The 65,490-nt window shown below is 41.5% G+C and overlaps 1 long non-coding RNA gene across 2 annotated transcripts; it reads right to left on the bottom strand.

Moving 5' to 3' along the window:
• Window positions 1–12,761: 12,761 nt before the first annotated feature.
• Window positions 12,762–54,085, bottom strand: LOC125485762. Of its 2 annotated transcripts, XR_007264460.1 has the most exons (4): window positions 52,600–54,085; window positions 21,774–22,254; window positions 17,046–17,218; window positions 13,187–13,693 (listed from the first exon to the last, which is right to left on the bottom strand). It is a non-coding gene; the product is annotated as an uncharacterized LOC125485762 (long non-coding RNA). The 2 variants fall into 2 exon arrangements; XR_007264459.1 differs by lacking the exon at window positions 21,774–22,254 and having other exon boundaries at window positions 12,762–13,693.
• Between the last annotated feature and the right edge of the window lie 11,405 nt (window positions 54,086–65,490).

The raw sequence follows: 65,490 nt of genomic DNA on the forward strand, positions 1-65,490 counted from the left end.
CCCATGACATTGCACATTGTTAAACACAATCAGTAATCAATTAACTCAGAGCCATGGGATTTGTCTTAAGTGGCTTGGGAGATGCTAGTATGGACATGGTGGGTCAGATGGCCTCTTTCTGTGCTTCGGTGGTTCTGTGTGAAGTGATTTAGGATGTATCTGAGACATGGGATTAGGTGCTATATAAATTTCAGTCTGTCTTTGTTTCATTTTGTTATAAACCAAGAAGATTCTTGGCCTCATGTCCTACTGTTCTTGTCCTCAGCCAGGCCAAAATCTGAAACTGACAATCAGATCAAATCAAAAGAGATTTTAAAAGAATTTATGGTTTGTTGCAAACTTTTGCTTTCAGCACATTAGGTTTCAAAATTGACACTTGTGTTCATCTAACACAGAAAATTTGAGACACATTTAACAGTATTTAGAAAAAGTGAAAGCAGGTGTTACAAAATGACTGCTTAAAGCCTCTCTGCTCCTATGATGCTGCTTGGCCTGCTGTGTTCATCCAGCCCTGCACCTTGTTGTCTCGGATTCTCCAGCATCTGCAGTTCCTACTATCTCTGTTACAAAATGACTGATGTCTATCTCTGAAAATCACTTCACCTCTGAATTAATTACGTAAAACCATGGCACTAATCACATTTCACTCAAAGGAGAAATGAAATTACCTCAATGACTTTAATAAACCACTTTTACGTTGCAAAGAAACTAAACAAAACCTTGCCACAGTGGTAGGGTTTTTGTGATTAAGTTACTTGTTGTTTGCACTTCCTGCTCATAACAGGTGACATTGTCTTGGTGCAAAGAGCTATCATTAATAAGCAATTATACGGGAAAAGTCTAGTTATGACTTCCGATATAATTTGTGCTTGTAAACACTGCTGATCTTTACTCAAATCAAAGTCAAACTTATCGAAGTAATGTAATTCATCTGATGCGTGCTCGATAATGCAGAAACTAACTTGGTTCATTCTCCCACCTAAAGCACAAAGGCCAGGCACATGGTGGAGTGACAAAATAATAACAAGTATTTATCAAAGGCAGAATAACAAACTTGAACTTATCCCTGGTAGAGACGGAGCAGAGAGCCTAGACATTTCCTTTCCCCCTAGCAAAGGTTTAACTTATTTGCAGGGAACATACAGGATACTACAACCCAACAGGACCAGAAGATGCACTTCATGCACAGCAACATAGAGGTAACTGAATTTGAAAGACAAAACTCAAGGAGATTCACTTCAGCAGAGAATTGCATTGGACGTTTCTGAGGAATTGTGGAATGAACTTCAAATCCAGTTGTAATTATATGGCATTTTGGGGAGGCAATGGCCTAATGGTATTATTGCTGGGCTGTAATCTTGAGACCCAGGTAATGTTCTAGGGACCTCGGTTTGAACCCTGCCACAGCAGGTGGTGGAATTTGAATTCAATAATAATCTGGAGTTAAGAATCTAATGATCACTGTGAATCCACTGTTAGTTGTTGGAAAAACCCACCTGATTCACTAATATCCTTCAAGGAAGGAAACTGCCATCCTTACCTGGTCTGGCCTACATGTGACTCCAGACCCACAGTAATGTGGTTGACTCTTAACTGCCCTCTGGGCAATTAAGGATGGGCAATAAATGCTGCCTAGCCAGCGACGTCCTCCTCCTGTAAGTGAAATGTTTTAAAAAATTTATGGTCAGCAGGAAGATCACCAGAACTATTAAATCCTGGGTACAGATTCTTTGCAGTCATGTGGTTGCAATAAAATGAAGGGCTTGAGATGTCAGTGTATATTTTGGAGAAAGGCTTTTTATAGAAAGTAGCTTACCCATATGCGTATGTGCACATCTCCACACATAACCATAACCTGCAGCTTGCAATCATAAAGTCACCATCATCCTGCTCCTTCATCGGAGGGGGAAGTGAATGTTGTTTAACCCAAGGGTTGCCATAGGAGGCAAGAGGAGAGGTCAAGCAGGAGAGCCCTTCATGGTAACATTGGCTGATGCAAAAATTGAACGCATGTGGTTGGTATCACTCACCAGCCATCCAGCCAACTGAGCTAACCAATTGCCATTGGAATTATAAAGGAACTATGAATGTAACCAATGTACATGTAGCACCCAGTGTCCATTTGCAAATTCAAAGTTCATTATGGCTTTAGACAATTTTACTAACTGAGCTTCTTACTTTTCCCCCTTTATTCATTCACAGGATGAGGGCATCGCTAGCCAGGCAGCATTTATTGCTCATCCTTAATTGCCCACAGGGCAGTTAAAAGAGTCAACCACATTGCCCTTGTTCTGGAGTCATGTGTAGGCCAGATTGGGTAAAGATGGCAGATTTCCTTCCCTAAAGGACATTAATGACCTAAATGGGTTTTTCTGAAAATCGGCAATGGATTCATGGTCATCATTAGACTCTTAGGTCCAGATATTTTATTGAATTCAAATTCCACCAACTGCTGTGGTGGGATTCGAGCCTGGGTCTCCGGAACACTACCTGGGTCTCTGGGCAAACAGTCCAGCAATACTGCCATTCACTCATTGCCTCCCTTCTCTGGTGCTCTTTGTGGTGAGTCATGGGACATACTAGAAAGCATGGCAGGAAGTACGGGTGACAGCTGCAGCAAATGCTAATGTTTGTAAATGATTGTTGGTGTTCGAAGATCTAAGGAAAGAGGAAGAATATGCATCATATCATTCATGTCCTGTGGGCATCCCAATGCAGGCATTAATAACTTCTCAAATTCCATTTTGATTATCATACAGCCATACGATATGCAGCAAGATCCCACCACTATAACGAGATGCCAGACCAGAGAAGCTGCTTTTCGTGGTGTCAGAGGTATTTATTGACTGGAACTCTAGGAGAATTCTTTCATGGGAGTTCAAAGAATGCAGACTGTTTAGAAACAGGTCTGCACTTCCTCATTATAACATTGAAGTGGCACCCCAGATTCTGCGCTAACATCTCTGATTGAGGGTACAGAGTGCTTCCTTAAACCAGGACTGATACCTACAAAGGTATTTAGCTGTGTTTGCCTTCTTTCAAACCACGAACCTTTCGTGCACTGGCTCTGCGCTGTCAGTAACAACACTTCACAGATTGCAACAGTTCAATGCATAGTGGGAAAAGGATTTCAGCCGAAGTTTCTGATAATCCAAGCTCACAATCCTCTTCAAATTGGCAGCCATGATCACACGGGAGACATTTGACAAACATCAGTCCTTAACAGCCAGGAACAGCTTTGAACTGAGTGCAGTGGGAAGGCTGGCAGCTGGTGCAACTTGTTTTAATTTCAAACCATCCCTTGTAATTTAGTTTAACCGTTTCTTTATGATCCACCTGGGTGAGTTCAAACTGAATCTTAACTCATATTTCAGTTGTGCAAATATATATCATTTCATCAACTCTGGTTGGGGGTTGACAGTGTATAAATTAAGAATGAAATTCGATAATTTATACATAAACCATCAACAGCAATTTGCATTTACATAGCTCCTTAAACATCGTCAAGCTTCCCAAGGCACTTTGTAAAAACCGAAAGAACTGCGGATGCTGTAAACCGGAAACAGAAACAGAAGTTGCTGGAAAAGCTCAGCAGGTCTGGCAGCACCTGTGAAGAAAAAAATAAGAGTTAATGTTTCGGGTCTGGTGAACCTTCCTCAGAACTTTAAGAAAGGTTCACTGGAGCCAAAATGTTAACTCTGATTTTTTCATCACAGATGCTGCCAAACCTGCTGAGCTTTTCCAGCAACTTCTCTTTTTGTTCCAAGGCACTTTGTAGCTTGGGAACCCTTTGGTTTATGACATTTGCTGAAGCCCAAGATGCGGCTGCAGAGCAGCAGCAAAAATGAAAAGAGTGGGAGAAATCAGAAAGAAATGTTTATGAGATACCAGTCTTGTATACAAGTATTGGTGTATTGCCTGAGGAAGGTAAGGGGTTAAGCATAAAACAGAGGGGCTGGATAGGGGAAGTGGAACGAGTAAAATGAAATCGTTCGGAAAGCACATTGAGCTCAGATTAAACAACATCTCTTAGTTGGTGGTAGAAACCAAATAAATCTGAAAATGGCACGGCCCAAAGGAATCAGTGGTGAGGTTAGCCCTCAGCTACTCAACAGCAGAATGCCAATGTAAAATGAGAATAGCTAACCCTGAATATAAAAGCAGCATTCAAATGAGCAAGGCACCACAAGGGCCTAGCCAAGTGGAGACTGAGTGAGAAATCCTTCAATGATTGACTTCATTCTTCACCTGGGGCTATGTGTGCAGGCCAGAAGCTGAGCACTCATCTTGCCATGTTTCCATGGCCTCTCAAAGCCCCTCCATCAGGAGCAAGCCTCAAACCACACATATCTTGAAATACACTGAATCACTCGGGATGGTTGTCTCTGCAATAATGTTCAAAAACATCAATGCCGTCCTGAACAAAATATTTTACTTGATCATCGTTTCCACCATTGGAATTAATATCCACTCTAATCATGACCGGCACACATTTTATCTGCCACAAATTTCTTTCCTTCTCCATGAAATCCACCATTGAGAAGGACAAATGCGGAATTGTTAAGGTACACCATCACCTCCATGTTTCCCTTTGAATCACACACCATCCTCATTTGAACATTGACTACCACTTCTTCATCAACATCATGCCAATCTCCAGGAATTTCCTCCCTAACACCCATTGTGGGTGCAGTAGGACCATAAAGTGTTCCGAAATTCAAGGAGAAAGCTCACCACTACCTTCTGAGGTCAACTGAGGATGACCAATAAGTGGATTGTGAGAAGCAGTACTATGTAAGCATCCTATCCTACCAATGACTTGTGTGAAACAGGTCAGCCATTTTCTCTGAATTGGCAACATATTGCTTTGGGGCAATGAATGGCCAATTTGTAGGTTACTACTAAACTTTCAAACAATTACTGATTCTATGGCCCAGGTTTTAACGTCTCTGACCATGTTAGAAGGGAGGTAGGGGATGTTTAGAAATTCCAACTCTGGAATTCCTGCACGCATTCCCAGTGCCGCCAGTTTTCAGCAGTGGGGGTAAAGTTACAAGTTGCAAGCTTGTGCCCTTCAATCCCTGCCTGGTTGCCTCCATTGAAGGGGTAAGCATTTCCTAGTGCCATACAAGTGGGCCAACTTCTCAATTAATCACGGGTCACACCTCATCAGAGGAGTCATGATCTATAGTCTGAATTGGGAAATCTTTGAGAGATTTGTTGAAAAGGTTTTATCCGTATGGGGTCACTTAACTCAGTTGGCTGGTTTGCAATGTAAAATGACACAAACAGTGCAGGTTAAATTCCTGTACCAGCTGTGGGAACAATGAAGGTCCAACCTTCTCAACATCACCCATCACCTGATGTGTGGAGACCCTTAGTTTAAACCAGATATCTCTCTCTCTCTCTCCATTGAGACAACAGCCCAATTGTCTCTGGGGCTGTGGTGACTTTACATATCCTTACTCCCATGTCAATGTCATGTTAAATCACACTCCATACCCACTCCAATGCCCCATCAAAATCTCCTTGCCAACTGGTGGCACTTGAATGACCAATCAAACAGTGTATACAATTCATGTGGACTGCGTGTTTAAAAAGTCCACCCCCACATATTTCTCTGTGAAAAGTTCCGTAGTCATAACCTCGAAAAATGTCAATCAGCCAGACTTTTAAACTATCAACAAAATAAGCTGTAAGCACATGACACCTCCTTATGTTGTGAAAATAAACAATAAGCCATTGACGAAAGAGATCACAATGAACTTGTTGATTTTAATACTATAGAGCTGCCAAACAATTTGGCTAAGTTTTACCTTTTTCCATGTTGTGCCAATAAATTTAATGTTTTTTTGAGAATGGTGGATTTGAGCCAAGTCTCATTATACAATGGTCAGTGTTTCTATTTCCAATCTTCTCTAATTATAATTCTGTTACCATTTTTACATTTTATTTCATCATCCCTTCCATCAGTTTCAGTATATTTTACATCTTAGCTAATTCGTATTTAATTCCTATTTCTCCATTTAATAATGACTTTAAATTCTGTAGTCCTACACTTGAAGCTTTCAGTGTTTATTAGGTATGATAAAAATGCAATGACACACAAGTCCTTTTTCTTCAACTCAATTTTTCTTCAAATATTTAAAACACATTTCCCAAGACAAACTTATGGCAAATCAGAAAAAAAAACAAATTTGCATTTATATGGTACCTTTCTTATCCTCAGGGTACTCCAATATACTGCCGAGTAAATTACTTACGTTTCAGTGGTAGGTACAATTGTCTCTCAGATAGATGCTGGCAATCAAATTGTATATTTTATATTGTTGCAGTTAAGACACACAAGAATAATGGTCTGTTTGTTTAGATATAAGAATAATTGTGGTACGTGTAACACTAGCCACAATTTGCTTGTACTGAGATTTTTTTTCTTCTCCATGGGCTCAGCAAGTATGTTGATTTAAATCTGAACGCAAAGTATGATTCTGGGAATGAAAACAGAAAATGCAGGAAATGTTCAGAGGGCCAGGCAACACCAGTGGAGACAGAAACCAAGTTAAAGTTGCTGGTTTTACATAAAGGGCAAAGGTTATGGCAAAGAAATTTGTTTGGGCGGCGATCATTGGTGATGATTCTGTTTTTCCCAGTTTCATCTCCCTCCAGACGCATTTTTGTTTCTTTAATGAATTCAGTAATTTATTTATTCTTTGACAGGATGTCACTGGCAAGGACAGCGATTTTTCCCCATCCATTACTGCCCTTGAACTGAGGGGCTTGCGATGCCATTTCAGAGGACAGTTAAGAGTCAAACACATCGCTGTGGGTCTGGAGTCACATATTGATGATTAAAGGACATGAGTGAGTGAATGAAATAATGATAGTTATTGGTCACCATTACTAAGACTAGCTGTCATATTTAGAGTTTCATTAAATGAATTTTAATTTGACAGGTTCCAATGAATAAGGGAACCATATCGAGCCAGTGCCCCCTACGCTATTATTTTAGGCCTCTGGATTACTTGTGACATGCCCACCCTCCACCATTTTCTCCTCATTGACTCATTTCTAATCTCTTTGATTTTATAGCATCATCCCTTAATAGTCAGTTATTTTCTTCCTGCCTTTCACCTTGTCTTCTTTTTTTTGTTCCACTCCTCCAATTCCACCGTCACAACTGGTTACAATTTTGGTTACTTCTCTAGCTTTTTCTAGTTTTGACATAAAGTCATTGAACTGAAACATTGGCCAAGATTTTCACTAAGGTAGGTGCACAGTGTCAGAAATTTTGGTCAAAACTCTCTCTGGGAAACAGCTGGATTTTTGTTCCAGGGGCTGTGGAAGAGGCTAGGGATGTGCAGGTTGGATTTTGACCTCCTGAAGGCAGTTTGGAAGCAGCTACAGGGGTTAATGCATGCCAAGGCGAGCTGGTTGAGAGGCTTCATCCCAGTAATAACAAAAGCCGTTAGATCCATTAGTCCTTAACTCAAACCCATTGTTTACTCCCGACGACCGATCCATACCACCTCATGTATCTGGCCCCTCCTGCCATGCCAACCTCTAACCCCTACCCATGACCCCTTACATCTCCTATGCTAAGTTAGCGCTGACACATGCTAAACCATGACTGCACTCATCTCGATGGCTCCTTATCACCCCTCTGCCAACTCAATGCCAACTCATGCCATCCGATGAAGTCCTACTCAACTGCATGGCCTATTATAGTGGCTACACCAACTTAGTGCCAAGTCAGACCAAGTAATGACTCCACCCAGCCCCTTTGCCATACATGTTCCATGCCAGCTCACTCAGAAACAACCACGGGCAGAACTGAAGAGCCATGGCAAGATTAAATAAAGATCAAAACATCTATGACAGAGTTGATCATATAAAAAAATCTCCCATTGATAATAGCCCATTCAATACACTTAGATCTCTTCGAGTACTTAATTCCTTATAAAAACAATTACTTTTATTCATACCACCACATCAAAGACAGGTAATCCTCATTAGGAGCTCTGTCAATCAAACTTTGAACATACAGTCCCTCATTGTGAGAATAATAGGTTGTCCAAGTAATCAAACAGTGATAATACAGTAATGATAGGCCTGAGGCTTATGTCAAGAAACAACTAGTGAAATTGCAAGCACAGCATTTTTGTTTTCAACTCAGGGCAGATGTCTTCCAGTATGTAAAGAGAGAGGGAATTTAATTAACTTGTCAGTCACAGATATGATCCACCTCTTCAAAATCCTAAGTTATGCGCTGTTGGAATTGGAACTCTCTCTTGCAAAAATGGGGTCAGCACTGAGTTTAAAAAGCCCTGCTGCATTTAAGTGTCTTCCTCATATGAATCAGAGCAGGACTTCTGGATCTGGGATGTTTGTGCCAGTTTGGATAAGGTGCAGATTTCCAGGCTGTTGACTTTGTTTCTCTGCTCACAAATGCTGCCAGACTGGCTGAGAGTTTCTAGAATTTTTTTTGTTTTTATTTTGCTGTAACTCAGTCTGTAACCACGGATCTGTGGGTTTGCCCCAGCCACAATTTCATCATAACAATTTGAATTCACAATCTCCGGGTTACAATCCCAGTGCTTCAACCACAATATGACATCAGCGAATTAAAACATGCTCAAGTACATTATAGCCTAATTTTCAAGGTTCACGTAAAATCATTGAATTTTATGGTGTATAAGGGTTTTTTTTACTCCATCATGTTAATGCCAGCGCTTTTAAAGAACTATCCAACTAGAATCACAAGTCTTCCCTCAGAGCTCTACATTTCAGAGGCCCATAGGCTGCTACAATGTGACAGAGAGAGATAACTAATGGTACACTTAACCTTAGGACCATCACACCTCAGGCAAAGGGGCAAGGTTGAAAAGAAAAGGCCTTCGCAGTGACCTCAGCCAATTTGGGAATTCAACGCACGCTGTTGACATCACATTGTTTCTCCCAAGTTTTTATCCAATTCTCCATTTAAAAGTAACTATTGAATCTTTTTTCATGACTCTCTCAGGCAATGTAGTCCAAGTCATAATGACATGTTCTATGTCAGAACTTAATCAACCATGTAATAAAAAAAAACCTGTGCCTTTCTAACAGGTCAGATTAGCAATCATTGATAGGGTCTTCTCCATTTATGAAGTACCTTGTATAAAGGAGCATATATTGTGACCAGACAGATAAGAACATAAGAACTATAAGCAGGAGAAGGCAATTTAGCACCTCAAGCCTGTTCTGTCATTTAATACAAACATGACGGATCTCATCACCACCTCAACTCCACTTTTCTGCCAACTCTCAATAACAATTCCATTCAGTTCCCAGTCGGAGCCTCATCAAGGACAGGCTGTGGGATCTCCCAGCAAAAGGAGGGAAAGATCACAGGGACTCGTTATGCCAACCAATCCCTGACATAGTCATCTTATGCATTAATTACTTTTACTTTTAGTGTTCAGTCTGCATCCATCATTTCCAATTCCCTCATTTAAAATGGACACATTTCCAGCTTCAGAAAGCTGTCCTCTCACTGAAATCTTAACTGATCTATATCCCCAACTTCTCTTACTCACCTTTGCCCCACATCCTTCATTACCTAAAGTCATAGAGTCATACAGCATGGAACTCATTGGTCCAACTCATCCATGCCAACCAAGTTTCCCAAACTAAAACATTCCCTTTTACCTGAATTTGGCCCACATCCTTCTAAACCTTTTCTATTCATATACCTGTCCAAATGTCTTTTAAATGTTGTAACTGTACCCACATCTATCATTTCAGGCAGTTCATTCCACAAACAGCTCTGTGTGAAAAAGTTGCCCCTCAAGTCCCTTTTAAATGAGGAGGAGGAGAGGTAGGGGCTACAGATTTTTGCCAAAACTTTGAGTCCTTTTAAATCATTCTCCTTTCATTTCAAAAATATGCCCTCTGGTTTTAAACTCCCCTACACTAGGAAAAAGACCTTGGCCATTCACCCTATCTACGCCCTTCATGATGTTATAAACATGATGTTATAAACCTCCATAAGGTCACCCCTTAAGCTCCTATCCTCCATCAAAATTGTCCCTGCCTTTCCAGCGTCTCCTTATAACCCAAACCCTCCAGTCCTGGCAACATCCTTGTAAATCGTTTCTGAACCATCTGCAACATAATAACATCCTTCCAATAGCAGTGTGGCCAGAACTGGGCACAATACTCCAAAATTGACCTCAACAATGTCTTGTTCAACTGCAACATGACATCCCAACTCCTACACTCAATGGTCTGAGCAATGAAAGTAAGCGTGCTAAATGCTTCCTTCACTACCGTTAAACACCTCCAGTTAGATAAACAACTGATAGAGCATCAGTTGCTATTTGCACAAGATTTCCAAACTGCCACAACTGTGTACCTGCATATGTGTGGTATATGCACATGTAGAAATAGTTCCTGACTGCGCTCCTGAAAGGTTTGGTTCTATTGTGTAAGTGGAGGTCCATTGGCCTACACTCACAGTCAAAGGAAATAGATTCTCACTCTCTGTGCTATTGGTTACCATTAATAGCTTGTAAACTGCAGCTGACAGGTTGTATGACAGACAGCGACCTGTGGTCAGAAAGAAAATGAATTAAAAGATACAAAATAATCTGAAATCTCCTCCCAAAATTGGTGTTATTTTTGTGGCATTGTTCCTTTCTGTACTTGTAAAAACCCAGCTTCTTGGCAAAAAGGAAAAACATTATAAAGTACAGAGCATGCAGTGGTGGAAACCACCTGTCAAGTGGACCACAAAATTCCAAGAAGCAACCCAAGCAGCTCACTGTGTAACCAGCACCTTCTGTAAATAAGACACACATCAAAAGGTAGGGTGCATAGATTTGATGTATCTACAAGCGATAAGGCTGTGCACAGAAGTCATTAACATCTTGGTCAATATGAACCGCTGTAATATTTCAAACCCTGTGCTGTAAAACTCTCTAGAAGCTAACTGAATGAGAAATAAGAATTTCTGGTGGAAATTTCAGAGAAAAGTGCCATTTGGCTGCACAGCTGAATTTGCTTCCATTGTTAAATAACTCCACAGAGGCCAGTATCCTGTCACCAAGTTACCCTTTCATTTACACATGCATGGTACTTGACACTGATCCAGCTCAGTCAGAGCCAGCTCTCAGAGTGAACAGAACCTCTTACACTCCTGTTTATATCTGTCAGCCAGTGCTCCCTGATTGGGCCTGTTAACCTGGTCCAATCAGGGAACTCATGTTCTATGAGGTCCACCTGGCTGACCTTGTTACAATCACTACACATTGCACTTGACATCTTTATTTGTTTGTAATCGCAACAACAACTCCATTTCTTCTGCATTTCAAAACCCCTGTCATAAAAACAGGCCATGCCCCAATGCTTTCACCCTCTTCAATTTATCTTTGGATAGTTTCTGGCTGTGAGCTTTGGACAACACTCAATTGAGGGAATCACATAAGAAAAGCCTCACCACACTGTCTCCAGGACAATGAGGGACGGGCAATATGTACTGTTCTGGCTAACGGCACCTATATCCCATTAAAGAATACAAAAAAGAAAATCTCACTCCATTACATTGACCCTTGTTGGAGGCACATGTGTAAAGGAACTGGATGTGGATGCATTCACTCTGTCATCCATGTTTACAGAGTCTGCCAGCATTCACTGTAAAGGAGCACACATGTATAAAGCCAAACTGTGTGAGGTGCGAAAGGCTGTGCCTGTTAACTGTATTTCAGTGAAGGAGGTAATGCTTTCATGAGAAAGTGGGGAGGGCTGGTCAGACCTTCAAAGAGGCAGAACACAGCAAAAGAACAGATTTCACTGCACTAAACCTAATTCTTCATCCGTCAAATAACGAAGGACACAGAAATTGGCATGAAGAAACAAACTGTCTCCGGTAAAAGGAGAAGGGGCAGGAAGACGTGTGAAGTCAAGACCTGTTTCAAAACCAATTACTACAGTTGCAGTTCAAGAGTATTTTGCTGAGTTAGGTTGGCATGGTGGCTCACTGGTTAGCACTGCTACCTCAAAGCACCAGTGACCCAGGTTCAATTCCGACGTTGGGCGACTGTCTGGGTGAAGTTTACAGGTTCTTCCAGTGTCTGTGTAGGCTTCTGCTGCACAGTCTGGTTTCCCCTCACATTCCAAACATGTGCAAGTTAGGTGGATTGGCCATGCTAAATTGCTCATCGCATTCAAGGACGTGAAGGTCAGGTGCATTAGCCATCGGAAATGCAGGGTTACGGGGAAAGGGCAGAAAACTGGGTGTGGATGGGATGGTCTTCAGAGGGTCTGTGTGGACTTGTGGGGCTTTACTGGCCTGTTTCCACACACTGTGGGGATTGTATGATTTGTGAGGCACTTTGTGAAGTTCTAAGAGATGGTAGAGAAATGAAAATTTTTGCATGGTCACTTCACAAAGGGAACAATCGCTGTTAAAAAGTTATGAGTTGTCACAGCACCGTGGTACCCAGATTTTTGAGCTGTTCTGATATGGTTAATAAAAGGCATCTGCGATTGGCACACGTCCATCCAGCACAGCCATTCATTTAAACAGGTACCTGAAATGTCACTTCCAATTTTCTCTCCACATTTGCTGCTGAGTATCTCCAACCCATGTTGGTTTTATTTCAGATTTGCAGCATCCGCGACATTTGCTAATTATTAGATAATTATTTTAAAATGTAATGCTATGACAATTAGCTGGTTAGGTGTGAGATAAAACAAGCAGGATTATAATTAACATAAGGTGTGGGCTAATAGTAGCAGTAATTTATTGTTACATGTATTCATGAAAGTACAGTAAAATGTGTAAAAGTCACCATAAGCTTGCAGAATTTTAATTACATAAATTATAAAAAGAAGTAAATCATACAAAGTTAAGGTAAGTTACATTTTTTGTTCCATACACAGCTTCTTGATTTCCTAAGTGGCTATTTTTTCCCCTTTATTCATTTACAGGCTATGCAAGCATTTGTTGCCCATCCCAGAGGGCAGTTAAGAGTTGACCACATTGCTGTGGGTCTGGAGTCACATCTCAGCCAGACCAGATAAGGATAGCAGTTTCCTTCCCCAAAGGTCATCAGTGAACCAGATGGGTTTTTCCCCAACAATCGACAATGGATTTAATGTCATCACTAGAGTCTTAATTCCAGATAGTTATTGAATTCAAACTCCGCCATCAGTCATGTCAGGACTTGAACCCGGGTTCCCAGAATGTTGTTTGGTTTCCGGATTAACAGTCTAGCGATAATACCACGAGGCCATCGTCTCCCCTATAGGATGTCACCACATTCCACAGCTACCAAAGTTGTCGCTAAGGCTGCAACACCAAGGAGGAAGCACGCTGAGGGCAGCCCCCACCCACCGCTGACCAGACCCAGAACGCCATCTCTGCCAATGCTGCCTCATCACCGCTGATACTCCAGCCACAGCTATAGCTGGGAAACTGTCGTACCTCTCGAGGACCGGGGCCCATCTCGGCTTCCAAGACCCAATTGACCGTCCAAATTAACTCCCGTGGAGCGAGAGGCCATTCACTCCTCCGCCAAAACATCAGAGGAAAAGAACGGACCCCAATCCATTGAAGCTGGAACAGACGCTCAAGAGGTGACTGCCATGACCACGAGGAATAGACCGGATCTTCTGCTCAACATCTCCCCGCAACCTCTCTCCACCACCGCAGCTGCAGAAGGAATGAAAGATGAATTTGATTCAAAAGCTAAATGAAGAAAAATAAAAAAAAGGAGGATGCGGTCAGTTGTGCGAGACGGAGCGGACGGGCTGGGAGCTCAAACACCCCCTACACTGCCGCCTTCATCATCTTGAAAATATTCATGATATTCCAAGATATTGAAGATATTCCATCTTGAAGGCTATTGAACAACTTACAGTTCTTGTATCTGTTTGCACTGTATATAAGAAATGCTCTTTAGTCCCTAATTATATATCAATTATAAATTAATTAAGTGTGCAGCTTGATGTATTGAACTATATTGCACCTGAAACAAACAAACATAGTACAATTATGACATTTAAAAGGCATCTGGATGGGTCCATGAATAGGAAGGGTTTACAGGGCTATGGGCCAAATGCTGGCAAATGGGATTAGATCAGTTTAGGATATCTGGTCTGCATGGACAAGTTGGACCAAAATGTCTGTTTCTGTGCTGTATATCTCTACAACTCTATGATTTTTAACTGCCCTCTGGGCAATTATGGCAATAAATGTGGGTGTAGGCAGTGACAGCCTCATACAGGAATGAATAAAAAAACTGAATTTCTCAATAATGGGTAAGTTATGAGAAAGAATTCTGAGGACCAGAATATATCTGCACTGGGAGCCTGAGAGAGACCTGGATTAATCAGGGCTAGTCAATATGGATTCATTAAGGGACACTCCTATTTGACAAATTTGATTAAGTTTTTCCAGGAGGTAACCAGGAGTATTGACGAGGGTAATGCATTTAGTGTGAGCTGCATGGACTTTCACAAGGCTTTTGATAAGGTCCCTCATGATACACTGGTCAAGAATGTAAGCGATCCAAAGCAAAGTGGTACGTTGAATCCAAAATGGGCTGAAAGGCAGGAAGCAGAGGCTGATGGTAGATGGATGTTACTGTGACTGGAAGTCTGTTTCCAGTGGGGTTCCTCAGGGCTCGGTTTTTGGGCCCCTGTTGTTTGAAATGTACATTAATAATCTGGACTTAAAAGTAGAGGTATGGTCAAGAAGTTCATGGATGATAGAGAAATTAGCCAAGTGGTGAATAGTGGGGAGGTCAGCTGCAAACTGCAGGAGGATATCAATGGAGTGGTCAGTGCGGGAGAGCAGTGGCAAGTGGAATTTAATGTGGGGAATGTGAGGTAACGCTCTTGAGGAGAGCTGACAAGGCAAGGGATTACATTACGAGTGATAGAACCCCGCTAAGTACTGAAAATCAGAGGGACATTGCTGTGCACATTCACAGATCCCTGAAGCAGCATGGCAGGGAGATAAGGTGGTAAAGTAGGCACATTGGACACTTACCTTTGTTAGCCGTTAATTGGAAAATGAGACCATAGAGATGATGCTGGAATTGTATAAAACACTCGTTAGGCCACAACTGGAGTACTGTGCGCAATTCTGGTCACCACATTGTTGCAAAGATGTGACTACATAACAGATGAGCTGTCATTTGCTCATGACAGCTGAGTTTGTTTTCACTGGAGCAGTGAAGATTGAGAGGGAACCTGTTTGTGATATGTTAGATTATGAGGGGCATAGATAGAGTGGAGAGGAAGGTATTAGGAGCTGGATCAATAACAAGGAGATGTAGATTCTAAGGGGCAGAGGGTAAAAGGAGAGCTGAGGAGATTTCTTTTGTCTCCCAGATTTAGATTTAGATTTTATTGTCACATGTACTGGAGTACGAGAATAGAGAAGTACAGTGAAAAGTGTACAAAGCTGCCATTATCTGACACCATCTTCGTATGCAAAAGACAAGGTTAAAAACAGAAGCAGAAATAAAAGAAACAGCCAAAAGAAAAGGAAACGTCCAGATGACTCCTAGCTTCCGCCATAAGTCCTCACACCAGAAAAACAAAGCCACAAAGTCTATCCCTCAGTCTGCAAACACTCATTTAAAGAGTATGTAGATATTCACTTGCATTGCCATAGCCTCCAGAGCTATGGGTAAAAAGCTGGAGGATGGGATTTGTGTCATCAGATCTTTGTTAACCAGTATGGGTGCAATGTATCAAAATGCTTCCTCCTATGATATAAATGTCCATGAGTCGTGTGATTCACTGTAATCAACATACAAAACACAGAAGCCAATTTCCCTGCAGAAAGTTCCCATAAACTGACCAAAGAATCAGAGAATCTATCTGGGTGTTATTAATTGAGAAAATTGGCTTGGAAATAGCACATGGCTTTTCCTGAAAATAGTGCCATGGGATCTTTCACATCCACCTGAGAGGACAGGTGGTGGCTCGACTTAACATCATATCGGAACCAAGGAGCAGCAGTGGATCAATCAGTTCTTCAACAACATAAACAGAAATTGCTGAAAAAGCTCAACAGGTTTGGCAGCATCTGTGGAGAGAAATCAAAGTTAACGTTTTGCGGCCAGGTCCAGAGTTCTCAGGAAGGGTCACTGGACCCCAAATATTAACTCTGATTTCTCTTCACAGATGCTGCCAGACCTGCTGAGCTTTTCCAGCAACTTCGGTTTTTGTTCCTGATTTGCAGCATCTGTAGTTCTTTCGGTTTTCAATCAGTTCCTCAAGCCTGCTCCATTATCCTGTATGATGTAGGCAAAGGGGATTTGTACATACACCGCACCTTTTCCATGAATTAAAGGGGGTCGTGGAGACTGCCAGGCTCAGCTGCATTTGCAACACCCTGGCCAATCAGAAGCTGGTCTGAGCGTTAAGTTCGACCGTTCTTGTTGCTTCTCCAGGCCAATAATGTCCCAAATAATCAGCAATGGGTGTCCCATTTCTTAGGCTGGTTTCTTGCTTCATTGTCTTGACGCATCCAGGAAGAAAAGCTTCAATATCTTGTCTCCTTTCAGTAGTGTACAAGACTGCACCCATTCACTAGTGATGGCACAGTGGCTCAGTGGTGAGCACTGCTACCTCACAGTATCAGAAAGCCAGGTTCAAGTCCAGACTTGGGTAACTGTCTGTGGGGAGTTTGTATGTTCTCCCTGTGTCTGGGTGCTCTGGTTTCCTCCCTCAGTACAAAAAAGAGGTGTAAGTTAGGTTAAACACACAGCTGTGTTAATTGCCCAGGGATATGCATGGTAGGTGGATTAGCCATGGGAAATGCAGAGTGGGATGCTCTTCAAAGGGTCATTGTGGGCTTGATGAATCAAATGGCCTGCTTCCATACTTTAGGAATTCTATGGTGATCTAACCCATCTCACATTGTCAATATATCCTTCAATTTCTTTCTCCCTCTTGTACTTACCCAGCTTCCACCTTAAAGCATCAGTGAAAGAGAGAATAATTTAATTTAATATAAATCTGTTGAGCATCACACTATAGTGCCGTACCATGTATTTTTCCAAATTTTCCGAAAATTTTACCAAAGAAGCTGAAGTAATGGTTGCATGCATGTTAACATTTGCAAGTTTGTCGATGGGCTGTTTAATCTGCACACGGTCAGCTTCAGCTCTAAGTCTGCTCCCAGACCAGCACGACTCAATACTAAACCAACGAGGACAACCTAAGAAAGAAATATTAATGCCATTTTAGAAATGTGCATTTACTTAATGCATTTATTGCAGTAAATTGTCGCAACAAGTCACTTCACAGAAACATTATCGAGCAGAATTTGGATGGCAAGTCACACACACAGGGAGTAGAGTTCAAGTTGGAGCACATTGTTGGGATATAGACCAGTGAGTATTTTGCCATGTCTATCCCTGGACATTTGAGCAGATGTGTAAAGGTGAGTTTGCAGCTAAGTTGAATGTACATAACGCTGACTCATTAGTCTTTAACATTCCTTTCCTTACAGGTATTGGTTTTCCAACTGTATCTGATGTCTGTTATTTTGAAATTTCCACCTCAGCCTCAATTTGCAATTGTGATGCAAAGTGCTTCCTATTGAGGAAATGCACTGCTGTCAGCTAGTGAGCTCACAAGACACCACATCAACTAACCCACCCCCTTCAGCATGGACAATGCACAAACATACAATACCACATCCTCCGCAAATACGTACAATAGTGGCTCAGCCCAAATCCACTCCTCATGTTTAACAAGGTTTAAACACTAGGGCTTTCTTTGGCAGTTTCAATCTCTTATGAGTATCTCATGACATGAACAATGCTAATAAGACTACTTGGAGACTCCTTCCTTCAGTTCAATTGCATTAATGTCACTAAGCCATCTCAGTTAAGTTTCTGGAGGTTTCTGACAACATAAAACTGTTTATTGGCATCATTTAATAATCAGCAAAGTCATCTGCAACAACCATTAGGATGTTTATCTTAGTGCAATCACTCAGGAAGAAAATATTCAAATTTACCAGCTGCTATCTCCCAAACAAATTTCAGTTTTGTGGATCAGCTGGGGAAGTTGTAGATCTGATTGAGGTGTTTATGATCATGAAGGGCAGAGTGGACAGGGCAAGATTGTTCTCATTAGTGGAAGGTCTGAGAAGCAGTCGGCACTGATACAAATTGACTGGCCAAAGAAACAACAGCATAATGAAGAAAATCTGGGGTGTTTGTGCAGTGCAAGTGGTTAGGAGCTGGATATGTGTGTGTGTGTGCAGGGAGATTTAATCTTGGCTTTCAAAGAGAATAAGATATTTACCTGAAGAGGAAACAATTGCAAGGTTAAGGGAACATGCTAAGTGAGCAAGACTAAGTAAGTTGCTCTTGCAGACAGCTAGCATGGACGCAATGGACTGAATGGTCTGTCTTATGTGTTGCAAACTGTTCAATCATTCTCCAATATGACAGCAGGCCTGGGGTTGCAGTGGTAGGGTCCCTACATCTGGACCAAAAGTTCCAGATTCAAGTCTCACTTCAGGACTCAATAGTCAAGGGAAGGCACATCATAACACAACCAAACAGTTTGATTTTCAATCTGTCAATCCTTCTGGTCCACCAATGGTTCACAGCAAGAATGTATGAGCTTTTTGGACAGCCGAAATGTGTACAGTAGCAGCACCAAAACAGCCTCCCCATTTTGAATTCCTTATAGAAACATACATAACAGGAACAGGAGTAGGCCATTCAGCCCTTTGAGACTGCTCCACCATTCAATATGATCATAGTTGATCATCCAACTCAGTCCCCTGTTCCTACTTCCACCTCATAAGGCCAAATATTTGTAGGTTATGTGGATTGACCATACTAAATTGCCCCGTAGTATTCAAGGATGTGCAGGTTAGGTGGATTGGCCGTGGTAAATGAGAAGTTAAAGGGATAGGGTCAAGGTGTGGTGCTGGGTGGGATGCTCTTCGGAGGGTCAGTGCAGACTCAATGGGCTGAATGGCCTCTATCTGCACTGTTGGGGTTCTATGACTCATACCTTTAGCCCTAAGAACTGTATCTAACTCCTTCTTGAAAACATTCTGTGTTTTGGCTTCAACTGCTTTCTATGGCCAAGAATTCTATATGGCACACCACACTCTCTGGGTGAAGACATTTCTTCTCAGCTCAATACTCAATGGCCTACCCTTAAACTGTGAGTCCAGACTGCATGAGCGGGATCTTGCTATGTCATTCATCTTCCAATATGATGTTCCTTCACCCCTACCGAACCCTCAGCACAAGGACTGCTGTGGTTCAACAAGGCAGTTCACCATCACCTTCTCCAAGTCAATTGAGGATGGACAATAAATGCTGGTTTAACCAGTCACGCCTACAAGCTGGGAAGGAATAAAAAAAACTCCCCTCACACGTGCACTCATGCTCATGCTCATTCTCACATTCCTTTGCCTACACATCCACTAATGTTCATATTCTTATACAGTCACACAACACAGAAACTGTCCAACCAGTCTATGCCGACCATAATCTCAAACTAAACTAGTCCCACCTGCCTGCTCCTGGCCTATATCCCTCCAACCCTTTCCTATTTATGTACTTATCCAAGTGCCTTTTAAACGTTGTAGCTGTGCTTACATCCACCAACTCGCTGGTACACACACAGACATCTACCCATATTCAGTCATTCACTTTACAATCACGTTATTGAGAATCAGACTTCAGGTGAAGGAAGACCATTAAAGGATAGAAAGTGAAGAGACATTTTGTCACACTATCATACTAATCTCGTTATGGTGCCACTTTCATTGGCCATTGTCCGTCAACTCACTGGTATTCATTTCCTTCTTTCTTTGTTTCTCAAATGTGGTCAGCACAGACAAGTTGGACCAAAGGTCTGTTTCCGTGCCGATAACTCTATGACTTGATAAGGGCACTGCCAGCTCTCTTGTGTACCCAGTGGACTGTGAGGCATACAAATAGCACGAACAACGTTGCAGTGAATGGGACAGACATAGAGTTGATTTAAATGGTGTTATTTGAAATGCAAATAAAAGGCACCGTATGAACTAATGTACATTCATTTTGGATGAGTGCATCAGCAAACATGTATTGTCCATTCCTCTGTGAGAACTCAGTCCCAATCTCTTGCGAAGCCTTCAATAAAGATTATTCTATAGCTGGTGGTAATGTCCTTTGATAAATCAGTGTGGCATTGAAGAAATTTATGGTGCATGCATAACACATTTTTAAAAAGAGGAATTTATGACCATACTTAATGACAGGTTCACAATAGCACGTGGATTAGGTTAATAGGGTAGTTAAGAAGACAGGTTAATAGGGTAATTATGAAGGCATATGGGATAGTTGCCTTTATCAGTCATGGCATAGAGTGTAAAAGCAAAGTAGTAATGTTGGAGCTGTATGGAACATTGGTTAGGCCACTGCCAGAGTGCCGTGTGCAGTTCTGGTCACCGCAGTATAAGAAGGATGTGATCATGCTGGAGAGGGTGCAAAGCAGATTCACCAGGATGTTGCCTGGGATGGAACATTTCAGCGCTGAAGAGAGGCTGGATAAGCTCGGATCAAAAACAGAAGTTGCTGGAAAAGCTCAGCAGGTCTGGCAGCACCTGTGAAGAAAAAATCAGAGTTAATGTTTCGGGTCTGGTGACGAACTTAAGCTCGGGTTGTTTTCCTTGGACCAGAGAAGGTTGAGAGGGACCTATTACAGGTCTATAAGATTATGAGGATCATGAACAAGGTGAATAGAAGGCAGCTGTTGCCCTTAGTTGACAGGTCAATAACAAGGGGGCATAATTTTAAAGTGAAAGGCAGGAGGTTTATCAGGGATTTCAGGAAAAACCTTTACACCCAGAGGGGCATGAATGCACTGCCTGGGAGGGTAGTCAATCCACCTAACCTGCACATCTTTGTACTGTGGGAAGAAACCAGAGGCCACACAGAGAATGTGCAAACTCCATGCAGACAACTGCCCAAAGCCAGAATTGAACATGGTGCTGTGAGGTAGCAGTGCTAACCACTGAGCCACCATGTCACAGTGTGTCACAGATCATGGCTGGTCTGATAATCCACAACTCCACTTTCCTATCTCATCTCCATGTCTCCAAAATCAACACACCTGCACTTTGCCCAAAAATGGGAAGATTCCATCCATTGTTCCTCTCTCCAACAACAACAATGACTTGCATTTATGCAGCTCCTTTAATGCAAAAATTCACTGGAGTGTCATCAAACAAAATTAAACACAGAGCTAACTAATAGGGCTTGGTTCACCAAAGCACTGGATATTAAAGAGCATCTTAAAAACAGCAATACTGGTAGAATCGTTTCGGGAGGGATTTCTGAACTTATGGCCTCAGCAACTGAAGCCACAGATACCAAAGTTGGCTTGGTGACTGTCAGTGATGCTCGGGAGGCCAGAACTGAGGAGACACAGCCATCATGAAGGGGTGAAGGGCTGAAGAAGGCTACGGAGAGATGGAGTGATTTGAAAATCAGGCGAGTTTCAAGACTGTGGTGTTGCTTTGGCAAGAGCCAACAGAGACACATCATTGCTGACCAGAGTTTTGTATACAAACAGCGCAACTTTGCGGGAGCTCATGTTTATGAAGATGCAGGTCAACCAGCATCGTATTGGACTAGTCAAGACTAGAGTTAACAAGGACACAGATAAGGGGACCTCACGTGAGCTGAAGGTGAGGTGGTATGTTTTCCAGTATTTCCGATTAGATATTTCCAGCAACTGTAGTATTTCACCTCAGGCATAATGGTGCAAATAACGATTGCTTCCCAGTGAAAGTTCTTGAGTCTTATTCCATTGTATGCTTCTCTCTGTGAGCTGGCCCTGTCATACTTGCTCTGTGGTGATCATCACAAGAGGTCATCAGCTCGATCCTGGGAAAGCAGTGATCTCAGCCTTCAACAGGCAATCATCCCAACTGGCAAAATGGCCCGTATGAATGTGTAAAACTGATTCTCAGTTTAGCATTCGCCAAGCATCGAGTTTACTGAATGCCTTTTCTGCATCTCTTCACCGGGTGATGGAATGCATGACAGCTGCAGTTTTAAAGGCATCAGGAAATATTCACCTTTCACATTGAACTTTGGCCCTCCTTGCTTGTTGGTGCTGACTCACATCAGTGCAGGAATTCAGGGCATCAGCTGACTGCTGGCGTCATGCCGACAACATCATTCAAGCCTCATCAGCCATGACGGGAAACTCCGACAGCTTGTTTGACTGTGGGTGTGAAAATAAAGACTTGCATTCATATAGCGCCTTTCATGTCCTCAAAACAAATCACAGCCAATGAAGTACTTTGGTAGTGTATGTGGTCACTCTTTCAATGTAAACATCATGTGGGATCTTTTCCAAGCACCTGAATTTAAAGTCTCATCTGAAGGAAGCCTTTCTGACAGTGCAGCTCACTCTGAGTAACCAAAATAGTGTGCCATGTTTATGCAATTGGACTTGAACTTGAATTGACTGACTCTTATAATCACAGAATAGGAACAAGACATAAGGAGGCTGTTCAGCCCATCATATCATAATGGCCAGTTAAGCCAGCTCTCCTGTATTTTCCCCACAGCCCTGCAATATGTAATGTCTGATCAATGTGTAACTTCTAACCTTATTTCTTACGTTTTATGCTATACTATAATTACTACTAAGTTTAACTTTTAACTTTGTTCTTTCTTTCTAGTTTATTCGTAAGATTCTGTACCAAGATACTTGCACCTAAGATGGCGCCTTGTATGGTGACATTATACACTTCTCACTGTGCTCCTGTACGTTTGTACTAGAGTACATCTGACAATAAAATCCAAATCAAATGTCTATCTTTAACAGCTTATCCAAACCGGACTGAATTGGTCTCCTTCACACTGCTCAGGCTGTACATTCCAGATTTGAAACACTCACTAATTTAAAAAAACTTTTCTCACGTTGCTATTTGCTCTTTAGCCAAACACCATAAATCAGTGACTTCTGGCTCTCAACACTTGTGCCAATAGCCTATCTCCTCTGTCCAGGACCTTCAGGGGTTTTGAAAATCTCGATCTAATCTCTTGACCTTCTCTTTGCTAAGGAGAACAACACCTGCTTCTCCAAAGTATTCACATAACTGCATCTCTCATCCCTGGAGTCATTCTCATAAACCTTTTCAACACCCTCTTCAAAACCTTCCCATCTTCCCTAGAGTGTAATGCCTAGAATTATACACAATGCTCTAGAATCATTGACTCCCTACAGTGTGGAAGCAGGCCATTCAGCCTGTCAAGTCCACTCCGGACAGCATCCCTCCCACACCCAAACCCATCCCTGTAACCCTGTATTTCCAATGGCTAATCCATCCAGCCTGTACATTCCTGGACATTATGGCCATTTATCATGGCCAATCTACCTAACCTGCACATCTTTGGTCTGTGGGAGGAAACTGGAGTGGAATAACTGCACAGAGGCTGGTATCCCATCACCAAATCACCCTTTATTTACCTGTACTATAGCCAGCCAGCTCAGAGTTAGTCCCCTGAACTGAAGAGATTCTAAATCTCCTGGTTATATATATTTATTATTCTATTTTTTCTTTTTTCTAGTGCACATTACCGCTGGCTGTAGCCAGCCAGCTTGGAGTCAATTCTCAACTGAGGAGATCTCCTGGTGATATTAGTCAGCCAGGGCTTTCCTGATTGGTCAGGTTAACAACCCCAATCAATGACCTCTTTGTCAATGAGGTCAACCTGGTTCCAATCACTACACAGAGCAAGCACATGCAGACACAGGAAAGATGTGCAAATTCCACACAGACAGCTATCCGAGGGTGGAATTGAACCCAGTTCCCTGGCGCTGTGAGGCAGCATGCTAACCACTGAGCCACCATGCCGCTCTACTTGAAAGCATTTTACACAGACTCATAATGACGTCTTGCTTTTGTTCTCAATGCCCCTGTTTATAAAGCCAGGGATCCCATTCACTTGATTGACCATATTCTCATCCTGCCCTCTCACTGTCAATGACTTGTCAGAGCTGAAAGTGCAATTGGCTGAGCGACAGCTGACACCACTGCATTACCTGTATGACTGGTCACATCCTTTTCCCTCTCTTTAGCATTGGTTGCAAAGGCCACATTCTATCCTTCTACAGATGAGCCTGCTCAGGCCAGCCAAATCAGTAGAGGAGGGGCATCATAAATGGGATCTTCCTGTTGTGGACAGCCAAGGGCTACAGCAGGTGGTGTAGTTATGTGTTAAGTCATGGGGTTTGTGGAATTGTCAGCACTTCAGTCTTTTTCAGGGGATAAGTGCTATGTAACTGATATAACACATTTTAGCTTGCAATCTTCTAACCACCGTGACAAAAATGAAAGAGATTTTATCAACATTGATGTACTTTTCAAACTAACAAAGCTTTAGTGCACATAAAGCTACTTACAATGGGCCATTTGATGGTTAGATTAAGTCCGCTAACAATAGCAGGCACTCTGCCTGATTGAGCCATGCATGGACACATAACATCTGCAATATCTGAATGTGGTTACCCACACTCCAGATGTTGCTGTAAATATTTGACGCCCTCTGATCTTCTGGGGTTTTGCAAAACATTTTCTGTGATGTGTTTACAAGAGCTAAAAATCTGTGTTGATGTAAGGCTTACGTCAGTGTAACCTACACATGTCTTCCTGGCTGACGGTAAGTAACTTTTAGCTACCTTTTCATGATCAGGATTGAGTTATCTGGTTAAACTGTTTCAATGTTCACTGAGTGAAATGTGTACACTTTACAGAGACAACATTGACTAAACTAGGAAGTTATATCATCTCCGATATCCCAGCATGCAGAGGTGTATTAAATGATAGACAGCAGATGGCTGCAACGTCAAGCGGGGACATCAATTGAACCTAGGATAAAGACGAGCAAAGCTCCTGAATGGTACATGGAAGACTTCTGTTGGAAAGTGCAGAGGTTAGGCAGCATGGTGGCTCAGTGGTTAGCACTGCTGCCTCACAACACCAGGGCCATAGGTTCAATTCCAGTCTCAAGTAACTGTCTGTGTGGAGTTTGCACATTCTCCTCATGTCTGTGTGGTTTTCCACCAGGTGCTCTGATTTCCTCCCACAATCCAAAGATGTGCAAGTCAGGTGGATTGACCACACTAAATTGCCTGTAGTACTCAGGGATGTGTAGATTAGCCATGGGAAATGTTTGGTTATAGAGTAATGGGATAGGTCTGGGTGGGATGTCCTTCAGCAGGTCGCTGTGGACTTATTGGGCCAAATGGCCTGTTTCTACACTGTAGAGATTCTCTGAAATAAATCTATTCAAGGTGTGGGTATCAGTTACAACTTTAGCCCATAAGTCCAACATTGAAACTCTTGGTTATTCATTCTGACAGTGGACAGGCTCATGTGCTCTATTTGACCCTGAGATGAGCTTCAAGTCATCAATAAGCCCAGCTTTTTCCATCTTGGCTTCATCTCACTGCCACTGCTGCCTTTATCCTCATCTTTTCCAGCTTTGGCTTGATTAATCTCATTCTCTTTTTGATGTCTTGACTCCTTTCCAAAAACTCAGTTAAAAATTTGCAGTGCACATTTTATTTGTGTTTATGACCTACTGCTCTATTAATACCGTCGTCCCTCATCTTCATGGGACCTCGATGTGTTGAGTTCGAAATCCTTGTTCTTAACTACAATTCCTTCTGATTTCCAAATGCATACCTACTACAAACTGTGATTTCCAAACAATAGGTAACTGAATATGACCTCTGCTCTTTCGAACCAGGCTGTCTTTGTACCCTCACTGCTATCCCACTGAGATCAGCCTCTTCAAAAATTTAAAAAGACACAAGGGGCAACATTTTTGACATGGTTAGTGCATGGAATACAAGGCAAGAGGAAGTGGTATATGCAGGTACATTGCAATGTTTAAAAGTCATTTGGATTAGTGCATGAATAGGCAAGGCTTGGGAGTTTAGTTTGGGAACATGGTTGGCATGGACTAGTAGGACTGAAGGGTCTGTTTTGTTCTGTATGACTCAATGGCTCTCTAACACAGTATCCAATTATCTGTAATACGTTTTGGATACTCTATTACATGCCACATTCTCTGTAAAAACACAAGTTGCTACTTATGATGTGAACTAGATTGGGTATCTGTGCTAGTTCATGGTCGAAAGCCTGTCACTGCTCCCTGTAATGGTTCAAATTGAAAGTATTACCAGTTGGATTGTGCAAGGGCTGATATCTTCAGCGATGATGGCTGGATGAAGGTAACAGTGGCTGTGTGTGCTGGTGAGAGAAGGAGAGATACCTTGGAGTAAAACGAAATGCTGTCAAGCTATGAATTCTCTGTTGTGCCATTTCACTGTTCTTACAAGGTGAAAGAGCATCAAAATCAGCTTTAGATTGCTGGCAGCTAAAAATGAGCGACATGGCATCAGATGTTAATTGAAGTGGTTTTGTTAATGGACTGTACAGGAAACAAAACACATTCAACATTTGTTAGCTATGAAATGTTGCATACATCACCAAATTAACATGGTAAAGCAACATTAATCGTTTATCTGTTTTAGTTTTGAGACAGAAAAGGAATTCATTTCTGCAAAGCAACAGGTAATACAACACAACATGACACTGTAGCATCATAATGTATGGTGTCTATATACTAACTGTACAGTTACTGTTCACCTCCTTTTTAATAATGCCGAACAGAGGCCTAGTGGGTGCAAGTACATAGGTCCTTGGACATGGAGTCACAAGTTGACAGAGAGATGAAGAAGGCATTGGGAATGTTTGCTTTCATTGATCGGTGCATTGAGTATAGGAGTTAGGATGCCCTGTTGCAGCTGTACAGGACATTGATGAGGCCACTTCTAAAATATTGCATTCAATTCTGTTTGCCCTTCTAAAGGAAAGATGTTGTTTAACTTGAAAGGGTTCAGAAAAGAATTACAACAATGTTACTGGGATTAGAGAGTTTGAGCTGTAGGGGGAGGCTGAATAGACTGGGACTGTTTTCCCCGGAGCATCAGAGGCTGAGAGGGTGACCTTACAGAGGTTTATAAAATCGTTAGGGACATGGATAGGATGAACGGCCAAGGTCTTTTTCTCAGGGTAGGAGAGTCCAAAACTAGACGGCATTGGTTTAAAGTGAGAGGGGAAAGATTTAAAAGGGACTTAAGGGGCAATGTTTTCATGCAGAGGGTGGTGCGTGTATGGAATAAGCTGCCAGAGGAGGTGGTGGAGGCTGGTTCAGTTATAACATAGTATGGCAACTGCTCTGCCCAGGACCATGAGAAACTACAGAAGGTGGCGTGCACAGTCCAGACCATTGTGGAAGCCAACCTTCCATCCATGGACTCTATTTACATGGCCGTCTGCCGCTGAAAGGCAGACAACATCATCAAAGATCCATTGCAGCCTGGTAATGATCTCTTACAACCTCTTCTCTCAGGTAGAATATACAGAAGCCAGAACACACACAAAAGCAGGTTCAGGACAGCTTCTTTCTGGCTGTTATCAGACTGTTGAATGGACTCGAGCCTCAAGTAATGTAACCTGCAACATAACCTGTATGTCTCTATGTCTTTTTGATTTGTACATCCTTTGCTTGCTGTGATCTACCTGTGCCGCTCGTAAACAAAGCTTTTCACTGTGTTTTGGTACATGTGACAATAAAACCAAAATCAAATAAAAATCAAAATCAAAGCATCTGGATGGGTATATGAATAGAAAGGGTTTAGAGGGATATGGGCCAAATGCTGGCAAACCGGACTTGATCATTTTAGAGTACCTGGTTCATGTGGACAAGTCAGATTGAAGAGTGTGTTTCTATGCTGTACAACTGTATGATTCTGTGATTCTATATTGGATTCAAACATATTGCACCATTACATTGACAAAGAATCTGCCTCGTGCTATTCACAAGTGAATTAAGAATGTGGAAGTTCATGTATCCAAAACAAGTCTTTGGTCACCCGCAATTCTGTTACTGCACTCGTTCACCTATCAATCAGAACTTTTTGGATTCAAATCCCAGTTGAGCTTAAAAATTAAAGTTGTTACTCCATTATGATACTGAGGGATTTCTGTACTGTTCGAGGTGCTGTCTTTTGGATGAGAGGTTAACTGAGGTTTTGTCTGTCCTCTCAGGTGGTATATTTAATCCCATGGCACTATTTTGAAGAAGACCTTGTGTTCTGGCCAATCTTTATTCCTCAGTAAAAAATCATAAAAACAGATTTCATGGTCATTATCACATTGGTGTTTGTGGGAGTTTGCTTTGTGTAAATTGGTTGTTGTGTTTTTAACAGGAAAAACACTTCAAAAAGAAATTAATGGACTGTAAATTTCTGAGAGATGTCCTGCGTAAGTGAGTGGCTCTATATAAATGTAAATTGCCTCTTTCTTTGAAGCTGATAAGTAGTCCTCCAATGGTTCCAAACTTTCATCTGTACTCTACCAATTCCTTGTGCTAATCTTTTATTATGTATACTCAAACTTTCTGAAACAATTCCAGAAAAAATGGGTAGAGTCCATTGGGATGGATTCCCACCGTTGCAATGAAACGAAGTATTTGCCCCCATGTGTCAGCTTTCTGCATTGCTATTTAACTGGATAAATAATCTCAAATCAAAGTCTTCAATAGAAAATAAGGAAGGATATCTGACATTGATTCAGGAACAAAATTTCTACTGCTTGCCCTGACAAATAATTCCTGTTTACTAATCCCGCCTAACCAGAAATCTATATCTGATTTCAACACCATATGTCAAGGAAAATCAGAAGTGCAATAAAAATCTTGTGTGTGAATTCATTTTGTTTGCAGTGTACTGATTTCTCAGTCATACTTTATGTGTCAACATTTAGAAGCTGTAATGATAGTTGGTTGGAGTTAAAGTACAGATCAATCATGCTATTATTAAATAGTCTAACAGGGTTGTGAGGCTAAATGGCAAATATTCCTATCTGTGTTATGCTGAAAATGTGAATTCATATTTGACTGCATCATATCTTATGTTTTCCACAATTATACATTTTGACCAGAGAGATAAAACAATCAAATCACTGGATAAAATCTATTCATTTTTCAGTAGGTGAAATTTCCAAAGTCCAATATCATTTGTCATGTGTCTGAAACAATAAAATATTGTACTTTTCACAAAAACTGTCTCTTCCGTCTTTTAATGCCTTCCTTAACGTTTCTTCATAGACTTCAGTGTCTCAAAAGCCTGGCCATAAGCTCCATACTTTTTATTTCCCAGAACAAAGAGAGTTCCTTACCATATTTGAGGGTTGGGCTGCCACTAAAATCACCAAGTTTACATTAATGCACACCATCAAATGTATCCCCTGACAAACAGAATGTAGTTACTGTCATGTAATTTCAATATCTAAGAGGCCAATTTTTTTGAAAAATTGCAAGTTTGCTTAAGTGATTTATCAAAATGACTTGCACTATGTTTTAGATATAGAATGATCAAATAAAGAACCATCCTTTGATTATGTAATTCCTGCTTCAATTCCAGAAAGTGATTATGAACGAAATGATTTTATCCAAATTTAATACTGTAGAAATAAGAATGTCCTGAAAGTATGTGTATGAGTGTGGATACTGGGTTGGCACAAAACTGTGTCGCTCAGTCTACAACGTATGCATTGAGTTACACAGAGTTACAAATAGCATTGACAGTGCATTGACCTGAGAATTATGCAGTTATCAAAATACACACAACGTTATTGATGGTATATCATTGTAAATGTGAAATTCTCCTTTGGGATAAGTCTGCTTTTCCCTTATCCTTTTCCTTTTCCACTTCAGAATGTGATGGTATGAAGATGTTTATTATGTGGTCAGTGGTGAGCATTAGCACTTCGCACTGGCCACAGTGTCTAACCTGTTCCCTTCACAACATGGCTCCCAATTAATTGTAAGGTGAACTTCCAACTCCATATCCTGTCTATAATAATACCATTTACGTCTGCCTCTGTGACATTACCTGTCTCCAGTCCTGCCTCTTGTTCACTTGCTTTTAAAACTCTTCACCCATAACTTTTTCACTTCCTCAACAAAAAATGGCCAGTGAATCTGTATTACTGATATTGGTTGTGGGATAAGTACTGGATGGGATGCTACAGGAAATTCCTGTTCTTTGAAGTTCGCCTGGGAGAGCAGGTAAAGCCTTTGCTTGATGTGCTGTCTGCAAACCAGCAATATTACAGCCATTTGGATTATTGTTTGAAATGTGACCGCTATCATTAATTAAGCAAATGTGGCAGCCAATTTCGCTACAAGTGAGGTCACACAAACAGCAAATAAATGAATGACAAGATCATACGGATTTTTTTATTTGTCTTTTTTGAAGGGGGCACATACTTGGAACAGTGCCATGAAATCTTTTACACCTGCTCAATTAGACAGTCTACAGAGTTTAACATACAATTTTTATATAGTATCTTGAGCAAAGTTTTTTTTTTCTCAGCACCACATGAAAGTATTTGTTTAAGTTACACCCTGAAGTCTATATTGAGACCTGAACCACTGACTGCACAAAGAACAAAAAAGCACTGTTAGTTAACATTGATAACTTCACTTTCGAGGAACAAAATAGGAATATCAGTGAGATTTTATCAACTTGTTAGAATTTCACATAAATGAAATTGCTCAATACAAAGCCTGAATTGAATCTTTAACTATTTAGAAAGCACTCTGTGTGCACAACCAATACTGAGATACTTCCAACTTTTAAAGGTTCTGCATGACATAACAAAGAACTCTTTCTCTTCACATGCATTTATATCTTGTTAAAGCTTAATTGAAATGTCCTATAAATGACATGGATTAGAAATGGGAAGTTAAAAGAATATTTTATATTCTTGTTCGTTCCATGTTCAGAGTAGAAAGGACCAGTTTGTTGATTTCCTTTGAAGCAATGCTCACTGCCATTCTCACTGCCCAATTCTACAGCCAAATAAAGCTAACTGTGCTTTTGAACATTTCCATTGTGTAGCAGCTCAATGCTGTGGATAGGGCTATTGTTATCCTTCTAATTGGAAGATCAACTTGCCATATCTGTCTAAAACAAAGCAACATAAACCTCTGCTTGCAGAACAATCATCAACTGAACAAGGAGATGGGGGAATATTCTCTTAAAGAGAAGGCAAGTTTAAAATTTAGAGGCCGAGGGAGAAGCCAAATGCTGACGAAAGTTAAGAGCAAGCAATCTGCAATTGAAATCTCGTCTCAATGATGGTGACCATGAAATTATCATTGATTGTTGCAAAAACCCATCTGGTTCACTCATGTCCTTTCGGTAAGGGAAACTGTCATCCTTACCTGGTCGGCCTTACAAGTAACTCAAGATCTACATCAATTTAATCGCCAATTCATTGCCCACTGAAATAGCTAAGCAAGCCTCTCAGTTCAATGGCAATTAGGGATAGGCATTCCAATGCTGGACGTTCCAGTGAAATCCACAATCCTGGGCAAAAATTAAAAAGTATCCAAGCATATATAACACAAAAGAGGAGTCAATGGTGACCTTTATGTTATTCATTCTTGGATGTGGGCAGCACTGGCTAAGCCAGCATTTATTGCCCATCCCTAATTGCCCCAGAGAACAGTTAAGAGTCAACCACATTGCTGTGGGTCTGGAGTCACATGTAGACCAGACAAGATAAGGATGGCAGTTTCCTTCCCTAAAGGGCATTAGTGAACCAGATGGGTTTTACCCAACAATCATTAGACTCTTCATTCCAGATATTTATTGAAATAAATTCCTCCATCTTCCACAGTGGGATTTGATCCCAGGTCCCCAGAACATTAACTGGGTCTCTGAATTAATAATCTAGCAATAACACCAGCTGGCCATTGCAGACAACAGAAACAGGTAAATGCACAGCCATGAGCAGATAAGTGAAAATGGTGATTCAAGCAGTGAAAACCTAAAAGAAAAGAATGAGTTTATTCTAATCATCAAAATCTATTCGGAATGCAGAACCTCCATCACTGATCTAAGTGATGAATAAATCAAACTGATTGCCATTTTTATATACGGCAGCAAATATTTCTCAGGTCACTTCTGTACTTCTGGTACAGTTACGATACATTCCTCATACTGTCACCTGGAGATCCATAATGGGATTGACTTTGGTAAATTTGGTAGCAAGTGTTGCAGTTCTATTATTTATTCCGTATTGAAGGTAAGTGGGGGCCAAAAGGTAATTTCTGCCAATCCACAGTCTCAATGGCAACTTCTGCTGAAAAAAACAATTATCCAATCTCCAACCTGCATTCCTGAGAGTGTGGCTGCCCCATTGTGAGTGTGAGATCGCAGCACTTAGTCAATAAAATGTTCACCAAGTGAAGTTATTGATAACTATCTATCAGACTGTGTCTTGTCCTTGAAGTCATTCATTTGGCCAAAAGATGGAACAAGGCAGACACAATGACTCTGATTATTGATTCCAATTGGGTTTTGGGATGAATAGCTAACAGCGTGCAGTGTAAAATCATCCACTGCTGACCTAAATGGCTATTTCAAATTGTAGACTTCAGTATTATGCTGCTGGGTCACTGCCCACCCAGAATGGGCAGAGGATCTGTTGCAAAAACAGAAATTGCTGGAGAAGTTCAGTAGGTCTGGCAGTGTCTGAAGAACAAAAAGAACAAAGATCAGTACAGCACAGGAACAGGCCCTATGGCCCACCAAGCCTATGTTGACACATGACACCTTTCTGAGCTAAAAACCTTTCGCTTCTCTGTGATCCGTATCTCTCTATTTCCTGCTTATTCATATATCTGTCAAAATGCCTCTTAAACATTGCTATTGTATCTGCCTCCACCAGCTTCTTCGATAGCTCATACCAGGCACTTACCACCCTCTTGTATAAAAATCTTGTCCCTCACATCTCCTTTAAACTTTCCCCCTTTTACCTTAAACCTATGTCCCCTAGTAACACACATTTCTACCCTGGAAAAAAGAACTACCCGTTCTATCCATGCTACACACAATTTTGCAAACCTCTATCAGGTTGCCCTTAAACCTCTGACATTCAAGTGAAAACAAACCAAATGTGTCTAATCTCTCCTCATGGCTAATACCCTCCAAACCAGGAACATCCTTCTGGTAGTGTGGTGATAATGCCACAATGTGCATGCAATGACCCAAACGTGACCGAACCAAAGTTCTATACAGCTGCAACAAGACTTGCCAATTTTTGTACTCTATGCCCTGACCATTGGAGGCAAGGATACCATATGCCTTCTTGACCACCTTATCCACTTGTGTTGCCACTTTCAGGGAACTGTGGATCTGTACACTTATAACCCTTTGTATGTTGATGCTGCTAAGGGTTCTGCCATTTACTGTATACTTCCCTCCTGCATTAGACTTTCCAAAATGCATCACCTCACATTTGTCCAGATTAAATTCCATCTGTCATTTCAAGTCTCCTTTGGCAATCTTGCTCATGATCGCAACTCCCTCAACATTTGTGTTGTCCTCAAACTGACTAATCAGCCCACCTACATCCTACCTCATATATTACAAACGGAAATCTGTGGAGAGAAAACAGGATCAACATTTTGGATCCAGTGACCCTTCTTCAAAAGTCTTTAGCACACTTTTTTGCACATGATTGAGATTGGAGGTATTAATCCCATCAGCCTACGCTGAATATTAAATAACTTTCAGGTGACAAAAGAACAATGCCCTAGCCAGGCTGTTTCTGACAGACTTTGTGTTGATTCATGTGCCTGTGCTTGTGAATGATACAATCTATACTCTGTCATTTGAAATGGCAATACCTTGTACTGAACATAAGCACTGCCTCACTTGAAGGATTGATTGATATCATTGAATGAGTGGGATTTGGTAAATTTATCATATACAATGAGTACAGTTCCTGTGGAGAATGTAAGTAACAGTTCCTGATATTCAGTTGCTTCTATCATCTCTTGGATGGCAGCAAATGGGTCTCATGGGAGTCTGTTACAGCTATTGGTATTGTGACCTGGTTTTAAACTGACAGCTTAGTGTAGATTATTACTAAAACTCGATGTTAAGGAATTGCTGAAGGCTGAAGAGGGAAGGAGATATGCAGATAGCAATTTGGCAGGAAATGCTTGTGCTAGAGCCAGGGAAAGAGCATCAAGAGAGGAAAAAAACCTGCTGCCGCTCTAATACAAAGCACGAAAAATAGCAATGAAACTTCAGAGATAGTAAGAACTGCAGATTCTGGATCAGAGATAACACAGTGTAGAGCTGGAGGAGCACAGCAGGCCAGGCAGCATCAGAGGAGCAGGAAAGTTGACGTTTCAGGTCGGGACCCTTCTTCCCAACCTGAAACGTTAGCTTTCCTGCTTCTCTGATGCGGCCTGGCCTGCTGTGCTCCTCCAGCTCCACACTGTGTTATCAATGAAACTTCAGAAACCTGTCCTGAAAAAGTAGCACGTTGGCCCCTGGCACAAGCCGACATGGAGAGAAATGATTCTGTAAGTTAAATTCTTCACAGCATTTTGAAAAATCTCATCGTTGTTTTGTTCAAGGAAGTTTAAAAAGGCATGGTTTGTAGAAATGAACCTATCATAACATGACAATACTGTCAACGAAGGTAAAGGGGTCACTTCACATTATTTCAGGAACAGCCTTGACGTTGTTGAAGACACAGCAGCAGCAAGGCACCAAATGGCTTACTCCTGATCCGATAATTGGCCAAATATGGAATGGCATAGGCAGCAGGACTTCAACTGGGATCAGAACCAGGGCTATGTTTGCTTCGTGACTCATGTCTTTAATTCATTAAGATATATCTGCTGTATATGGGACTGAAAGGGTTAATACAGATCAAGTATAAGCATTACTCAATGGGATGATGTCATGAGGTTTGATGGGAAGAATAACAAAGGATCTTGAAGAAGTCAGACCTAAGGTCAGGATTCCAACAGTCTCTGTAATAATGTTTCTTTGTACAATGTCAATATTTGCAGAGATGAAATAATCCACAAAAGTTTCTTCTAGATGGCAGCTATCCTCATTCACACGAGACTAGGCGGACTGTGGAAAAACATAACCTGAGAAGGTAGTGGTGCCTATAAAATTATCAGTGATAGTGATCTGGAGGTTTGCATGAAACACAGAAACATAGAACATAAAAGCAGGAGTATGTCATTCAGCCCTTCAAGCCTGCTCTACCATTCATTGTGATTATCGCTGATTATCCAACTCACTCCCCTGTTCCCACTTTCACTCCATAGCCTTTAACCCTAAGAACTGTATCCATCTCTTTCTTGAAAACATTTAATGCTTTGGCCGTAATCGCTTTGCGTGTAAGACAATTCCACAGGCTCACCACTCTGCGGGCAAAGAAACTTCTCCTCATCTCAGTCCTAATTGGCTTACCCTGTATTTGCAGAAGCTGCATCCTTGTGAGCTTCACCAAATACCATGGTGAGCAACAATATCGGTCTGAATGGGATCTGCACACTATATAATGTGGTGAGCAGAGCTGTGAAGATCATCAGTAGAGATCTGACGATCTGATGAACTCTAGGAGAAGAATGCAAAAGAGCACACCCTGGAGAAGATGCTTCTCAAAGTATGGAATGGCTTCGAAACCGAATACTAAGATGAACAAGTGAATACACTTCTGTAAACAATTGGGACTACAATGGATGATACTGTTGCTCATACAAGAAGCAACAGACACATTTGCAGAGGAAGTCTCTGACAATTATTTAAAACATTTGTTAGGGAGCAAAGATTTACAGGAGACACCAACATCCAGAAAAATATAGATGTATTCATTAAGGATATCTACAAATTACAACACTTCTGTGACTATAGCTCTACTAGTTCAAATTCAAACACCCTTATAAACCTTGCCTCTACACACACACACACACACACACACACACCAGGAAATGTGAGACTACTGAGAAAATATTAGAATTCTTGAAGGACTCAATTTTTGTTGGCATTACTGATGACTCTTTGTCAGATTTATTATAGCCCAAAGAAAACCTGACTCGAGAGAACATGATCAGCTATTAAGTAGATGATCAAATTTGGCACAGGAGAATGTCAGAATCTCATCAATTCTTGAAGTACAGAATCACAAAAGATACAAGGGATAAGCCAATGCTGTGAGTAGGACAGACAGCAAGCATTAAAAGTCATTGTCAAAACTTGGAGCAAAGAAACCTCAGTGCTGAATACAGCCATTAAAGCCAAATTTTCTTTTGATGAATCAATGGGTCACTTTCACAAAATTGATAAAGCAGAAAGCAAAAGGACAAAGAACAATTCAGGCAATGAGGTGAATGAGGTAGACAATCTTCAGTGGAAGACAAACCCAAAATTTCCCTCAGAAAAATGGGTAATCCAGAGCTGGCATTTTGGTAATCTGATACTTACATCAATTGGCATCTTATAAATTTCAAATTAGAAACCGTAACAAGTGTCACAATACGGTGAAAGAGCAACGTTGGTTGAGAAAACGCTGTACACATTTGACAGAAATGCAACCATGCAGTCCAACCCTGAATGTTAAAGTATGTTGGAGACAACTGTCCAACATAGGGGATACCAAATAGTAGAAATCCTATACTGTTACACCTCACTGCAGTATCACACTGAAAATCAAGCCTGGCTATTTCCAGAGTCATCATATAGGTTAAAGATTTTAAAAAAGTATACCCAATCCTCAATTTAACTGTATTTTATACATAGGGTGACAGAAAGCATGGACTGGGTTTCTGCAATTAATAAGAATAACTAATTATTCCAAGCAAATAGATTCCAGCTACAGATAAATAATCATGAAACATCAATATTGTGATTTACAAAAACAGTAAATGTGATGATAGAAAAACTTTCTTCACTCCATGAGTAGTTTGCGTATCGAACAAGCTGCCTCAAGCATGGAGGAGGCGCATTTAATTGAGGCATTCAAAAGAGCATTGGTTGATTATTTGGATGGCAATAATGTGCAAAAGGTGTGGTGATAAAGCAGAAAATTTGCACTAGGTAGTGATACTCATTTCATGCAGGTATGATGGGCCGAATGGCCTCCTTCTGCACCACAACACTTCTGTGACTATAGCTCTAGTGGTTCAAATTCAAATACCCTTATAAACCTTGCCTCTACACATACGCGAAGGCAGACAACAGGAAATAAAAACATGGGTGTACTGGACAGTGGGAAAGACTAGGAAGGCTATTGAGTTGTCCTTGTCCAGAGAGTTTGCTGAGATGATTCTTGTGCTTATCAGAGTGCTGTTTCTCAATATTTCTTAATTTTCTTGTAGGAGGCACAGAGTGACAGGTTCACACTTATAAATATTCTTGACTTACCGAGTAAAATACATAGCATACAGCCAATGGAAAATGGAAATAAACTGGCTATTTTCTTGCTTAAGATTTTTTTTAAACATCAGAGCCAAAAACATATCCTTCTCCTGCATGGTGCAATGGTTGTGCAAAAAGATTTATATTCCCAAGTTATTCAACTACCTGGGAGCCAATCACATATTGTTGACAGACTGAAGGCCTTTGTCATCAACAACTGGTCACTAGTCCAAAGACCACTCAGCTACTTGATGCTAGCCAACGCTCCATTCATATACATCCCTTAGCTCTGGCTTGTCTACAAACTAGGTTTCCACTAGTGCTTGAACAAGCAGCCATGTCAACAACACTTACAATGACAGCAAGGTAGCAATCCTGAAACAATCCTTGGCTTTTTAAAAACAGTTCTATTCCCATTTCAGCCCAGAATTAAACACACAGAAATAGAAAAGATACAATATTTACTTCACAAGCAGTAATTCTCACTCCTGGGTAGAAAGACACATACTGAACTCAAACAATAAAAAGTATTTCTTTGTAAAGAAATATTCCAATTTGTTCAAAGGGTTAGGATGATTAAAAACTAAGAGGCTGTGCCTATTGACACCATACCTATGTGCACTGGGCATTGTTTCAAAATTCACATATGCATATGTGCATTTAAATTGGTTCATCACCAATATGAAATATGGCAGTGGTCAAATAGACACAATAACTAATTAATAGAAAGGTAGAAGGCTGAAGGCTTGGCATAGTTATGTATGAGGTGCAGTCAAGAATTGGGGGGAGAGGGTATGGTGATGGGAGAGGGTATGGTGACGGGAGACGGTACGGTGACGGGAAAGGGTGCGGTGACGGGAGGGAGTATGGTGATGGGAGAGATAGGGGGCTGTGAAGGGGATGGGAGAAGGAGGTTTCCCCATACCCTTCCACATTACCCCCTCACTCTCCTTCGCTCCCTCACTCCCTCCTTCATACTTTTTTGTTCATGGCAGTTCCTTAGTGTATAGCTTCATCGGAATTCGACTTGATGATATCAGCCCTGACCACAGATTCGATACTGGCAAAATCATTGTGTATGTATGTAGCTGCAATTCTGCAAAGTTGCATTTCCAGATTTGAGCACATGTGCAGATACAAGTCACATCGAGTGTAGCAGACACTGGCAAACTAAACATTACACTGAAGAAAGATGAAAAACCCTTATGCACTTACACACAGGAAGTTGTTGTATCCCTTAATAAATCAAACTGAGAACCAAGTTGGGTAAATGATCAGACTTGGCAAAATTTTCCTCGACAAAATACCCACACAGTGGCATTTGGGCACAGTAACCGAACCCAAGCCTAATGGTACTCTTTGAAGTTGTATTGATCTTCAAGAGAAACTCACCTTATTTCCATGGTTCTGAGAGTCTAACTAAACTATCCAGATGCAGAGTTTTCATAAAACTCAATGCAAAGATCAAATTCCATTGGACTAGCAATTCAAATTGTTTACCACTAAATTAAAACTCCCTTTAGGATACTCTGTTTTAATGGATTACTGCTTTGAACTGTATCTGCCCCAGAGATATTCCAACAAGCTGACAGTCAAACATTTGCACAGTCTATGTGGAGGTCTTTATGTGCTACATGGATGACATACTAATCCTTCGGGTAACATTTGAAGAGCATGATGAGAGTGCATGCAATATTAAAAGCACTTACAAGAAAAACTCCTGATGCTTAATAACAAGTGTAAATTCTCCAAAGAATCCATTAATTTTTTTTTCCCCAAACACGTCTACAGTGAAGACTGTTCGTTGGAAGGTGAAAACTTGCTACAGTCCAGGGTGTTCAAAGATTCTTGGGTATGGTGGATCAGTTGACAAAATCTTTTGCCTTAACACTGCAACTATTGCAGAACCCTTGAAACAACTCTTGAAGAATCCTCAAAGATAATGTTACATTACAATAGTGGTAAATATAGTTTATTGAGTTTTAAATTCCATCATCTGAATGTTATACCGGAAAATCTTTAGGACTAAAAATAATCCTGAAACAAGGAATACACACTGACTTAGAATGGCTGCCATGATCATCTGACCACACATTGAGGCAAGCCAGGAGACTAAATTGGAATTAACAAAACTTCCTGCTTAGAAATTACCGTTTTAACTAAATACATTAAAACCAGGAACTGAATCAGCATCAAGAATGCATGTCTCCTGTTTCAATTCACATGTGTGCGATAATTGCACATGTTGAGAATTGAATGCCTTGTTTGGAAGTTAGCCAGCTTGGAAAGACAATGGAGCCAAACTTGGGAATACACAGAATAATCATATTTCATTAATTGTTTGGGAGAGTAGAGCAGAGAGAAAAAAAGGAATCTATAATAAGAAGAGCTGGAATTCTTGTTCTTTTCTCTCTTGTTCTCTTATTATCTCAGAAAACAGTGCCCAGTGAAAAAGCGAGTTAGGGAAATAACCATTTAATGAGAAGTCAAAGATATCTCCAAACCGTTTCCCCTGAAGCAGATGTAATTACATGACTGTAGTCTCAGGTTGAAAATTTAACATCCCAAGGTCTCTGAGGCCTTTATCCTTCCTGTCTGTACAAATCTGTTTTTTGAGATTTGTTCTGTGCGCATATGTCATTGCACTTTTATGCTTTTTCTCATGGGATTAGTAAATAACAGAATTGCTCTTATTTTTTCCTCAAGAAATGTTTGTAATTGATATTTTCATTTCGATCTTAATAACTACATTTCTAATTGTTGTATGGCATAGCTGTGTGCTAAAAAAGCAAAGTATTTGTTACCAATGACCAAAAGGGTGTTAGAAAGAAGAAAGCTGTTTCACCCTTCTTCAGCTGGCCGTAACACTTGGAATCCTCACCAAAAGCATACTTTTCAGAAAATTAAGGAACTGTTGATATTGTATATACCTCAGTGTAGTTGCTTCAGTTGCAGGTTTTGGCACAACCTGGAGCAGCTGGATAAGAGTCACAAGCCAGTGAATTGCATATGATGAGTATCAGTTGCTCGAGAAAGCATAATATGCATATATCGACAAGGAGGCTCTCTTAGCTCCATGCGCTTGTGAGAGACTTTCAGAGCACATCCTTGGTCTGAAAGTGGTCATCGCAACAGAGTGCAAATGTTTAGTCTCTCTACTGAATGATAAGAAATTTGGGAAAATGCCTCTAAGAATGTAAAGATAGCAATTTTATCTCATTAGGTTTGTTTACAAAACAGTTGACATCCAGGGGAAACTGCAGACGATTATAGATGCGAGCTCCAGAACAACAGTTGACTGCCCTACCAGTCCTGATGTCAATCTCATCCAAGAAATCAAGCCATAAGTCCTCACCAAAGTAGCACAAATGATCAACAAGAAACTCAATAACCAGCCTCAACAGTTCTCTTGGGAAAGATGCACAACTCTTTGAGAGAAGAAAATCCTCCTCACCTTTGCCTTAAATAAGGAACATTTTATTGAGATTACGCTCCTAGACTCTCCCACAAAGGGAAACATCTTTTCTGCAGGTACCCTGTCAAGTACCCTTGTATGTTTCAATAAGGGCACCTCTTATTCTTCTAAACGCCAATCAGCACAGATCCAACCTGCTCAACGTTTCCTCATAAGACAGTCCTTCCATAACTGGTATCAGCCTGGTGAACGTTCTCTGAACTGCCTCCAATGCCAGTGTATATTTCCTTCGGTATGGGGCCCAAAACTGTTCACATCATTCCAGCTGTGCTCTGACTAGTGCCCTGTCTCGTTTTAGTAAAACCTCCTGAATTTCGTATTCCATTCCCTTTGGAATTAAGGCCAATATTCCATTTGCCTTCCTACTACCTGCTGAACTTGAATTTTGGGTGATCACAGATGAGGATTCAAAAACCCCTCTGCTGCAAGCTTTCTGCAGTCTTTCTCTATTTTAATAATATTCAGCTCCTCTACTCTTCATGCCAAAATACATAACCTAACATTGTCCCACATTATACTCCAGTTGCCAAGATTTTGCCCACTTGCTTAACCTGTCTATATCCCTCTGCAGACTCATTATGTTATCCTTACTACTTACCTTCCCAACAATTTTTGTGTCATGCGCAGACTCGGCTGTAGTACATTCATCTTCCTCATTCAAGTTATTAACATATAATGAAAATAATTGTTGCCCCAATACTGATCCCTGAGGCACTCTACTAGTTAAAGGTTGCCACCGTGAAAATGCCTCCCCCTTATCCCAACTCTCCGTCTTCTATTAGTTAAACAATCCTGTAGCCACGTGAATATACTATCTCCAACACCATGAGCTCTTCTCTTTTTAAGTAACCTAATGTGTGATACCTTATCAAACAGCTTCTGTAAATCCAAATATATTGCATCCACTGCTTCTCTTTTATCTATCCTGCTTGTTGTTACCTCCTCAAAAAATTCTAATAAATTATTCCAGAATAATTTCCCCTTCATGAAGTCATGTTGACACTGCTTGATCGTGCATGCATTTCTAAATGACTTGTTCTTCCATCTTTTATCATAGACCTGTAACATTTTCCCAAAAACATACTTAAAGCTAACTGGCCTGTAGTTACCTTTTTTACCTCCTTTCTTTTCAAATGGGGCTGTTATATTGAGAGTTTTCCAATCCTCTGGACTTATTGGTCTTTAAACTAATTTTTTTCACAAGTTACAGTTATTGTATTTGTGTCCTCTCCTCCTTTAGGCACTTGATTAATGAGTATTTTTTGGAACGCTATTAGTGTCTTCCACTGTGAAGACTGATGCTAAGTATTTATTCCATATTTGTTTTCCTATTATTATTTCCCCAGCCTCATTCTCTAAGGGGCTCATGTTCACTTTGGCCACTCTCTTCTTTCTTTATGTTTAACGAAGCTCTTGCTGTCCATCTTGCTATTATTTGCAAGTTTACCCTCAAGGTTTATCTTCTCCACCATCATTATATTTTTGATCATCTTTTAGTGTCATAGAATCACAGAGTCATACAGCAAGGAAACAGACCCTTTGATCCAACTCATTCATGTAACCAAGTCTCCCAAAACTAAAACTAGTCCCAGTTGCCTGCATTTGGCTCATATCCTTCCAAACCTTTCCTATTCATATACATGTCCAAGTGTCTTTTAAACGGTATAATTGTACCTGCATCTACCACTTCCTCTGGAAGTTCATTCTACATACAAACCACCAACTGTGTGAAAAAGTTGCCCCTCAGGCCCATTTTAAATCTTTGTCCTCTCACCTTAAAATTATGCCCTCTAGTTTTGAACTCCCCAACCTGATGGAAACAACTTTTGCTATTGACCTTATCTATGTCCCTCAAGATTTTATACACCTCTGTAAAGTGACCCCTCAACCTCGTATGCTCCGGTTAAAAAAAAGACCCAGCTTATTCAACCTCTTCTTATAACTCAAACCCTCCAGTCACGGCCACATCCTTGTATGTCTTTTTGAACTCTCTCCAACTTAATAATATCCTAATGTGGCCTCACAGTCCTCTTACTTACCATTAAAGTTTGCAACATTGTATTTTTTTTCTTTCAATTTGTTGTTATCCTTAACTTCTCCAGTCTAAGAGATAATCTTCTGCAAACAAACTACCTTTCAAATGCAAAGAGAACACATTCAGGAAGAAGAGTGAAACCTCCAGATCATCTGAATTTGTAAAGTCTAAAAGCTGGAGGTGGAGTTATCTCACGGTAAATCTAGGGATATATACACAAATGTATGATGATAATGTAATGAGAGAGAAAAAACTGGGGCAGATGTTGTACGTGGGTCTTAAAGGGTTAATACCGACAGCTATGAGCATCATCAAATATCAGGAGGACTGCTGGGGAAAGTACTGAAGGATCTTAAGGAAGTCAGACCTAAGGCAAGCTCCACCTAACAACATCTGTAGTAATGTGTATCATGCCCTTGAAATATGTGAATGGTTCCAGACAACTATGTCTTGTTAACCACAAAAGGCTATTTTAATGAGAGCAGAAGGTGGCTTTCCTCATCCACACTGGCGTCTGGAGAAAAAGTTTTGGTGGCAGCTGATACAACCGTATACAGCACAAACACAACATGGTCCTGTTTAGCACTGTTCCGGTTCTGCAAATACAATATTGATCTGTATCAGATTGACAGTTAAATTGGAAAAAAAGAACAAGAGTGCAGTTTAAAAGCCAAACTTGGATGTACAATTAATGGGTTTTTATGATTTCCAAACAATCCATTTAAAAAACTGCTCACCCTGATCCAACTGCAGACAGCTTGTTAAACTGCATACGATGGAGCATAGCCATAGCAAAGCATGTTGTATAAAAAAAAAGTTGCATGGGATTAGAATAGAGGAATTCAATATGGGAAGTGGGATGCAGCAAATATCACAGCACAGAGGATATAATGAAGAATTTTAATGCAATGAACTGAACCAGTTCTGCGATTCTGCGATGGCAAATCTTCTGGGGTCATGATACGAGTTGAAGAAATAGGCGTTGTGTGCAGGCCCTTCAGGAGTAAAAGTCAGATTTTCAATTAGCTGCAAGTAATAAAATAGAACAACAAAAATACAGGCACTGAGTCACAGGTTCATCAATATCAGAAAAGAGAAATTAAAGTTTCAAGTGGAGATTAATCAAATTAACTAAAAGAAATGTATGCACCCACCCCAGTTATTTATCTTTTCCTTTTTACTTGTAAAGAAGGCAATGGCCTAGTGGTACTGTCACTGGACTGGTAATCCAGTAACTCATTCTGAGATTACATGGTGGAATTTGAAGTCCTTCACATTCTTAACACCCTCCATTGTGTTATGTACCACTACTAACATGCTGAATGGCATAGACTTTGAATAGAACTCAAAACTGGCATCCATGAGGTGCTACGGGCTAACAGCAGCAGTACTATAGTATTCAAATACAATCTGCAACTCCCTGGTCCAGTATGTCCCCCACTCTACCATTACTATTAAGCCACAGGATCAAACCTGGTGTAATGAAATACAGAAAAACATGCCAGGAGCAGCACCTGTCATACCTAAAGTTGAGGAGTCAGTTCGGTGAAGCTACAAAAGAGGACTATGTGCAAACCAAAGAGCAGAAACAACAGAAGTAAGTGTCTCCACGACCAATGGATCAGATCTAAGCATTGCAGTATTGCTACATCCAGTCCTCAATGTTGGTGGACAATTAAACAACTCACTGGAGGAGGAGTCTTTGTAAACATTCTCATCATCAATGATAGAAGAGCCAGCACATCCGTACAAATGCTAAGGCTGAAGTATTTGCAACAATATTCAGCCAGAAGTGCCAAGTGGACAATCCACCTTGGCCTTTTCCAGGGTCTCCGGTATCAGAGATACCAGTTTTCAGTTAATTTAATTCACACCATGTGGTAACAAGAAACAGCTGAAGGCACTGGATAGTAAAAAGGCTATGGGCCCTGACAGCGTTCCAACAATAATACTTAAGCTATGTCTCTAGAATTTGCTACACCCATAGTCAAGCTGATCCAATACAGCTACAACATTGACATCTACCCAACAATGTGGAAAATTAGTCAGGTATATCTTTCACACAAAAAATAGGAAAAAGCTAACTCAACCAATTTCTGGCTCATCAGTCTGCTCTTGGTCATAAGTAAAGTGATGGAAGGATCATTAACAGTACTATCAAGCAGCATTCACAAAGGAATTACCTGTTTACTGATGCCCAGTTTGGGTGGTGCCAGGGCAACTCATCTTCTGACCACATTCTAACCATAGTTCAAATTCCCATCCCCAACTGGTGTCTCATAATCCACAAGAGAATCAGAGTCAGAATGAAGATGACAATCTGGCATGTAGGCCAACTTCATTTTATTCGTCAACTTGCTTCTATCCAGTCCCGCCAGTCTTTTCCTGGTATGAATACTGCCACATTTCTGGTATCTTCCCTGTATATCTTGTCTGTGCTCTCTTCTATACTTTTATAACATTTTCATAAAACAGACAGCAGAAATACACACACCAATCTATGTGTGGTACAACCAAGCTTCATACAGATTTAACCAAAACTTCCCAATAATAAATTTAATCCTTTTCTCCTTCTTCCCAAACCTCCAAGGAACCAACCCTAACTATATTCCTTCAATGGTCCTTCCTGTTCTTTGTACTGTGAACGTTTTCTATGACCTAAAATCAAGCATGAATACAGTACCTCTGTCAGCAGAAACAGATAGTGGTGAAATATTGACAAATTCTATGAAAACAGGAGATTATAATCACCTGGGTTGGAGGGCCATAAGAAGACAGACAAACATTTCTGATTCCTGCTGTAATGGAATATAGACGAATCAGGTGTGGTGTGAATTACCAGCTGAAAACAGTACCACAGTGTCCTAACTGGCTTGAATTTGTCAATTACATTCCAAGCATGATGGTTCAATGAATGGGCTGTTCTCAGCTTGTAGCTCGCACTGTACTCAATCAGTCCATGTTCCCATTAGAACAGGATCCATCATGTATGTGTCTCTGTTCCTCCTCATTACACGGTGACACTGGACAAAAGAGATTTTCATCCCACTGGATTTGAAAAGAAAAATGCAACATCTGAAAATAGTAAGTATCTTCTGTCAACAGTTTCTTAAAAAGAATCATTCACAGCATTTGGCTGGGCCAATATTTATTTCTGATTCCTAATTGCCTCTGAGAAGCTGATGGTGAGCTGTCTTTGTAAACCATGTCAGAAATCACACAACACCAGGTTATGGTCCAACAGGCTTATTTGAAAACGCAAGCTTTCGGAGCTTTGCTCCTTCCTCAACTGAGTGTTGGTAGTGGAGAGAGTGAATGTTTGAAGACCCAGTATATGGGGGTCCAAAAGTCGACGGCATAATTTTAAGGACAGAAGGGAAACATTTAAAAGGGGCAACTTTTTCACTCAGAGGGTGGTTGAGATGTGGGAAGGGCTGCCAGAGGAAGTGATACTTGCAGGTACAGGTTCATTTAAAAGACATTTGGACAGGTGCATGAATAGGAAAGGTTTAGAGGGATATGGACCAAACACAGGAAAATGGGACTAGGTTTAGTTTGAGAAACTAGGTTGGCACGGATGAGTTGGACCAAAGGGTCTGTTTCTGTGTTGTATGACTATGACTGTATGTGGTCCTGCTTTGTCCTGGATGGTGTCAAGTTTCTTGAGAGTTGTTGGAGCTGCACTCATGCAGGCAACTGGGGAGTATTCCATCACTGTCCTGACTAGTGCCTTGTACACAGTGGACAGGCTTTTGGGGAGTCAGGAGGTGAGTTACTCACTGCAAAATTCGCAGTCTCTGACCTGCTCTTGTAGCTACTGTATTTATGTAACTAGTCCAGTTCAATTTCTGATCAATGGTAACCCTCCCAGGATATTACCACCACTGAATCCCCCACCTAATATCCTGGGGGTTACTGGCTCTGATCTAGAGTCCATGTACTACAGGCAACGCTCACAAATTTTCAATTGTCATCCCCGAGTTTGACAAATGAACTCTATGCACGTCTAACCATTTTGAATGGGCATCACAATGACTAAGAACATTGAGCCCAGAATGTCTTAGAAGAAATTCCTCTCGTATTCAGGCCAGATCATGGCCCACTGCCCTGTTGTTCCACCTCCATTCCTGGCCCCAGCTACTTATTAGGTGGCAAACCCAACTCCAGGTTAAAAAGGCCCTGAGCCCATGTTAATCATGCTACACAGCATGCTGGCTTCGTGAGCAGGTACCTGACCCAAAATCAAACCTTTCTCCCAATTCCCTCTACTGACAGAAAAATCCAGCCTCTGGATTTCCTCCCATAATTAAAAAGAGCGGAGGGATGCCCTTGCAGAATGGTTAGAAGTATCACCCTTAATTATTTTGCTCAAACCCTGAAAAAGGCTTGAGCCCACAAACCTGACTCAAAAGTGGCAAAAATATTGAGTTAAAATAGCACAATCTGTATCACGCCCCACCTTTTTCTGTTGTTTATGTTTCAGGGCCACAGATGTAAACCTCAAAGAAACATCCAAAAGACAGATTTAACACATTCATCAATTACTCTTATTTTTAGATAGAAAAGGCTATTCAAAATCATGTTAAGGTCTTCTGCCATTTAATGTGATATTTAATAAGTATTTCAGCTTCAGTATGCAGTGATTATTAGATTTGAATATTAGCTATGCTGTGGTTATTTTTAGTAATGTTAAGCTAAAAACAACTATGTAAACTTCTGCTGTAAACATAATCACAGTGAACTGTCGTAAAAATGTCTGCCATAGACACTCATAACAACAGCAGCGTCTCACTGACACGAAAACACATCGGTGGAACGTTGGTTCAAAACCAAACAAGAAAACCACTTTGTCGAAAGCACACCTGTGTCATCATCGTCAACTTGATCCTATATTTTGCTTGAAAACATTTTAAAAGATTTTGAAACAATGTGCCACAGAACAATTGTTATACCAGAAGATAAGGCCAGTCAGTCCATCAGGCCTGATCCATCATTCAATAAGATCACGGCTGAACAAATCTCCCTTTGCTGCATATCCCTTGATGCTCTTACTCAAGAAAAATCTATCAGTCTCAATGTTGAAAATTTCCATTGGCTCAGCATTTCGCAGACAAGAGTTTTGGATTTCCACCATGTCTGCGAGAAAATGCTTTCTCATTTCACCCCTGCATGGCCTTACCTCCAATTTTAAGACTTCAATGTTTCATTAGCATTTAAATATGTTTAGTTTACATACAGTACAGGGAAAATAGTTTCTCAGCATTTTGCTGCTGCAACTTTAGTATTCATTAGACAGGCTGGGCTGAGGAAATTCTGCCTCAGTCTGTCTATGAAAAATGCTGCATTGTTCTAGCATCACAGTATCAGCTTCGTAAACAACTGCAGCACTTTTTGCTACATTGCCCTTTTCCAAAAATCCTTGCTGGTTTTGACCACTGTTTGAGTGCAGATTTTCTTAATATCAGTTTAAATTTGATCTTTACCAGTCTAACTCTGTGTTCACTAACTCACGCTCTACAGTTACTATCAACCATTGTATGGATGACTCTCTGCTGTTGAGTCAAAAGACACAATGTTTGACAGTGGCTACATGATCACAGTAGTCTCTGGCAAAATGGAATCTCAAAGTGTTGCAAGAAAAAAAACTGTCATTCTTAAGAAATTGCACACTACACAAAAGACACATATAAATTCACAGCAACTTATATTTACAAGTTCTGGGGAAGGGTCATCGGACATAGAACATAGAACATTACAGCGCAGCACAGGCCCTTCGGCCCTCGATGTTGCGCCGACCTGTGAAACCAATCTGAAGCCCATCTAACCTAAACTATTCCATTATCATCCATATGTTTATCCAATGACCATTTAAATGCCCTTAAAGTGGGCGAGTCTACTATTTTTGCAGGCAGGGCATTCCACGCCCTTACTACTCTCTGAGTAAAGAACCCCGAAACAGTAACGCTGTTTTCTTTTTCACAGATGCTACCAGACCTGCTGAGCTTTTCCAGCAACTTTGCTTCTGTTGTTGTATATTTACATAGCATTTTAACAGAACAAATATTATGAGGCACTTCACATAGACATTATAAGGCAAAATTGGACAAAGGGAGATATTAGGAGATATTGCCAAAAAGTTAAGAGATAAGTTTTGAAAAGAGGAAAGGGAACTAGAGTGGCAGAGAGGTTATAGAGAGGGAATGGAAGAGTGTATAGCCTTGACAAGTGAAGAACAACCATCAATTTTGGAGCAATTAACATTAGAAATGTTTAAGAGGTCAGAATCAGATGATCAGATTGGGCGGTGGGGTGGGTGGGGGGTGCGGCGGGGGTAGTGGATTTCAATGTCCACCAGCAAGATTGACTTAGCAGCAGCACTACAGTTTGAGCTGGTCAGGTCCTAAACGATATCATTGCTAGACTGGGTTTGCAGCAGCTGGTGAGGTAACCAATAAGAGGGAAAAACATATTTGACCTCATTCTTATCAATCTGCCAGCTGCAGATGCATCTGTCCATGTCAATATTGGTAGGAGTGACCACCACACAGTCCTGTGGAGACGAAGTCCCGCCTTCACATTGAGAATACCCTCCATCGTGCTGTGTGACACTATGACCGTGCTAAGTAGAACAGACTTTGAACAAATCTATCAACTCAAGTATGGGCATCCATGACAATTTGTAAGCCATCACAGCAACACAATTGTACTCTAGCACAATCTGCAACCTCGTAGCGTGGCAACTCCCCCACTCAACCATTACCACCAAGTCAGGGGATCAACCCTGGTTCAATGGGGAATGCACAAGGGCATGCTAAGAGCAGCACCAGGTATACCTAAAAATGAGGTGCCAACCATGGGGAAGCTACGAAACAGGACTACTCGCATGCCAAACAGCATAAACGTCAAGTGATAGACAACGCTAAGCCATCCCATGACCAACAGATCAGAACAATGCCATCCCACCATCAATGGATCAGATCTAAGCTTGGCAGTCCTGCCAAATCCAGCGGTGAATGGTGGTAGAAAATTAAACAACGCAATGGAGAAGGAGGATCTACGAATATCCCCATCCTCAATGATGGAACACCAGTGTCAGTGAAAAAGATAAAGCTAAAGCACTTGCAGCAAATTCCAACTAGAAGTGCCAAGTGGATGATCCATCTTAGCTGCCTCCATGGTCCCCAGCATTACAGATGCCAGTGTCCAGCCAACTTGATTCACTCCACATGATATCACAAAATGATAGGAGGCAGTGGATACTGTAAAGGTAATGGGGTCTGACAACATTCTGGCATTAGTACTGAAGACTTGTGCAACAGAACCTGCTGCTCCCCGGTCAAGATGTTCCAATACAATTATAATCCTGGTATCTAGCCAACAATGTGGAAAATTCCCCATTACATAACATTACATAACGTAAGAACTAGGAGCAGGAGTAGGCCGTCCGGCCCTTCGAGCCTGCTCCGCCATTCAATAAGATCATGGCTGATCTTTTCGTGGACTCAGATCCACTTACCCGCGTTCTCACCGTATCCCTTAATTCCTTTATTGTTCAAAAAAAATCTACCTTATCTTTAAAAACGTTTACTGAAGTAGTGTCAACTACTTCACTGGGCAAGGAATTCCATAGATTAACAACCCTCTGGGTGAAGAAGTTCCTTCTCAATTCAGTCCTAAATCTGCTCCCTGTAATCTTGAGGCTCTGCCCTCTAGTCCTAGCTTCACCTGCCAGTGGAAACATCCTCTCTACTTCTATCTTATCTATTCCCTTCATAATTTTATATGTTTCTATAGGATCTCCCCTCAATCTTCTGAATTCCAATGAATATAATCCCAATCTACTCAATCTCTCCTCATAAAACACCCCCTCAAACTCCGGAATCAACCTAGTTAAACTCCTTTGCACCCCCTCCAGTGCCAGTACATCCTTTCTCAAGTAAGGAGACCAAAACTGCACACAGTACTCCAGGTGTGGCCTCACCAACACCTTGTACAGCTGCAACATAACCTCTCTGCTTTTAATCTCAATCCCTTTAGCAATGAAGGACAAAATTCCATTTGCCTTCCTAATTACTTGTTGTACCTGCAGACCTACCTTCTGTGATTCATGCACAAGGACACCCAGGTCCCTCTGCATAGCAGCATGCTGCAACTTTTTACCATTCAAGTAATAATCCTTTTTACTATTACTCCTACCAAAATGTATGACTTCACATTTATTTACATTGTATTCCATCTGCCAGACCTTTGCCCACTCACTCAATGTATCTATGTTCCTCTGCAAAGTTTCACAGTCCTCTGCACACTTTGCTCTGCCACTCATCTTAGTGTCATCTGCAAACTTTGACAGCCGACATGTGGTCCCCAACTCCAAATCATCTATATAAATTGTAAATAATTGCGGTCCCAACACCAATCCCTGAGGCACACCACTGGTCACTGGCTGCCAGCTAGAACAGCACTCATTTATCCCCACTCTTTGCTTCCTGTTAGTCAACCAATGCTCTATCCATGCTAATACTTTACCCTTAACCCCATGCATTCTTATCTTATGCAATAGCCTCTTGTGCGGCACCTCGTCGAAGGCCTTTTGGAAATCTAGGTACACCACATCCACTGGGTCCCCATTGTCCACCTTGCTCGTAATGTCTTCATAGAATTCCAAAAGATTTGTCAAGCATGACCATCATTCAGGCTTGGGCTGACAAGTGGCAATATCATTTGCATCACACAAATGCCAGGCAATGACCGTCTCTGGCAAGAGACAATCTAACCATCATCTCTGGACATTCAATAGTCATATCATCATCACTTCAAAATCATTGGGGTTATCATTGACCAGAAACTGAACTGGACTCACCAGGCACACACCTTTGTCACATTTTTGTGTCAACTTTTCCATTACAAATTTCAATGTTTGTTTTTACGATGGGAACTTCCTGTAAAAGCTGCTGTGCTCTCACTGGATTCCCTTTCCATTCTATACAGGTCAGTCTTTTCACTCTAACCTATTCACGTCTCTGCTTCCCATATTGCTGTGAATCTTGTGATTCAGCAATCACCAAATTAATTATAATCAATATTATAATAAATAATATATTGATATAAGCACAGGAATGTCTGTGTGCTTCAGTCCATCCTCTGTCTTTCACCCCCAGTTGGTGATGCCACAAGGCTATGGGCCCAGTGCTGGAAAATTAAATTTAGAATAGTCGGGTTCTTTTTTATGACCAGCATAGACTCGAATGGGCTGAATGGTTTTTTTGTGCGCGTGTGCTGGAGACCTTTATCACTTCTTCCTGTATGCAAAGTAGCAACTCGCTAAGTATTACAGATAAAAAAAAAGTGAAAAGTCACACAACTATTGTTTTTTTTAATCTTCCCTCTATGATCTCTTGAGATATCGTACAGGAGATCCAAAAAATTACTTGAAAGTCCTTAATTTCTATGATGGTCAGTTTTATTAGAACAGTTAGTAACTTAAAAGGCACATTGAAACACATGTGATCTTCTTTCCTGGACAACAAGTCAGTTGACGCATTATTGGCGCATTTTTTTCATGACTCACTGGAGTTTAATGCCTCTTTGTTTTGATCTGTGCAATAATATTACATCTGACACCATGTGGCATTTAAATAACATCCGGTCCCGTTTTTATTTGTCCATCTCTGCAGAGACCTTTAAAGAAAATGATCAATTAGTTTCAGCTTAGAACTGACAGTAAACAAACCTGTTGTTGGTTCCCTGCTGTTGCGACGGGATAATTGTTATTCGATTTCAACGCTGGGTGAGGTCTCATTTCACAGTGTTTGAACTATCTTGGCAAGACAAAGTTAAGAACAGCGACCACAGCGCAACTTGTCAACAGACCTGACAATGGCGCTGTAATTAACATTTTGTCAATGTAAAAATGCAACGTATGTCCGGCTCCCTTTAAGGAAAGTGCTAGGGGCTTTCAGCCGCAGCACTTTATATAAAAAAAAACGACGGCGAACACTTTAAGAAAAATACATAAACTTCCTCCATGGTGACATGCTCAGAACGCGAGCATAACAGCGTTGGAAGGGATTGGGTCCATTTGCTTGAATGATTTCGCTGGCCCTGGTGAAAACGAAACGTTGCAATGTAGAGATAGTTTTATTTTTGCAGCCGGGTTAGGAAGATGGGGCTGCAAATCTCTTAAACACGCGGCTCCTTCCCACCCCGCAAGTTTCCATCCAGGCCTCACTATGTCACATGATGATGGACATGATATAATCTAGTTACGAAACACAACAGCAGTGGGATAGAAACACGTTGAAGCGACGCAATCTACTGCAAACAGTCCAGATGAAAAGCTGGAAGTCTCAGTTACTTTAATAGTAGGTTTATGCAGCAGCAGGTCTACCTTCTCCTTCTTGTTTATCTTCACTTTTACAGTCTATGTGTGTGGGATGGATGTTTCCCAAACTCCTCAGCAGCAACACTTCACCTGATGTCAGTATCCGTTTCCAAAAGAGAACCCGCCACCAAATATGGCTTGAGAAGAATGAGGTTTTTTTTTAAAAAAGAAACAATCAAAACTTGCATTTGCGGGGGTTGAGAATTCTCGCAGAACCTGATTCCTCGAAACGTAAGTCATTCCAGCTTTCCTAGAAACTAAATAGCGGTTTTAAACCTTGCCTTTAAAAACTAAATGCCAATAAAATGTATCCTGATTGGGCATAAGGTAGGGGAGGTGTTGCAATTTTTAAAATGCCGGGTCATTTCTTTTGACACAGCACCATAATGAAGGGCAGCATGATGTGAATTAATTACAACTTTTTCCTTGCATCTTCCTGTACAGTTCTTATAATGGGGAGGCAGGGAGTCTGTTTAAAATCTCTATTCTTTTGCTTCTGTGTTGTTTAAAAATTGGTTAATTGCCACATGGATTGCTGCTAATGTGCGCGTGTGTGTTATATATTTCACGTCCGCATTCCAACTAATGTTGCGCAGATAAAATTCAGACTGGGGGTAAACATGGGTGCTGACGCTGTGTTGACATAGTCGAATATCAAAACACAGTGCAACTCCCCACTGTTATATTCTGTTTTGTTTGTTTCAACGCTGCGCTTATGCATTCGTTTAAGAAGCGAGAAGTTTGTTACTAAGTTGCATTAAATATATATTCTTCCTCCACCCTTTCTTTCTCTCTCTCTCTCTTTCTGACATCCCGAGAACAGGATGTAAACAAATTAGAAAAACGTCACGCTGGTCAGGCAAGGTACATGGAGCAGCACCTGACGCGCGCTGGAGGGCGGCGGGAGCGCGCGTTGCGGGGCCGCGCATGTGACGATGTTTAAATTATGTTAGCCAAGCTCCGCTGCAAAAATGCAGCTTTCTTTTGCTTCCCGTTTTATTTTGTTCGAAGCCAACGCAACGCCCACTTGTATATCAGCGTGTGTAAACATGCAGCAGCTGATGTGAGGAATGAAGTGAGTTGGGGGGGGGGAGAGAGAAGAGGTCGGCGGGGGCGCGCTTGCGAATGATGCGCAACTTGCACCTCAGGCGCGTCCCCTGTGTTTTTAATAAAAAAACTCCGGGCGGGCACGCGCACAGTGGGATGCTGCGCCTGCGAGAGCTCCCTGTTTTGCAGGAAGGAGACTGACTTATGCCTACACACTGGGAATTTCTGATCTTCTCCCCTCTAGTACATTGCACTGCAATTTATCCGCACAGTAACCAACAACTTGAGCTGTCCCAGCCCCCTTGATCAGCTCCTGACGGATGTGACTTGTGCTTCCAGCTCTTGTGTGACGCAGCAACGTATTAGTACTTGTCTTTTAGTCCATCCTATTGCGTTTCTTTCCACCCCCATTTCTTCTTTGGGAAGTCCACTTCAGTAAAAGACCAGCCTGAGGTCAAGGAATACAACCCAAGCACAGGTTAGGCAATTTACATTCAAATATGCGAACAAGTTGCTTTTACAAACTGTATGCACGCTGCACTGCTGTCAATGTTGCACTGATGTTTTGGAACTTAGTTTTTAATGTTGCAACATGTAGCAGCTGTTAACTTGACTTTGTAAAGGGGCTGTTTTATTCCTCTACGTCTCCCTGCTATTGGATGTGTATTTCAAAAGAAAGGTATGTTCCATGCCCCTTTAATCCTCCGTGGGTTTCTCCTTACCTTTTGTAAAACCTTTAACGGTCCCCAGTATTCCCAAAAGCACTTGCTCGTGGGATTTGTTTACAACTAGACTCGCACCCGAGGGTAGGGAATGGGGGCGCGCCGGTGATGCGCGTCCACGACTGTTCCCTTGCCTTGAATATGGAACTACAAGGCAGTCAGATGTGATCAAATGTGTGTTCTTTTGCACACTGCAAGTTTGTCATTGCTCAGAACCCCTTCCCTGGGCGGGGGAAAAGAGTGCTTTCTAGTTAGTTGCCCCTTTTTTTCCTGGGGGTGGATAGCGGTAATTTTGTTTATTCACTCATCCTCACTGTTTCCCGTTAGGTTCCTGGGGTGTTCTCGACATTTCTTGAGTGAGCTCACGGGGGAATGAGAGACAAGGGCGGTACCTGGGGATTTCCAGTGAAATGACCTAACTTCCCAGAGCGAGAGCCTGAATCAATCCAGAACAGGAGACCGGGGGCGATTGAATGGGTCAGCAAAACACCAAGAATTAAACCCACTTAGAAATGGGCTGTTACGTGTTGTGACAATGATGACTGGGTTTCTTTATCGGAGGGGTGGGGGGTGGTGTGGATTTCACTATTTTCAGCTGCGTGTGAGTTATGACTCGAAAGTGTGTGTGTGTGTGTGTGTGTGTGTTTGGTTACTTTCTGCGGCTATATGCATCGGTCTGCGGAACAAACTGTGAGATTTCAGTGGCTCTGTCCAGGGCAATTGACGTTTCACTTCAGCTATATGTCTGTCTCTAAAGGATGAAGATATGCCCGTTCCATAAGGCGAGCCATCTAATGTAAGCTATCACTCCAGGGTCCAGGCTAGTGCATAGCAATAACGGGGGGGGCGGGGGGAACCTGACGGGCTTTTAGCGGCGCGACCCGTGGATCTGCCTCTTCCGCAGAAAATATCCCAATTCTAAACTGCGTAGCGAGGTGTAAGGAGAGGAGGCCACTATGCAGAATGTGAGTTCATGTTATGTTAATGCGTATGTAAGCAGTTAGCAACATCGCTTGTTTTATTTTTAAATAAATTTTAGATCATTTTAATAAGATACATTAAGTTAACTAGAAGAGTATTATTAGCAATCCATTATTAACTGAGTTTTTTTAACTGACTTGCTTTCTTCCTAGATCTCAATCTAAATTCCTTTACTTTTAAAGACCGCCTCTTCAGCCAGCTCAATTAACAGCAGTAAATTAGTGATTTGCTTTTATGAGCATTATATTTTAGAAAAAATCTTAATTGTTTGTTGAAGATGCAACTTCTTTGCAAGTAGCTTAGATTTTGGGTCATAGTGTCAACTGAAAATACTACCTTCGAAACAAATTAAAGCATGACTGCCCACATTTGGATCATTTCGTTATCTTGTTGATCAGTTTGGTTTCTGTCCCATCACACTACGTGCTGCTTTCTGTTCAATTCTGTGCTGCGTCACATCACTGAATAATTTTTTTTGTCGTTGCATGTAGAGATGAGGAGAGGGAATAAATAAACCTGCATGGGTCCGAAAGTCTGAGATTGAATAGTGTTTGCGATCAGTAGATCTGTCAGCCTGGAGAGAAGGGATAACTTTCTGCGTCACAACTTGATCCAAATAAAAGGTCACACCCAAAATTTTCATCCTGTGCCCTGCCTTCTCTTGATTTGAGCTGCTGAGCACCCCTTCATATTTGCCCGTATGTGTTTTCGGCATCGAGCATTCTTGGTCTCGTTTTACATCTTAGAATGTTATGAACGTAAGAGAAACGGAGGTGCAAGACAACATAGGAATTCGTATCCAGAGATGAGATGAAACTGCATTTATTTTTCTGGGTGGGGTAGTGGGGTGATATGGTGGTGGTCCCATTAAGTCTTCCAGGGATATATGACGAGATTGGGTAAGTGAATGCCTAACAGCAAGAGTTCTGAGTTTTTTTTAAAAAATGAAGGATGCATCCGAGAGAATGACCTGAATCTGATTGCAACAGTTGAGGTGAGTCCATGGATAAACTTGCAAGTGATAATTAGTAACTGATGCAAGGAAAACCAGTTGGGGATTGGAACTGTGTTGGAAATTGTCATGAAGGGAATGGCTTAGCAAATAAAATATTGGTGACTGACATATTTTGCAGTGATATCAATCTGTACCAGTTTGTGCTTCAGCAGCGTTGTTTTTTAGTTAGGATGGAGCTGGGTCATCCTGCAGAAGTGGGTAGCGTCAGATTTGGAACCGCTATCCAGAGTTAAACAGTTCGATATGGTCTGACTCATCCTCTGGAGCTGAGAGTTGGAGCCTCAGTGCAGTGGTTTCGCTGGGGGCTGAGCAGGGGGCAGTTTGGATCTTGCTCAGAATTGTGTTGGAAATGGCTGTCCTGAATGCACACTGGCAAATCATGGATTTCACTGGTGTTGCACAAGCTGGAAGGGAGTACTATTCGTGCCTACGTGGAGGCTGGTTCCCAACTATTTACTGACACATTGACAGAAGAGCACATCAAGGAGCCTTGTATCAGTCTGAGTTTATTGGGTAGAAGGAGATATAACTTGAAGGAAACCAGTGGGATTTGTTGGTAAATTTGCCGTGGATCCAGATAGAGTTGCGCTGAGCTGAACCAACAACCTGCAATGCAGTTGTCCCTTTTTAATGTGGAGAAACATTCCAAACCATTTCCCAGAAATACAATCTGACAACATTTGACATGAAGCTAATTGAGCTGTTGGGCAAGAGACCCACCAGTTGACCAAAAAGAAGTTGTAAGTCGCATTTTGTTTTTCAGAGGGTGGATCGGGAAGAAGAGGGAAAGTGAGAGATCGCAGGACGGAATTCCTTTGATGCCAGAACAGCTGGCAGTGGATAAGGTGATGTAAGGTGCAAAATTTTCAAGTAACATATAGCTCTAGTTGAAAAGGGTTTTGATAACCTTTTTTGACTGCTGCTGTCGTGGTGGCATGGGAAATGATGGTTAGAAACCAAATTAGGCTGAGCAGTAACAATCACTTTGGTGCCGGGTCTTGACCTTCTGTGGGAGGCTTGGTGATTTTTGGATTTAATGTAACAATTTCTGAGGATGCAAGTTAGAATTAGTTCCCCTAGATGAGGTGATGGCAGTTTTTTTTTTTCTGGCTGGGCTCCATGAATTAAATCTGCTAGAATAACAGTGTGCAACTAACTAAAGCTGACGTCTTTTTCATTTTGCTTTGGATTGTTGATGGGGCAGGAAACGCTGACAAAAATGCCCGGCATTCCACAGCACTTGCTCCACTATCTCTGGTTTCAAGGTTCACGTTTTAGTTTAGGATTGTTCATCTAAAAGCAGCAATTTATCATAATGTTTTTATTAGCCTTTATTCGTGGTTTTTGGAATGATGGCCGCTATCATAAATTCTCTTTAATTACAACTGGGTTCACTCCTAGTAGCTGGACGATACACAGGGTTGTCGTTGTTGGCATTTTGGATCTGAGTTTACTGGTGGTTCAGATCGAAGGGGTGAAGGTTGAGATAAAGAACAGAACGTTCAATGACAGGCTCATGCCAGTTTTCCCCATTCATTTCAATCCTTCTCGGGCTAACGAGAGAAATGAGCATTATTTGGAAGTTGAACAGTCTTGTTTAGAGGTAACCTGACGGTGATATGGAAAATACTGTTCGGAGAGCACTCTGACGTATGTTGCTGGCCACAGATGGAGAGTCTAGTTCTGCCTGCCATTTATTTTTTTAGTTATGTGTCATCAAGGTTTCATGGTGTCGGTAGGCATCAGACATGAATAACTGTTCCATTCTCTAGCCTCTGTGGAGTTCACTTTCTTTGCTTATGGTGACAAGTCATGTTTTTGTCCTTGTGCCAAAACCAGGGAAGAGAGATCCAGTTTCCTGAGTTTGCTTCATTTCAATTTTGAATGCTGCAACTGTATTATATTTCGTTAGCTCTTCTAAAGAAAACCATGACACTAATGCACTTTTTGACGCAGTTCCTGATCTTGAGCACCTCCCTGCTTTTGGCATCTAGTGGTAAACAGCCATCTGCCTGCCCTTCACAACTGCATTTGGCTGTAACCATGTTGGCTGGACCCAGATGGAAGATTTGCTTTCTGCAGGGAAGGAAATGGGACTGCTGTACGTTAATGAGCACCAGTGAGTAACAGTTTGCCTTTTAGCACATTGCATGAAATGGGAATGTATCACTGCTGAGATGATCAAAGTGATCGATCTGTAATACCCTGTGGTATCATACCTTGGGGTGTGGGGATGCTATTAGCCCACCCCATATTGTTTCATCTCTTCACGTCTAGCGACCCTTTTTCAGGAAGGGAACTTAAACTGTTTTCTCTTCCCAGATGCTGCTAAACCTGATGAGATTCTCCAGCAATTTCTATTTGTATTTGTTGCAGCTCTCAGCATCTGCAGTTAGTCGTTTTATTTATATTACCACATAGTTTCATTTTGGTTTATTGTCCTTACTTTCAACATGTCTCCAATTATTGCCTTGCTTTTTGTGCAACTTTTGTTACGTAGTACGTGCTCCTAGCTATCTTGTTTGTTTTCTTATTTATTTTACTTTTCATTTCTTAGACCATCAGTTTTCTGGGGAATTACTAATCGATTATCATGCTGCCTGTAGGTTCTGTTAATTGTTTAATTATTTTCAATTTTGGTAAGACAGTTTGCAACTGAGCTGGTAGAAAGCATTGCCATCTGCACTGGAGTTCTAGAATTCTCCAGGTGGGTTCCTGGACTGTACAAAATTAATTGGCTTCAGCCATGAGGGCTTTGAATCAACTTATGGATTATTGAAATGTCGCACTTGCTCCAGATCACTGATTAGTGACGACTCTTTGACTGTGTTGCCTTTTGAGTGCAAACAAGGCGAGGCTGTTCTGTTTTTCTTCTGTCCTCTTCCCCTCTAAGAGTACTCTGTCTCTTAGCTTGACTTCCTGATATACCTGGAGGTTATTACTTGCTTGTGGATCACTGACCAGCATACTCGTCAGCTATGTGTGTGTGTGTGTTAGAGAGAGAGAGAGAGTGTCCGTGATGGTCAGGCTGGATCTACATGTTGAAGATCATGGATCAGAGTGCTTTTGGTATTATGGCTGAGAGAGAACCTTGAAGGACACTGTGCGAATTAACTTATTATTTTGGAGAAGCTCAGCAGGTCTGCCAGTATCTTTGAAGGAAAAATCAGAGATAACGTTTCGGTCCCAACCTGAAACATTAACTCTGTTTTTTTCCTTCACAGATGCTGCCAGATCTGCTGAGTTTCTCCAGCAACTTCTGTTTTTGTTCCTGATTCACAGCATCTGCAGTTCTTCAGTTTTAACTTATTATTTTGCCTGTTCAAAAATACTACTCATGTCATGGGGCAAAACAAAAATGATGTCTGGCAACTGGCATATGTATTTTGACAAACATGTGGCTAGTGAACTTCCCTGGCAATGTGATAGCTGGAACTCCACCCTTGAGTGCCGCATGTTTATGAAAGCTGTTTTGGTTTGGCTTTTTCGCTCCTGAAGTCTAGTAAACCTGATAGAACATGGAATATGGACTGGAACCCAATAAGGAGACAGTCTGGCAATGCTTGGGTCAGAATGAGGTTGTATTTGAGCTGTGTAATGGAAAATTGTACTGACCTATGGTTTCTTCACCTTTTTTGTTTTCATGAAACATTCATCATATTTTGGTTCCTTGTATTGAACCTTTAAAAATGAGACTTTAATTGGGCTGCGATCTCCATTTCAACATAAATTCACTGGGAAAATTGAGGTTTTATGCTCTATTGAAGTGAGCCATATAATGGCTGAGGGACTGAGTATAGTCATTGGCTCCATTTAAATGTCTGTTGAGGTTTGCTGTTGCATTGGTTTGACACAAAATGGAGCTCCTTTATGTTGGCTCCAATCCCAGAAGAGCAGACATTACTGCACCGCAGCTCCTGGTCGCCAGAAGCTTGATGCAAGTTCACGTCCATTTCTACTCGCCTACAGCTGCCTTTGGAGCTTTTCATCTCCTTGGATTGTGTGGAGCTCAACCCCTGTGTGTTGTGAAAGCTCGGTCTTTTCACCCAGACGACCACCTCCTTACCCAGCCCCACAAGAGTTAAATTGATTTTGAGAGAGTGCAGAATTGAAGTCAAGTTTTTCTTTTTGGCATTTTTATTTCACTTCATTTGTTCTCATCCTTGATCTGGGAGGATGATCGAGAGCGGTTTTTTTTTAAAGTCTGTGTTATTCTCACATCATGCCCCTTGCTCGTATTGGCTGTTCTTGTGCATGTTCTTCGAAACAGGTCTGCTATCACCAAATCGCTCTGTCTACTTCCTCCCTCTTTGAGCCTGTACAGCGTTGGGCATGTGATGCTCGCTCTGTTTACATTGCTGTGCGCAAAGCAAAAGGGTTTCCTTCCCTTTATTGCTCTGATGTCTTTTACAATACCTGTTAAACAATTTGACCATCAGGTACAGAAGCAGACTTAGCGCATGTGGACTTGGGATGCATGCTGCTCAGTTAATATTTTTAACCCCTTCCTCAGAAAGAGATGGGGTTAAGGAACGGACTTGATTTCCTATTGAAACTATTTCCCTGGCTCTCATTGACCTGTAAGTGTGCAATGTGACATTGGTTCCCACTATATTATTTCTGGAGCGGTGGTTTGGCAGTTTGATTGCAAAACTTGAGATGCTTGAGTTAATTTACCATGCCACACCCACACCCCTCTTCAATTTCTGTTGTCTTAAGTTGTTGATGCCTTCTCTGTGGCGTTCTTTTATTTGCGACCGTAACTCACATGGTGTTGATCAATTGATGTCATTGTTTGCAGCCAAACAGAGTCACATCCTCGACCCCCGACTCTGTGTTCCCCCTCCCGTTTGGAATGGGCCTTTTCCCCTTCGTAATCCGTGGATGCTGAAGTCTGACTTGGTTGCCCTGCTGAAATTACCTTCCTGAGCATGAGTTCCTATGGAAGAGAGGAGTGTGCAGGCAGGAAAAGGAGGTTTTTGACTGAGGATTCCTGTTCAGGTCTCCAGATGGTGATTGGTTTAGGGGTAAGTGGGAGTTGGTGCAGAGTAGGGGAAAGTTGCATCCTGCTCTTCAGCCATCTGATTGTAATGGTCCAAAGCCTTCGAAGGGTGAGGATGGAGAGCTGGGTTGGGACAGGCGAGGCTGTGTTCTACCCACGTGGAGTCCATCTGATCGTACATGTGGCATGATCTCCGTTTTTGATGCTTCAGTTTAGAACTTTTGATCCTTTTTGAAATTTTTTTTGTGTCTATGCCTGGAGAGGATTTGGGGGTGGGGGGAGGAAAATGGGCAAGGAATACGATAGGCTTGTAGTCAGCTTCAAATCAGATTTGTCGCCAAGCCCTTTGTTTCTTTTTGCTAGGAGCCAGGGCTTGTTGGCCCAGTGCACGTCTGCTGTCTCCCAGTGTTCCTGACCTGGATATTCTGCACAGCCTTGAAATAAAACGTCACACATGATGGAGCGAAATGATAGAGCACAGAATGTTTCACAGAAATGCAACGGCGAGCTTCTCTTTGATTTTTGGAAGTGACTACTGCAGCCGCTCCTGTAGATTTTTCTCTCTCTTGAAGGAGCTAAATTTAGCTGCTGCTCAGTGAGATAAGGCCACAAACACGACAGTGAACATGGACTTCCCGAGTCTGTTTCCAGATCTGCTGGATTTTTGTTATTGGCTGCCAATTCGACAAGCCGTTTGTGTGTGTTTGTATCCTTTTAAATGCGAACGGATATTATAATGGGAGCTGGTTCTTAATTTCTGAATGATATTCAAATTATGTGAGCAGAACTGCTCATGTAACATTACTGTGGGTTTGGCTGCAGCTAAGAGGAAAAATCTTGTTCAATTTCATGTGGAATTTTTTTTTGTGTTTAGTTATGCTCTGACTTTTTACTCATTTGGGAGACAACTTGCAATATTGCTCTTGTTTTCTCACTAATTTTCCCTTTTTGCCCGAGGGCCCCCACTTCACTCTCTGTCCCCTTCCATGAACTGACTGAGCTGTGTTTTATTTCCTCTGGCAGGCATTACCATCTGTCCTTGCTATTGATGAGAGACTGTCTTCTCAGGTTTGGAGTGAGATAGTCACTCCTCAATGTGCTGTTGTGAAAAGCAGTGCAGGAGTGATAGCAGAGACACATGATGGCTTTTATTTTTCTTGTTTTTCTACCACCAGAGAGCATCTCATCCACTGTATTGAGTTTGCAGTTTTGACCTGTTCAATACTAGGAGCCCTAAGGGCCCTTGGAGTACAGTGGTAGTCTCCCTACCTCCTGAGCCAGAGGGTCTAGGTTTAAGTCCCAACTGTTCCAGAAGTGTACAATGACATCTCTGAACAGGTTGATGTTGGAAAATTTTTTTTGTCTAGGAGTTCTTTTTCAATGCTGTAAAATTGAGCTGCTTTAAATTAGTGACAGGTAATTAATTGCACAAGAGGTGCAGCCACCTGTTCTGTTGTCTCTTGCTGTGCAGGTTTGGGGTCTTTAAGAAAGGTGGGTCATTTTGGAGCCGAGAGGTAATGGATCAATCTTGAATTAAGAGATGTAGTGCCTAGACGGCAAGCAAAAAATGTTCAAGGAATCGGCGTGCAGTTCCAGAGGAGTATTGTCTCAAAGTTGACACTAACCTGAGCTGATTGAGGGTTTTGCCATTGCACAAGATAGACCCTTGTGGGATTTGGCATCGACGCTATGTACTCTTTGCAAGTTGAAAGTGAAGTGAGCAGAGCACTGGGCCCTCTCTGGGATATGTGTGGAGTGCAGTGTTAACCCATTGGCATCCTTCCAGTTTACCTAAGAGAGAGTTGACTCCAATTTGAGGTGAAATGGAGGAATTCTCTGGAGCAGCAAGTAATCATGTTATGCAGTCTCTGAATTGCCCAGTGTAGCGCGCACGTCGACAGACACCGAGGGACAGCTCGGCTAATGGTGCTGGTGTATGTTTACGGAGTGAGCTGGTGACGGGAATAACAGTGTGGAGCTGGAGGAACACAGCAGGCCACGCAGCATCAGAGGAGCAGGAAAGTTGATGTTTCGGGTCCTGAAACGTCAACTTTCTTGCTCCTCGCTGCCTGGCCAGCTGTGTTCCTCCAGCTCCACGCTGTCGGAGTCCAGCATCTGCAGTTCTTGCTATCCCTGCTAGTGACAGGAAGTTGTGTTTACTGGAATTGGCCAAGAAGGTTCATGTTGCAGTGCTTAGCTTGGAGAAATGTGGTCCTCAGTAACACTATAGCCCTGTATGGAAAGAGGAATGGAGAGGATTTGCTGGACTGGGAGGCTCTGTGCCAAATTTTGGGTGTTCAGTTTTTGTGGCCAGGAGTCCTGTAAGCTAAAGATACCCGCCTTTTTACATTTATTTAGGTTATGTTTGTGCAAGTATCTCTCTCTCTCCTGCATTTTATTAGATCTAATCTTTCTATGCAGTAGATCAGAAACCGGTCCAGTTTGTGTTTTTCATGATTTGTTTGTACTCAGCGGTGACCTGTTGCTTCCCTGATGTCAGGAACTGGAAAACTGGTCAAGATTGGGAAGGAGAACAGTAAACATTAGAGCCATGAACTGAGATGTAAGCCTTTCTGAGAAGGAGTTGGGCACTGGATTTCAAGAGTTTTGAAGGGCACTAATCACAGGAATGCCAGCTGAGCCACAGACCTGGCTGGATTGCAGGAGATGGTGATTTAGGAGGCTCTTAATGTGGCTGCAGGGCAGGTCGGGGGACAGGAAAAGAGTCTTGCATGTGGGACAATGGAGTGATGTTTTCTAACCAGCGGAGGCTTCATCAAACGTTTGTCCCCTACCTGAGGGGGGGGTACTCCCGTGACAGCGGGAAGAGTAATCCAAATCTAGGTTTGAGCGAGGAGTACGCTGTGGGAACAAGAACAATGGTTTTGAGGGAGAAATGTCAAAATACTCCCGACAGAGAGGACAAAATAGACTAAGTGAGATGAAAAATCGTGATTTGAGAAAAATTCAAGAAGAAGATAAATTAGTTGGCCCCCGAAGAGAATTTCTGAAGCTTTTTCTCTTTGAAAAGTACTTACTCGAAGCGTCAATTACTCTTTCAGGGCTATAATTGATTTCTTTTTCTTGTGTTTTAATGGGATGAGAGGCTTCACATTCCTGTGTTTTTTTTTTCCATTTTTCAGGGAGTTTATGGGAGCTGATCGTTAATGTTAGAATCATTGTCCACTGGAAACTGTGAAGGTCTATAAGGTGGTGTTTTTTTTTTTGTCTTAACAGTAGTTATAGGCAGGTAATGAATGTTTCAGCTGATGAGTCATTTGTGTTTGTCTGTGCAGATGGATTGATACTGTGTGGTTGATTCAGGAGGATCATGTTTGTAATGTGTACCTCCTGAAGAAATATGTCTCAAAGTGTGTACAAATTGGCTGTAGTTCTGTCTTTCACCAACTGGCTTTTCTTGTGCTGGGCAGAACGATTATGAATACTGGAGATCAGGATGGAAGTGCTCTTGG

The sequence above is a fragment of the Rhincodon typus genome, chromosome 22, assembly GCF_021869965.1.
Source record: "Rhincodon typus isolate 14 chromosome 22, sRhiTyp1.1, whole genome shotgun sequence".
NCBI classification, from domain to species: domain Eukaryota; kingdom Metazoa; phylum Chordata; class Chondrichthyes; order Orectolobiformes; family Rhincodontidae; genus Rhincodon; species Rhincodon typus.